Below are 72089 nucleotides of genomic sequence, written 5' to 3' on the forward strand. Positions count from 1 at the left end.
TTTGAACGATTTGACTATTTGGGTCAGGATTTGTTGACCAAATCAACGATTTTTAACCAAAATAACGATTATGGGGTTTCAGTCCAACCGTCGAATCCAGTCCAATTTTAAAAACCATCCTCACAGAAACTCTGCACACACCTTGAAAGCACCGGCCAGTTGCATCAAGAAACACAATAAAGTGAATAAACCTCATGCCTCAAGAGAAATTTTGGAGAAAACACTCCTCTTGATCATGCCCTTTATTTACTAACCAATGTGCCGCGAAATTTGGTACAAGGGTAACATCTCCAATTTAACACATACACTGTAGAAGAGATTATTTTCAATATAGTGATGGGTGCAGAGATTCTGGGGAGGGCATCCAGGCTTATCCAATTCAGCCAGTTCAGCTTTTATTAAATGGCCCCTCACGCGTATGGATGATTACACTGTATGCCTCCCCACGTATCAAAATTTAACAGATTAAGTGTAACGGTTCCAACAGAAGCTGCTTTTGGTGTTGGTTGCATCATCCTAAATCCTAAATGGTATAGGTTTGATTCCGTCTGCCACAGATGACTGACTCTTCACATGCCCTTATCCACTTTGGCACGTGAGCATCACCATTCTGGCCCCAGAAAACGTTTGGAACGAATAGAATAAATCAATTCTGTCTTGGCATGCAGAGGGGGGCACAGCACATGGGCATATGGGTGCTAATTTATTGCATGAAACTGTGCTACTTTCTTTTCTCGAGTTCAATTTTCTTGTTATATATATTTATATATTGCGGTATGGACCTAGAACCTTGACTGAATATATATTATATATTTCTAGAGACATGTTACCTTATATTTACGACAAAAAATGTAAGTCGTTGTACTGGGTTTGGGGAAGGTTCTATAATGGGGCGGTGGCTTCTCCCTTACCAAATTGCCTTGACTAATGAGGCTTGAGTTTGGGCAGCATTCTTTCTCATTGCCACATGCAGAGCCATTGTTGTGGTAACGTGGTTGTTTTTCCCAGCAAGCGAAGACACTACCGCTTGTGTCAGATTTTGGAAGCATTTTTTTTTAGATTTTGAGAGGGGGAAAGTTGGTAAATGAGATTTTAATTCTCATTGACTAAGAATCTTATGTTCTTTTTTAAGATTTATATAAGGATCAGAGAATGTTTATTTTTCTGGGTACTATTTACCTATGTTAGTGAAACACATTTCCTAAGTGGGTAAATAACTTTCCCACCTTGGGAGAAAGTTGCCAATACTTGAATGGAACAAAAATGCCCCTTATAATAATGGATTTTTATGGCTAAAATGGTCATTGTCTTGTTTGCATGGAAAATAAAAGAACATGGGTAAATGCACTTACCCAAGAAACACTTACTTGGGTAAGTGCATTTACTTGGGTAAATAACTTACCAAAAAGCAAACGAGGCCTTGATGTGATTGGTGGTTCACGGATAATGTTTGGATCCCAAACTTGCTTATTCTACTACTCATTTATTTATTTGGGTAAAATATAAAAACTACCCCTGAAGTTTCATATAAACCTCTTATAGTTTTATTTTAACAAATGCCTCTTCTGAACCAAGGTTCAAAGTATTGATATGATACACATATCGGCAGTATCGTATCGGTACTTAGAAACGACCAAAACTCTATTTTTTTTTTATTTTTTTTCAAATCTTGGTTTTTTGGGAAGTTAAAAACATGTTTTTTTTTTATTAAAAAAGTTGGGGTTCCGAAATACCAGGGAATAGGCATTTCGGAGTGTACCTTTCTCAAAAGATACGATACGATACACCCGACACGGGGCATATTGTATCGATACTTTAAACCATGTTCTAAACTTTTAAGAAATTCGACAAAAGCCTCCCTTCCATTACCTTTTCAGAAGGAATACATTAAATTGATACATCAATTTTTATATATAATAATTAAATTATACAAATAACTTATGTTTATATACTTTATATAAATAAAATATTTATTTTTTGTATTTATTAATTACCTAAAATAATTAATCCCCCGCCCCCCCTCCCCACCCCACCCCCCCAAAAAAATGGACATTTCACAGCAGGAACACTTCTCAATATGTAAACATTATGTTTAGACAAACCATGCTATAAAATATTTCCATGCTAGAAGTTTAATTAAATTTGGAAATATAGTAATTGAGAAATGATACAAGAAAATCTAAACGCATGCGTGGAATCAGCATGTTAAATGGGATGCTTATACCCATACCCATACCCTGGATCTCAAGAAATGAGTTGTATCCCTGTTTCCTGTATCCATCTTGTATCTGGCACTTTAGCTCTGTTATGATTATGACTGTTCAATCAAAATTTAGCCATCAAAATATCATCAATTAGAGGTTCACATATCAATCACATTGATAAGTCTTCACCATGCACCTTCACCCTTTTCCCATCTAAAAAAACGAACAAGATTGAAGATACAAAACACAAAGCAGCATGCAGACAGAGTTGTTTAATACCGCCAAGTTTACAACCATGTTTTGAATCCTGAAGAGTTAAACAGAGTGATCATAACACCTCAAATTTAAGGAAATACCAAGCAAAAAGTAGAGCGGAGAAGATGCAATAAAGAGATATCAGATAGGCATGAACTTGTAATAAATTTTCCATTCTCTCATCTTTTTTTTTTTCATTCTTTGTATATAAATATTTCAAAATTCAACAAAAGAAGGAAAGCTTCTTCGAGAAAGTTAATAATACATTTCTTCTCCCAGCTCTAACCGAAAACAAAGCAGGGTTCTACTAAATCTCAGATTCAAGGTTTCTATCTGATTAATCCTATACAAAAAAAAGAAATGACTTTACATTGCACCACTGGTAATCAGTGCATGCTATACAGTTAAGGGTAACTCAAAAGCGTTAGCTGCTCCTGCTAATAGTTATACTGCATGTAGGCTTTGCCTCTTTTCATTCTTTTCAGTGACCTTTGGAGGATCCTTCAGAACCTTTACACGAAAGGCAGCCTGCAAAAATTTTGGAAACATAACCTCCATAAACAAATTGTTGTTGTCACCAATATAACAAGGAGTCAAGGACACTTCAATTCTAAAGAGTATTTAAAACAAAATCTAGGCAACTTGTATGTTAAAATAGAAGTTCAACTAACAACACTCAAAGAAGGTTTCTTTTTTCAAATAATAAATTATATCTGTTTTTATTTAAAATGGAAGCAAACTAGGGAAGAGACATTTCAAATGTAGATCTAGAGAAACTACAGATAGGTTGCTAGTCATGGAACAATGTCTGTTCTAATCTGTTTGTTTGACTATATGAATCCTTAACTTCTTATATCTAATAGTTTTTGCATTCAATAAGGATACTATCATATACAAATTATACAGTAATGGCTCTTATAAGAGACTGGAGAAACAAGAAACAAGTATATATACAGTGCGTTCATGATTGTCCCCAAGTACAAACCAATTACTCATGGAACCACATAGACAGTTGATACTGAAAGGTCAAATCCCATTAAGAATCAGCCAAAAGTGGATAACTTCTAATATCAAACATGATAGAACCCATGTATGTTAGACCCATATCAGCCCAAGTCCCTAATGCAAGTTGTTGATATTCATATTAATTTAAACCTCCCTTGGTCATCATCCAGACTATAAACATGTAGACAATCCCCTGTTCTGACAAAATTCATTAGGATCTGCAATAATTTAAGGATGTATTCAAGGATCCATAGAATCCTAGACTCTTGCTTCAAGCATATCTACTCAAGGATGATGGTGGATAAAATTCAAAGTATCTGGAATCCTTACCATCCAAGCTCACAACACTGACTGCATGCAATGATTTAAGTGGGACGACAACCCTTGGGATGAACTATCCATGGCGAAATCTGACATCTTTGAACTTCCATATTGATGGCCAAGTGTGGCCCCAAAAGGACACCCCATACCACTCCACCAGACAGACACACAATACTTAAAAAGAAAGAAAAAATGGAAAATGGTGGCAATATGCAAGCATGTGCTTTAAATTCAGTAAGATGGAATGAGATTATCATGGAGAAGCATATTTAAACATAGGAAACTATGGTCACCTTTTTTCATTTATCATACATATTACATACCAGAAATGGTACCATAGCATGGTTGTATATATAGAAGATTAGTTTATGGACAATTGGGCATGTTAGCCATGTTTTGCTTTTTTGACATCCTGTAGTCAGGTAGGCATCCTAAACTATAACAATTGAAAACAGTTGCTGTAGATTTCTCTCTCTCTCTCTCTCTCTCTCTCTCTCTCACACACACACACACACACACACACACATTTGTGAATTGGGATGGGAGGAGTATGGGTACAATTACCTTCTTGTCAGAACCAAACTCAATAACGTCAGATGGATGAAATCGAGTGGGAAAGTTTGGAGGAATCCGATACCGCCTCCCCTCTTTACTGCATGATGGTTACAGATATACATTTAATAAAAACACTTAGTGGATTGTGAAAACAAGAGTGCTCCTCTCTTTACTCACATAGGTATACATTTAATAAAAAGCATTTAGTGGATTGTGGAAACAAGAGTGCTCCTCTCTTTACTTACTCTGTGATCCAAGTACCATGCTCACTCCGCAAATCGGTCAAGTAGAAAGCACCATCCTTATAGCTTATACGAGCATGCATTTTGGACACCTGAAATGAGAATAATCAATTAATAACAAAGAAGAAATTGATTTGCTATCTGAAACCACTCACCTGGGATGAAGGTATGGCTATTGATATTCCTGGTAAGTTGGCATGTGAAATATTCCTGAGTGGCAACAAATTCATGAAACATGTGAAGCTAAGTAAAATTAGAAAACAAAACAGAATGAAATCTAAGGTACCTAACAGATAGACCACAAAGTAGGAGATCTTTTAGACAAAAAATAGCTATTCAAAGTAAAATTTGATGGTTTATATAAGATTCTTGTTTTTCTATCAGGATAATTCCATAGGAGAAGCCCAATGAGCAGGAGGTTCGATCAAATGTCCATGTATACCATCTGCATCAGAAAATTGGTATGAAATGGATAGATATATGTGATTCAATCCAATCTGTATCCATTCAAAAAGTGGCAGAACCAGGTTGAGATACTGGATCTGGTTGGATTTGCCTCCAAGACCAACAGTAGGGTCCTAGGTGGTATTCAGTCAAATAAGATTGTCATTGGAAGATGTAGAATAAAGTGCACAAATCTCATATCAAGCATCCAGATGAAAACTGTATCTGATCTGGGGCTGTCTCAATATGGAAAGCAAACTGGATACGGATCCTGTATCATAGTCTGCGTAGTCTGTCAAAATCTGGAGAGAGAATCCATTTCATGCCTTAATGATGTTACAATAACCATTTTTTTTTATCAATGTTACAATAAGCATTTTGAAAGTCTACCAAATGTAGTACCTTAGACTTTGTCCTACAGTAATAGAAGAAACAAGAATAAGAATTGTTCTCAAAAAAACATACCCAACAAAGCAGGGTTTGTTCTCATCCCTTCCCAAATGAATTGGTTGTAAGCCTCCATTAGCCTCACTTTCTGATGGGAAAAGAAACCACCTTCAAAATAAAAAACAAAAAATAAATAAAAGTCTAACAATGAAAAGGAAATCATGTGCCATAAAAATATAATATTGATGGTGTTACATGATAGAATATCATACATACTCTGCATTAAGAGCACGTTCTAGTGCATCATCATCTTCAAACCATTTTCGTAATTGGTTGTTTGCCTTGATCAATTAATGACCAAATGTCAGCTTTTTGGACTACAAAAATAGTTTCTTACAATTTGGATTAGCTTTATAAGAGACATCAATGAGATATGTTCAAACTGTTTCTATATCTAATTTTTGTTTATAATCTTCAAGCAACATACTTTGTCTGTGAGTCTGCAGCAGAGTGACCTCCCTTCAAGCTTTGAACTGCAAAACAAATAGACATCAATAATCAGTGTTACCAGGACATGTCAAAACTGAAGGATCCAACTATTCCAATATTTGGACTTCATGCCAAGACTTGCACAACATTTCTTGTAGCATCTCAATGATGCTCCAAGCTTAGTAAATAAAGTGAAGCACTTAGTACTGGAAAACAAATATGATGAGAGTAAGGAGCCAACAATTCGAGTTTCTTATATTTTGTGTTCTTTAAAACTATTTATGTACCTGTAAATATTAGTCAACATATTGCCGTGCCATATTTTTAGAGATTGATGTGCCAGATCTTTCTACACCTAAATACTTCGCACCTCTGCCAATGGTAATTGATAATAATAGATCTAGTTAAAATGAAAAATTCTACAGATTAATGATAGATTTGTTTCCATAGGCAGAAGTGCCATAGGCAGAAGTGGTCAAAGCCATACTTTGTGGTTGCACATGTAGCAGGCAGAGCCAGCACCAACTTGTCAGAATAAGCATTCTCCATTCAATAAGGCTAAACAATTCAGAACAACTCATATATTGCCTATAGCAACAGGCTAAATGTGAAGACATGGCATTACAGGGCTAGTTCATGCTTAGCATCAGGTACAAGGGTTAGAATGGCCCAGCCATCAGGCCTGATATACAGCTCTAGTCTGGCCTAAGATGAGCCTAGTGCCTAGGCCAGGCAACCAAAATTGCAGTCTCACCGTTCAGCCATAAAAAATCATTTGATTATTGTTAATATTTACTTTTTCTGTCATTGTAGAGCAATTTTCTATAGATAACTTGCAATTGTTTTTACATTCCATCTAGTTTTTGTTAGAAAAAAAATTCTTATATTAATATGGCATTAATGAACTTGTGAAAGCTTGGAATAAATACCAACCGGGCTACAGTGTACTTTATGCACAAAAATATGGCTTATATTAGTTTATGTATTGGGGCCAAGACAGGCCTGACCAGTCCTAGACGCCTCTGGCCCAGCCCAGAATTGACCAGGCTTCCTGCAGATTCGGGTTGGGCTTTGACATATAGACCTAGACCCAGCCCAGCCCTAACTCAGGCTGGGAATACCCATTACCACCCTGGTCTAATGGACATATAACCTGCATGAAGCACAGGTTGCCCAAGATGCATATCACAATTATCTAATTGCAATAATTGATAATAGTGCAATACTGTAACTGGATAAACTCAACTCAACTCAGCTAAGCCTTATCCCAACCATATGGGGTTAGCTACATGAATCTTGTTCTGTCGTTCCAGTCTTTAACAGGATAAACTATACCCTGTAAATGAGGTGAATGGCAGCAGTATTTTTTCTTCCACATATAGGGGATTACGTAGCAGATACAGAAAATATATCCAATGAGGGATGTCTAGACCAACCATGTCTATAATTAACTCATCCATCTGAGCTTCGTAAAAAGTTTGTACTTCATTTTTTTCTCTTTAATACCCCTTTTGCTTTTTCTTTCCTTTTGAAATTTTTACAGAAAAGAAGTGTGAAAATTTAATTCTTATATGCCATTGCGCAAACCTTGTCACATGGGAAGAAATCGACATGGTTACCACACACACCCATGTTAGGGTGCCAACTCAGCTACCATTTTTTTTTTCAAAATTGTGTATGGGCAAGATACAAACCAAGGTCATCTTGCACTTTGTATTGGAACAAGATAATGAAAGGACACTCCTATGAGATGATGTATTTGAATGATTTATTCCTTTTTCTTCCAAATTTTGCAGAAACTTGTGAATATGCTTCAAAGAAGAATGTTATCTCCTCAAAAGCCTTGTATACTTGTCCACCTTTACTATTTTCAATATTTTTTTAGCATAAAAATTCCACACCAGGCCTCAGGTAAACATGTAATGTAGAAAAATAAAGGTTTCCAAATAAACGATTTAAATAGGGTTGCATATTTTGTTCCAAGTTATCATTATACAAGAAATTAAAAGAAGTTTCAATAGATTAATCAAAAGATTAACAATAGCAATCACGTTCCACCACTCCATCTCAAGCCATATCCTCAAAAGTTCTCTTGTACCCAGTTATCAGCAAAGAATATCAGAGAGAAGTAAGCAAGCAATAGGGAAACAGTAAGAGGGCTCTCAAAAGCATTACCTGTTACCACCTAAGACCCAACTCATCATTAAAGGCATTGCAAAATGAATAAAAAATCTCCCACCAACTCTTCCTGGATGTGGTATCTTGAACCTTGTCAAAAACTGCAAAAATAGGTTTTAAGCCATCAGAAAGAAGAGAATACAAACTGAATGATCCATCAACTATTTGTAAAGAAACATGAATCACTGGTTCATACCGACAATGGACCAAGCCCCACACCCAAATATGGCTTGTAAGTGGAGGCCATTACTGCAGCCATTCTTGCCAACCCATATACGATAGTGACACGCAGTCTTCTTGCTTCTTCATATCTGAAACAGAAAGTGCCATATGTATCGACACATTATATAAAAAGCAACTCTTAAAAGAATTAGCAGGAATTTTAAACCACATAAACAAGATTGTCCATAGCCATAAAATATTTAGAAAAAAAAGTAAAGCCCAGAAAGGCAGTAAAACCAGAAATATTGTTTTGCCTTGTTGCCCATGTAAGAAAAATGAAATAGAAGGCATAAAAATTACACTATGCATTTAAAATAAAGGCAGCCAGTTTATCTTATCTATCTAAACAAATATTAGAGGGCATCCAAATTACCATGTCAATTGAAAATAAAGACAACAATATACAGTTGTGGACATGCAATATGGCTTTATCTACAGATTAAAGGTCCCAGTAAAAAAATTAAGGCAAATGACTGAAACCATCCAAGGTAAATATGTGATGCAACGTAACCTACCATTAGAAGGCTCTTCATCATGATCCAAGCAACAAAGTTTTATATTCTTTGGACTAGTAACCATGTTCATGTGAATGCCATAAAGAAAGTAAATATATGGGGGTGGCATCTTGATGGTGTGACTGTTGAACAGGGTCCTACTCCCTGCATGTCTACCAGGTGTGCTACAATGCTACAGGTGAACCATGATTAGGGTCTAACGCTGCTACTCCAGATTTTTCCTTTCTATCATATACATAGTTAAAAACTCTTTGTAGGGTGATTAAAATGAAACATTACCTCTTTAGAGAAGATGTAATATCAAGAGGGGTCCCCGATTCAACACTGTGAATCCAAGCCTTCTCAAGCTCCAAAGCTAGTTGGTAACTATCCTATAAAAATAAATTAAGGTAAATTAACATGAGAATCCATTAGGAACCACAATATCTAGATGTATAAATTATTGAAGTAGTACAAAAAAATCATGATCTCAACATTATTTGATTGCTCATGCATATGATACTTTTTCCCTAGTACAATGATTTCTACTTTTCTAGCTTGTAAAATAAATGGTACAAAGATTTTATCATTTATGGAGACAACATGACAACTTTTTGGTCTTTTATTTGGGATGAGAATGAGGTGTAACAAATAATCCCAAAAATTAATTAAGCATACCTCAATAGCCATGCATCCACCTTGACCGAGGTTTGGCTGCATAGCATGAACTGAATCTCCAAGCAAGGTTACACGACCCTTTCCCCAAGTAAAAATAGGTACACGGTCGTATATGTCACGACGTAGAATCTCATCCTCATTTGTGGCATTTATTAAGTCGATCACATTTTCGCACCAAGCCCCAAATAGTTTAAGCAACCTTTCCTTTTTACCTGCCCAATGATTTCCTACATAACATCAAAACAAGATAGACCCCAAATATAAAACACCAAAATCATGTATCTGGTTGTCTCCTTTTCATTTGAACAGAGAGGAGGAGAGGAGATTCTACAGTTTCAATGATTCTGATTGGGATTAAGGATGTCCAAGAAAGTATTAACTAATAAAATATTGGTTATCTTGCTTATTTATAAAAAGTGTAGTTCTTTCAAATTCTTACATTTATATACTTGTCAAAAATAAATGTAAAAAATATCTTAACTACCTAGGAATGTTGTATAAGAAAATTGGAATTCACAATGTATGCTAGATGTTCATTTGTGTGAAAAAAAAGGAGAAAACAAAGAAAATATGCAAACATGTCTTCTAAGAATCTAAATTGTCTGGAAACCTAATACATGCCTCAACAAAGTCACTTCATCCAAATAGAAATGTTGATGGCAATATTCCCAAATAAGCCTTTCCTGGAAGTGGCAAATTTTGGATAATAGTAACACAAACTGACTAATGAATACAGTTGGTTTAGAAATAGGAGATATTATATCTAAATTCTAACTTGCATCAGCTAATTTCATTGGACCAAGTGGCACAACCAATCATCTTACTGCATCATTCTTAATTGGACAAGTAAAATGAGTTGATGGACTGATGCAATGCAACACCAATGGGTCTTATGTGACTTTAGGTCCATGCCCCAAAGCTCTCTTACTGATATGACCCAAGACTAGTGGATTCTCAGATTATTCATCATCATCATCATCATCATAATCTAAGTGTTGTCTCAACTATATAGGGTAGTGGATTATCTGCTTATGAATCGATATTCCTGATCCATATCCTGCAGTCCAGTTTGTTTTGCCCATAAGACAATCTAGCTGCCCAGCCTGTTGTTAATATCAAGCCCACTCCAGCAGGCCCAAGGATAACAGACTCTAGAAGAATATTCCAAGGAAGATTCCAATAGATAAAGTTATGTTGTTTTTTGGTATTTTATAATTTTGACTTCTTTACTTCTTACGTGCAAAACAACTAGCCTTCTTCGAAGGAATTGTACTCCTCCATTTCCCTTTAGAGTGAATGAAAGACCTGAGATTGGACTGTTTGAGCTCTGCAAACTTGTTTGCAGAGGGCAGAGAGGTTCTTATTCTAATGGTGAGACTCCAAGTTTCCAAACAATTAATTTATTTAATTTTTTTTAGACCTTTATTTTCTCTAGGATGGGTGATCTTCTTCAGTACAATTACTACATGGATAGCATCTAAACCTAGGAATAATTTCCTAACCAAATTGGGCTCTATACTTCTTGAATTTCCTGCTGGTTTGAAAACTATTTTCACCTTCTTTAGTTATAAAAGTTAACTATTCCAAGTTATGACTTATTGATAATTTCCATGCACTTAATAGACACAATTACAATGCTATCAACTGATATGTGGAATCTGAAAAGCTTGAGTATATGAAAGATATCTACCATTGGGAGAATCTACCCCACCAGGTGGCTCCTTGTGAAATGCATACCACTGCATCTTTCCACCACCCACATCTGAAGAAACAAAATACTGTTTGTGACCCAGAAATACGCGGTACCTTCAGGAAGTAACCTAGGTATTAGACCATATATGTAATACTGTATGAGTTGTCAGCCAACTAAAAATGATTATTTAACTTTCAAAAAGACAATATGAAGCACAAAGGAGATGTTAGTATGGAAGGTTAGAAACCACTGCAAGAGAAGAACATACCCAATAGTTTCAATATCTGGAGGCACAAAATCAGCAATACCAGTGTAACAGGTGTAACCTGAATACCAGGGTTCTTGGTGCCCAAACAAGTTCTTCCTCACCTGTTCATGAGAATTTTTTATTTTCTTGATTTTTCCCAGATAATAAGTCATAGGACAGGCATACCCAAGCATGATACAACAGCATACATTATGCATGGCAAAGAATTAGTAGGAACCATCATTTGATGAGCATATAATTTCTTCAACATCAGTAATATAATTGACCTATGTTTCTTCAACATTTGTCATATAATTTTTAGCCTTCCGAACCACTATTATTGATCAGATTTTGCAGGAATTTTATGAATTAAGGTTTTTTGATCAGTTTTATCAATTAAGTTTCTGGCACAAATCTTCTATGTTTAAACTGTGGATCAGAAACTCCACATATGTTCCATGCATAATTTGTATGCTGTTAGACAAATCAGCCTTCTGGTCTACTGATAGATTTTTCTCTTTGAGATACAAGACATATGAAGTAACCTTTGACCATATACCATCAGCTCCAACTAAGAGATCACCTTCATAACGCTGCCCATTCTCAAGTATCACGGTAACCTGCGCTTGAAATGTGAAAATAAGAGAGATGCAGTGAGCACATCAGGAATGGATATATCCATAACAGCCTTTAATATTAAATTGGATCACCAATTATATATGAATTATAACTAAAAGGAATAGACACAACAAGAACAAATTTGCCATTTCTATAAGCTCTTTAGAAGAAGGAGTTTTTGATTATTAAATCATTAGAAAAGAAAAGAAAAGAATGCTTGATAAATTCAGTTACCTTATTTCCATCATCCTCAAAATTAACAACGTGACTGCCATTCATAATAATATCTACACCAACTGCTCGAGCCAAAATTTGTTGCAGAGTCATCCGACTAATAACTCTTGTGACAGGTAGGCCCCGGTCCACTGCAGGAGTGAATGTATCAAACTTGATGTACCTGATAGCCAGCTATGAATTACTTGATGTAGAAAAGAGATGTTTATAAAGAAAATATATAGAAAAAAAAAGATTCATCTAGGACACTATTAGACATCACATGCTTGGTTAACTTCATCTAAGGATTTCAAATCTAAATTTTAAGTAGCCTACACCAACCATTGTATTTGGATATGGAAGGATTGCAGGAAATCTCTAAAGCCAAAAAGGGGATAAATCTAGAATGTCTCTCTGCACCATAATATAGCCACCATATCATGTTTTGGTTCAAGCGTTTAAATTTCTGATACAGTTGTCAAATTACGTTCAGGGACAGGTTCACAAGTGTAAATAAGCAACAACCAATACAATCTTAACAATTCCCTCTGGGGTTGCCACAAAAAAAAAGGAAAAAAAAAAGAAAAAACAATTCCCTTTGGGGTTGAGGCGTTGAGCAACGGATCCCGAAGAAGAAAAAGAAAGAAGCAGAGCAGAAAAAGGAAGTACTTACCAAGAACCAGATATCCCATCAACCAGCCCGTTAATACGATCACCAGTGATGCAACCAACCTTCATAATCTCGTCGGCCACGCCCAAGTCAATAGCCTCCAACGCAGCCAATGCATTGCTCTGTATCTGAATCGGCCCTCTATATTTTCCCTCCCCTCGAATGGCACTGGTGTCCTTCTCAAACACCACCACATCAAACCCCTTCCTCTTAGCAGCCAGAGCAAAAACCAACCCACCGATCCCACCTCCTGCTACAAGGATCCGAAAATTCTTACCGCTTCCACTAGCCTGAGTAGACGTGGCAGACGAGGGGGCTTCCACTACAGCCCTCACCGAGGTAGTCCTCTTCCTGTGCTCAACTGATTTACTTCTGAAGTGGAAACTGTGGTCAAAAGAAGACACAAACTCCTCAGAGAAGTATTTGAGGCTGGGAATTGGAAGGTGGGTTCTTGAGAATCCCATGGTTGAGGAGTGCAGAGAACTGCAGAGAAGTGCTGAAGTCATTGCTGTTCAAGAAATGCGAACCCACAATTCTTGTATCTAATGATCTAAGAATTAATAAGTTGACTACTTGCTTTGTAGCTCAACTGAGAGATCAGAGAAAAGATGAATGGAGACTCTAGAGCAAGGAAGGAGGAAAGGGAGGAATGACTAGTAACAGGGAAAGAGATGGCATGCTAATCCACAGAATTGGCCACGGAATGTGCTCCACCAATTATAGGAAATCTAAAAAATCCATGTGGCACTGTAGTGGAGCCCCCCTGGATTTTGCGGTTTGTAGTTGTATGTTTGTACATGCAGCGAAGGAAGAAAAATCTCAGTAGATGTTGATGTCTCTGTGGTCATACTTCAAATCTCCAAAAATAGGAAGCTAAATAGTCTCAAATTAATTAATAATTAATTTTCTTAGGGGTGGACTGAACTATAAAAACCTTTGAAAATATGAAAACAAGTGAAGGACGTAATGACACGGCACTTCAAAACAGTCGGACGACGTCTCTCTATCATGTAAGTATACATTGAGAGCGCATTGTATACCTCGCATGCCTTGATGATTTTAGGTCGGCGTAAGAAGCAATTTACTTCCGCCGATTTAGTCTTAATTCAGCTAGTGACCTGCCTAACATGTCGAGCGACCTTCTTCTTCATCTCTGGGCGTGAAATCACTTCCGAACAAATGGTCTGGAGATCTCAGATCCGCTTTGTGAAACTCACGGTAGCTAACATATAAAGGCATTCCCATTCACAGAAAATGTACAAGCTCTCACAATTCACTAGTTCTCTAGTTCTCTCGCTTTTAATACAATCAAAACTCTTCACTGACTTAAACATCGGAGTGCCCACCCCGGGTAAAGCAACCTGGACACTCTAATAATCACTTTCTTACAGCTCGATCAAGCGATCTACTCAATCCGGTGTCCGAGCTGTTTGCCAACAGAGAGCATCAAATCGTGCACCATCAATTGGTGCTATTTGTGGGAACATGCCACACAAAAACTAAGTTTTCAGCCGTTCTCTAAGCCACAAGTAATGTTATCCTCAAGAAACAACAACAATGCATGGATCGAAAGAATCCCCGCAAGGGGGCAGAATCGGAATGATCAACCCAGACAAGTTCCAACCGTCTCGCCCAGACGAGCCTCATCAGCCTTGATCACGAGGTCGCCTCTACAAGTCAAGCCCTCTGTGGCTTCTGTGGGAATTAGCAATCAACAGGTCGTGGAGTCGCCCTTACGAGTCGAGCCCTTCAAGGCTCCCGTGCGAGTTGACGACTTACAGATAATGGAGCTGCCCCCACAAGTTGAACCCTCTATGGATCTCGTAGGAGTAGACAACCAACGTCTCTGAGAGTTGATGCAGCGTAGCCACGACACCAACTTGCAAACATAGCAATATGATAACCCACCGGCTCGCGGCGTGATTAACATGATCGTTGGAGAGTTGGAGGCAGCAGGTTCTGTTGCCCCTGCTAGTTGAGCCTTAACTCACGGATTGGATTGTAAGGGGGAGAAAACGCCAAAATGACGAAGAATAGAAGAGGTGATCTATTTCAATGAAGACGATATGCACGAGATCCGTTACCCTCATAATGACACTCTCATAGTCAAGCTCATGATCCACGACTATGAGGTAAAAAGGGTACTCGCCAATTCCGATAGCTCAGTAGAGATCCTGTTCCTTTGATTGTTAAGCAAATGGGATTGCGAAGGGAAGACCAAACCCAAGCCGATGTCCCCCTGGTCGGTTTCGATGGTGGAGCGACTCGAGCTCTTGAATGAATCAACCTGTCTGTGACAACAAGAACCACATTGAACAGGATGAAGTTCCGACATGACTTTCTGGTGTTGGCAATGAGCTCACCATACAACACCGTTCTAGGCCAACCAATACTACACGCCCTTAGAGTGGTGTTATCAACATACCGCCTCGCTATGAAGTTCCCCACCGACCACGGGATAGGAGTAGTATGCAGCGACTAGCTCAAATCGCGAAAGTGCTACATTGCAGCACTGAAGCATTAAGGGAAGCAGGTCGATGTCGACCTAGAGCTGCCCTTGGAGAACAACGAGGAAAGAGCTCACCCGATGGAAGACACTGTCCTAGTACTGGTCTCAAGTACCAACCCTCAAAGACAATGTAGATTGGCAAACGCCTCAAGGAACCACTGCGCTCTGAACTGGTAAGCTTTTTAATTAATAATCAAAATGTTTTTGTTTGGTCAGCTGTTGATATGCCTATCATTGACCCCTCTGTAATAACCCATAGACTGAATGTAAACCCCTTAATCGGACCGAAAAAATAGAAAAAAAGGAACTTCACCTACGAGAGGTGGAGAGTAATAGACGAGGAGGTTGGGAAGCTCCTCGTGGTGGACTTCATGAGGGAGGTCGAATATCCGAGTTGGATTTCCAACTCAGTCATCGTGAAGAAGGCCAACGGGAAGTGGCACATGTGCATCAACTATACTGACCTCAATAGAGCTTGCCCAAAGGATAGCTTCCCACTCCCAAGGATGGACCGTCTAGTAGATGTGACATCGGGGTTTGAGCTATTGAGTTTCATGGACGCATATTCCGGTTATAACTAGATCTAGATGGATCCTATCGACCAAGAGAAAATGGCCATTGTGACTGAGACCAACCTTATTATTACAAGGTCATTCCCTTCGGCTTAAAGAAGGCTAGGGCAACCTATCAGTGCCTTGTGAATAAAATTTTCACCCCTTTGATGGGCGACAAAGTAGAGATATACATAGATGATATGGTCACAAAGAGTAAATCCCATGAAACTCTATTTGCCGACCTCATCAATGTATTCAACGTACTTAGAAACTTTCATCTAAAGCTCAATCCAAATAAGTACGCCTTCGGTGTCACGTCGGGAAAGTTCCTTGCATACATAGTAAACTGACGAGGTATCAAGGTCAATCCAAACAAAATTTAGGCCATCCTAGATATGCGACCTCCTAGAACAATAAAAGAGGTACAAAAGCTAACATGTTGGATAGCCACCCCGAACCAGTTTATGTCTAAGTCGGTTAGGCAATGTCTTCCGTTCAGGCCATAAAAAAGAACCAAGACTTCGAGTGAACTAAAGAGTGCTAGCTCACGTTTGACAAGCTCAAGAGGTACCTCAATTCACCACCCTTTCTAACCAGCTCAGAACCTAGAGATGAGCTAAAACTATACCTCTCTATGAGTGACGAGGTAGTCATCTCAATCCTAATTCGCGAGGTGGATAGATTGCAGTGACTTGTCTACTATGTAAGTAAAGTACTACACACCATCGAGACCAGATATCCCAACATAGAAAAGCAGCCTTCGCCTTAGTATTGGCAGTCTGGAAGCTATGCCCTTACTTCTAGGCCCATACCATGATAGTTTTAACCGATCGACTTTTGAGGCAAGTTCTTTAGAAGCTCGAGGTTTCAGGAAGGCTGAAGAAATGGGCAATCGAGCTCAATGAGTGAACATCGGGTTTGAGTCATGCCCATTGATCAAGGCACAGGTCCTGGTTGTCTTCGTCATTGAGTGCACGTTCAATACGTCGACCCTTGAAATTGTCGAGCCTGTGACCACCTCAAAGGCATCAAGGAGTGCAACACCCGACCCGACTTGGGATGAGGAGCCCTGGATCCTCCATGTGGATGGCTCGTCCAACCAGCATGGAAGCAGAGCTGGACTGATCCTCTACAGACCCAATGAAGTAAAACTGGAGTATACTCTCCGATTCACGTTTTGAGCCTCGAACAATGAAGTTGAATACGAGGCGCTTATAGTCGGGCTGTCCCTAGCAAAGGAGGTCAGCGCACAACACCTCGTCATTTGCAGCAACTCGCAACTGGTAGTCAACCAAGTGAATGGGCAATATGAGGCCTGGGAGCCTACCATGTTGGCATATCTGGACAGGGTTAGAAAGCTCCTATCCAACTTCCACTCTTGGTACATCCAACAGATCCCAAGGTTAGAGGACATCGAGACCGATGTGCTCTTGAAGCTATCCAGTGCAATAGACATCACGAAGAGAACTGTCTACATTGAAGACTTGCCACAGCCAAGCATCGAAAGAATGACAGAAGAGGTCACTCTCGTCATGGCCATAGAGCCGAGTTGGATAGATCCACTCATCGACTATCTACACCACATGACCCTCCTTGAAGATTGTAATGCAGTTCGAAGGGTAGAGCGACAGTTAGCTCGCTATGTAATCATAGGTGAGCAACTATATCACAGGTCATTGACGCTCTCCTATTTGCGCTGCTTATGCCCATGTAAAGCGAGCCAGGTGCTACACAAGATCCACGAAAGTCTCTGCGGAGGACACCTAGGGGGCAGAGTGCTAACCCAAAAAAGCGCTACAACAAGGATATTACTTGCCAACAATAAAGGCAAATGCCACCCAACTCGTGCAGAAATGTGATAGGTGTCAGCGACACACAAACATACCCTGGTAACCCACTGTTGACTTGAGGTACTTGACCAGCTCGTGGCCATTTGCGCAGTGGGGGATTGACATAATCAGTCCCTTTCCACCAGCAACCGAGTAGAGAAGGTTCTTAGTCGTTGTGGTAAACTACTTCACCAAGTGGGTAGAGGCCAAGCCACTAGTCTCTATCCAACTTGGAACATGCAAAACTTCTTCTAGGGAAACATTATTTGCCGCTTTGGACTGCCACATTGTTGATCTCAGACAATGGAAAGTAGTTCAAAGATATCAAATTCCAGAATTAGTTCACCGAGATGGAGATTCAACAAAATTTCACCTCGGTAGCTCACCCTCAATCCAACAAGGAGGTCGAAGTGACCAATAGAGCCATCTTGCGAGCCCTCAAAGCTCAACTATCTCAAGCTAAGGGTTTATGGGTGGATGAGCTGCCCAGTGTTTTATGGGCCTACCGAACTACAATCAAGACAACAACCAATGGGACTCCCTTCAACTTGACATATGGCATGGAGGCCACCATCCCGACCGAGACCGAAGTAGTGCTAACCTTACGGTCTAAGATGTACGACAAAGAGGCCAATGAGGATGAGATGCGGACTAACCTCGACCTAGTGGAGGAAGTTTGTGACTTGGCTTACATTTGGACCGTGTCGTACTAGCAACGGGTATCTCGGTACTTAGGAAAGTTATGGTACCTGAGCCTAGTGTGGGAAAGCTAGGTCCAAACTGGAAAAACCCCCACAGAGCTTTAAGGGTTATCAGCAAAGGCACGTACGATCTCAAAACCTTAGAGAGGAGGCAGGTACCCCATGCATGGAACATCGACAATCTATGAAGATACTATGTCTAAGGCTCAAGTGCAGCCTCGACCTACGTAAAACACAAACCTCGACCTGACCTACGCTATAAGCACCTCGGATAGAAAAATTAAAAAAGGGGGAAGCTAAAACGCTTTCAACTTTAAGGCCCCCTCAACTTGACCTCAAGACACGCTAACCAATCTATGTAGGTCAGCCCCCATCTAACTAGCTCGATAGTGTTTTGACTTTGCCGCTACCCTAATTGGCCAATCTGCTTTTTAGCACCACGACCTAAGTGTACTTTGGTTCGAAGGAAGACCAATTCGCTTTCAGCACCTCGACAGACATGTAAACTTGGCCGACTTCTTTACAGTCGCCCCCACCTCAGTTCCAGGCTCCGCATTGACCTTGTCGACTACTCCTTCGAGGACCACCTTAAGGGACATTTTGTTGAAGTCTACGAAAGCGGAGAAACTTGAGGAGGCAGTCGCACAATTTGAAGCCCCTCTTAAGGATGGCACGACGAACTCCGCTCTTGAGGTGTTCGACCGAATTGTAGAACTCCTTGATGGTTACATCCCTAGTATGGTAGATGTCCTCGGAGTGCCTGCTTCGCCTCTATCGAGCAGATGAGTTTGCTCCTATGCCTCGATAATCAAGATGGCGAAGTCCTGCGTAATGTTACATTCAACCCTTAGGCTCTTCCAACTAGGGGAGCAAACTAGGTCGATACTTACGAACAAATCAAACTAGTCATTCCCGACCAAGGACCCACAATAAACTATTCCCTTCATCTAACCAACCTCATTTCGGGAGTGGGGGACAATTGATGAAGGGCGATTTGGCCCTCTAGTGACGTGATGACACGTGTTACCTCAAAACAGTCAGATGACATCTCAACACCATGTAATCTAACATGAGGAGCGCCTCGGACATCTCGCACCCGCCTTGATGATCTTGAAACCACCTCGGCAGACTGAACTGTGAACAGGCCGATAAGACTTCAAGTCGACATAAGAGGCGACCTGCTTCCGCCAACCTGGCCCAAGTTTAGCTAGCGGCCTGCTTGACGTGCTGAGTGACCTCCTCGTTCAGCAGGTTATCATCTCTGACTTCCCTAGGATCACGATGCCATGTCGGAAGAGCCAGTTATCACCCCGCCCGCTTTGGATGCGACTGAATAGACACTACCCGCTTACATAGAGTCCATCTCTAGGCGTGAAACTACTTCCAAACCAAACAGGCTGGAGATCTCGAACACGCTTCATGAGCCTCACGGTAGCTAGCCTATATAAAAGTATCCCCATTCATAGAAAATGTACACATGATTTAGTTTTCACAGTTCACTAGCTCCCTAGTTCTCTCGCTTTATTCCTCTCAAAACTCATCATTGACTTAAGCATCGGAGTGCCCACTCCGAATAAAGCAACCCAGACATTATCACTTTTTTGTCGCTCGACTAAGTGACCTACTCAGTTAGACATCCGAATTATCTACCAATAGAAGCACTAGATCGCGCACCATCATTCACCATTGGACTATTTTGTATACTGTTTTTTATAGTTAAAATTTCCTTGCATTTTTAGATAATTTTATAAAAAAAATAGTTACCATTTAAATGAAAATATGAAAATCAAGTAGCATATTTCTGTTGAAATGCGTTGAAGCTTTTCTTTATATCTCTAGAAAAAAAGGGAATATATAAATGAGGCTGTGCTATAGCCACGGATTTCAAAGATCGGTGGGCCTAACCACTATAAATTATTAATAACCCACATAGAGGGAAGCCCATGGTCATCTTCCATCATAGATGTTTTTATATGGTTATTAATAAAAAATGGTTGGACGAGAAAAGAGAGGAAATGGGGAAAAAAACCAAAAAAGACACAACACAGAAGCATTATGGATGCAGCCGACCACCACGTCATTATCATGGATGTAAACGATTTAATGGAATAGTTTGTTTAAGAGAGTATTTTATTTTTGGGAGAGCAGATGAAGATGATTCCACCACTTAAGTGGGTGGGCCGGTTTGGTGGGAAAAATATAAATCCAGAAGTGGTGGGTGGTTAGTGGTAACGTGTCAAGCGCTACCACTGTGTATTTGCCGTTAAATGTTAATCAATTGATATTGTTCTAGGCAAGAATATAAAAGTGGGCCGTTCTTGGGCTTTTGATTGGACAATTCCAATTTCCAAGCCCATAAGTGAAGTTGGGCAGCAAAACCCAAGTTAAAATGGATAATTTTTTGTTGTCGTTTCAAATTGATAGCTGCAGGACAAATAAGATGGACTAAGTAAGACGTTAACACACTCTCGCCACACAAAAATGCATACTACAATTTTAACTTCTTCACACTGACAAAATATTCTGTGACCGACTTTGTGAGGCGGAGGCCATTTCTTCATTCTTTTTTTTTTTTTTTTGGAATTTTCTTTTGTAGTGATGATATATGTCTTGTTGAGTGTTGACTCAACCACTTTCGAGTTATTTGCCAAATTATCACTCAAACAATGAAAAATCTTAGGATATATATTTGTAGAATATTGTTTTGAAAATTTGGAGAAGTGGCTTGAACACAAAAATCACATTCAACATTACACAATCAATACAACTCACCTATCCACACAATGTGGAGAGTCGAAGTCACAGATATGCCATCAAGACTCTGCCTCGATCTCGTTCTCGGGCCGTTGGGCCGGTCCCATTTGAAAAGAGACAAAAGCCCAATCCCCAAATTGCACATGGTGCACGTCATCATAGACTCTGTTGCATCCTAGCTAGATTGCTGGGCTGGTTGCAATTTGGCCGGTAGTTCCTTCAAAGCTTGATCTCGGGTCCATGAAAACTTACTCAACTGCTGCCAACCATGCATAAATTGCTTAAAAGAGGGGTCTTCTTGACATGGTATAATGAACTGAAGTTAAAATCTGCAGCATTGAGACAAAATATCTCCTTCCAAAAGACGAACTCTTGATCACAGACTACGGATTCAAGCATCCATGGAGTTTAAAAATATGATCAAAGAAAGCTGCGCTACCCCCCATGTACTACTCACTGTATATGCATTCTATGCATTCTTCTCTGGAATAAGAGAAGAATCTTCTGCTAAGTAAATCCTTTCTCTGAACTGAAGAATAACACACCTTCCTTGTAAGCCTCTGGTCCAACAATGAACAAACCCCCTCATCATGGTATATATATAGCAGCTGTATTAACCTTTGCAACTTGGGATTTTCCCCATTTTCAACCTTGATTGTCAATAGCCATGCATATTGGGATATGTTGAGCTAGAGTCTCGAGTAAGTCAGCCACCATGTTTAATTTCTTTTCCCTTTTTTTTTTATGTACAAGAAACAAAATTAAATCCCTCCCATGCATGCATCGATCTGCACATCCATCGTTGTTGTGCATCAGTGATGAAGTTTTGGCTCCACAGGTATGTCTGAGTTTACCTGATGTGGTCCATCCCTGAAGCCTGATGAACTACTGATGCAAATGTCCAACTGAAAAAGCTGGTCCATGGATCACCCTAGTCCCATTTAATGAGCCCTCCGAATAGGAAATGCTGCATGATGGGGACCTTCTCCAGAACCTCGACCTTGTACATCTTAAGCATACCGCTGTTCACCTTGTTCCATGTGGGTACGCCGCTGATATCATCCAGCAATGGCGAGTGCTCAGCGAAAAGCCCTTTCTTAACCTTCTTCACAAAGGAAACGCAGGAGAGATAGAGATACTCATGCGAAAAATTATCTAGTATATCCTGGTTATGAATGGACTTGGGCTTCATATACTTGTGGTCGATCAACTGAGATGAGCCAAAGATGAATGGCAGGAAATGGTAGTCGTCCAGACCCCAAACACCATGTGAACCCGCTGGCTCCAGGTAGTAAACCGTCTGCAACTTTCTCATCAACTTGAGATACTTCACGAATACCCGAGAAACAACTGCCTGGTAATCATTTTCTTTTAGAAGCCCTAGTCTAGCCAGGCAATAGAGCCAAGCAGCGAAATTGGTCTCATGGCCCGTGCCGTAGTCGATGCGGCTCGAATTACCGAAACTATCGGTGAAGTAGGGAATGAGCTCGAGGGTGGCAGATCGGAGATCGTCGGGGAGAAATTGAAGCATCAAGGATTCAGCATTTTCAGTCATACGGTCGTGCCAATCCCGATAAGAGTAGTTACCATATCGGGAGGACTGTTGCACCGGCGGGATCTCATCGACCCAACGGAGAAGTGTTTCGAGGAGGGTGACGATGGAATTTACAATTTGAGATTGGTGGCAGCGGTCGGAAATTTTGTGGCCGTGGATGGACTCACTAAGGGCGACGACGAAGCCCAGGAAGTTCTTGCCGGAAAGAGAATCGTGGAAGCGGCGAATGTCATCTGGATTGGTTATCTTCTTGGTAGGAACTTGGAAGGAGTAAGGAGGAGAGACGGCAAAGACTTTTTGAGATTGAGGGACGGGAGAAAGGATAATGGCTTGTTGGGAATTGTTTGGAGGGAGGTTGATGGCAGGACAGAGGCTGGGGTGGTAGCCGAGAGGTGGAAGCTGACTGCATGCGGTGTTGGATAATGAGGAGAGGTGGGTTTCGGTGGCTGATTCTATGGTCTCCTCCTGCCCCTTCACCAGTTGCTGCGATTCCATTTTTCCTATCACCAACAGGCAACACTCAACAGCGATCGTTCGAGCGGGAGATGTAGTTTGTTTTAATTTCTTTGGATACTCAAAGAGGAGAACGGCAAATTTACCTTTCATTACAAATCGACCCAATATATAAATTAAGGAGTAAATCATGGAGGAAATGACCTAAGGGTCCTAGGAGAATTTGATGTCTCTCCTTGTTTTTAGCGACGGAACTCCTACGAACTAGCTAGACCATACAACTCGAGAATTTCTTGAAAAACAGTTATAACTAACTACTTAATAACAAGTGGAATATGCCGGACTCTCATGCAGTAGGCTAAAACGTGGCACTGGATCTGGGTGCAACATAGCCACCTCTTATTCAATGTACAATATTGTACTCAAACATACAAACGTGAGACTCGCACCACCCAAGTTTGGATTCAGAAACAAATTTTCAAGGTGATTAATCCTCTTCACCTCTGCCGTTCAACTTGGGAAAGAAACTTATTTTAAACCACATCATACGTGTTGTTTTGTGAACTTGTTCAAGTGGTTTAGTCTGGCTCTAGAGTATTATGCAGGCTGATATTCCAAATGCAAGTTGCAATGGCGATGCCATCTTTATGGGCACTTTGGAAGAGTAATGCAAGGTGGTTTATATATGAACAAATGCTCAAATTAATGAGCCAGATCCTCGAGGGTATCGAGAGAGAGATTAGTGAAGATAGATAAGATAGTGAACAAATGCAAACTAATTTCAATCAGGCATAATTTTATAAGTGGTATTTTAAAATTTAATTAGGGATAATTTTGGAAAATAAAAACTAAATAAATATATAAGCATTTGAAGAAAATCTGGAAATTTATACTTAAAAAATAAGCCTTTATTTTGAACTTATTTTCTAAATACCAATAAGCACTTATTTTAAATAAACACTTATTTTTAAACACTCTCAAACATGACCTAAGCCTGGTTATGACTATCAATGCGAATGTGGATGGCTTATTCTCTGATATATACCAGGGAAGCAACTGGAGTGGGCATTCATTATTGCCAGGCAATGCCATTCTTGCGAGAGGAAAGTTCATCCATTCATCTTGTATTTGTTCGAAGGTACATTAAATGTATGAATCTCATATTGGACAAATAAAAATGCAAAGAACTAATATATCAGGATTGGCTCAGAACTTGATAATCTATAAGCTGTTGGTTCAAAAGTGATTTCTAACTATTATGCAGTATGTGTTTGGTTCCATGGGCATTTAGGGAGACAGAGCATTTATTTGCACTTTCATTTTAAACGTTTATTTATATTTTTTCACTTTAAATGTTTTTTGTTTTTGTTGTTTGGTTGAACTTCACTTTAACATTTTATACTCTCTACTTCAGATTAATACTCATTAAAATATGTTACAGCATTTGGTTTCAAGAAATGATTGGACATTGGGAGAAACAAGAATTTAATGTTTCTCCAAATGCCCTATATACAAAAATCAAAGCATTTCAGTTTTATACCATTTATTTGATAAACAATAAAACCAAACAATTATTTTATTTTGCTTCATCTTCAATAAATGACAACACCTATATAGCGCTGATATGGTGACATTTTTTCAATAAACGCCAACTAAACCAAACATTTCCATAATAATCATATGCATGCAGTATTCTAGTTTTTGCTGCAACCCCTTGTCTTCTATTCCAAAGTGGCCGCTTTGTGAAGGAACATGCCAGAGGTTAAGCAGTTGACCAGTCCACCCCTGTTATCAAATTACTTTTATCAAGGTTCAAAATGTCCAAACTTATCTTTTGAAATCAGTTTTGATTGGTTGAAATTCTTGATATGCAAAATTTGAGTATTAAGAGTATCAATATTTGAACCATATTTGAACCAATGTCGTAAGACTTAAACCGGACCAAACGATCAGATCAAAACTGAAGAATCTGAGACATGGTTAATGGCAGTTTCCACGGGTTAACCAGACTAATCATCCGATTAATCTCTGTTAAACTTTGACCCGGCCAGTGACTATTGTGATTTTCAGTCCGAAGCAAGACTTACAGCATTAATTTTTATCAATTTTATATAAATTACGGTGATGTTTGGCATCAATGTCGTTTTCTGAGAAAACGGTGCCATGTAAGCATTAAATCAAAGAAAACGTGCTCCAAATAATACCTTCTTGTAAATGGAAAAATATGGTCTAGAACAATACCAAATTCAATACTTTATGGAAAAATGATGCATTAGTGCAAGGATGCAATGACGTGATATCAATGCAGCATCATCTTGAACATTGAATAATATAAATCAATGTTAAAAACATTAATGTCAGCAATGATACCAAACAAAACCATTGCTGTTTTTTCGAAAAAACACATATATAACAACACAGTACTTACAACTCCACATACCCAATACCATTTTTCTCGAAAAACATGTTTCCAGCACCAATGCCAAACACCTACTACAATGACCCAAACACCAACTTATCAAATGTGTCGATGTCGAATCAGGTGGGCTGGCTTTGCAGCATTAAGTCCTATCCATATTTAATTGGGGTTTGAGAGCAGTAGAGCACCTCCTCATCTTTACCAAATAAATCCTATACCTGCTTTGGCTTCACGACATGTCGATCATCCAAAATTCTATCGCTCTGTGTCTCACCTCTATAAATTAATTGTTTGGAAATTAAAAACTAAAGAAAAAAATCCCTTTTACCTGTCAAAAATAAATTTTCACATCACTGCGTCGTGATCATATAAATGTGGAAGCAAAGTTGCTTTTGCAAGGAGATACAAATAAGAAGCTTCCTTATAAGACATGTCACATGTCATCCTAGATTCGCCACATGTTTAACCCCGTTGGCTATATCAACGCAATATCCAACCTTGTATGGTCGTATTCACAACTAATATTAGCCATTTAAAGTGGTGTTTAAAAAAATAAACTAATTATACTTGGCAAGGCCTTGTGGTCGGTCCATTATTTGTAACATAAAATATAGGAAGGAAAATTTACGTTTGGCATAGCTTTCAGAGAATTAATTCTGATTTCTGATGAATTTTTAAATTTAGTTTGGATTTATGAAAATTATCCAAAGTTATGCTGTTTCTGGACTCAGAAGTCATTCTTCAAATACAGCCACGTAGGGCTTTTCTCCACATGACACGTTAGTTGATACAGCCAGGCCGTCCGCAATGTAATTGCTAGAAAAAGCAAGTCCAAGACTAGAAAAGGTGTGCAGGAAGTGCAGCGAAAATTAGTACAGAAAATCAGAATTATCATGGTTTAGTATGTGACATACTGACATTGCATGAAAAATCCAAATTAACCACAAAGATCACAAGTGAGTTACTCTAAAATTCAAATTATCAGTGAAGTTATTAGAACAAAAAGAATGGATTTCTTTTGTTCATGGCTAATAGCCATTAAAGTACAAATGACTTTTCCTGAAGGCCAAATTATCAACCAAGTTAATAAATAAGAGAAATGAATTCTGCGAAGATGGATAAGTGGATCATCCTTGTCTGAAGAGACAGAATCAATTTATCATGTAAAAGAATACAGAAAATAACTTAATTGGTGAGCTTCTTCCCTTATGGTTATTGAACAATAATTACCTTTGCTAGATCAACAAATTATTATACCTTCAATGTCAGTTTTGTTCTCCCGAGAATGAAAAAAAAAATGGTCACTTCACTATGACTTTCATCACCAGTAATCCCCACAGGAGCAATTGCCATCTTTGAAGTGATGAAAACGGTTTGAATCCCTCACAACAATCTCCCTCTCAGTGATTTTTGATATGAACTTTGTAGCAGTGTGGCAATCCCCACAGACACGCAAGTTCTTGAAGATCCTAATAGTTGTCTTTGGAGGAGTGCTAATAAGCCCAAATGCAATTGCCAGCCTCTCACTATGGCCTGTGAGAATATGCTCCTTTTCATCTTCCTCGACATCCTGCAACACAAAGCTATAATCTGGCACATAACCAAGGCTTTTCATTTTAGCCAACAATATTCTCAGTTCACTGTATATCTCCTCACATTTATGGTGAGACTTGTTTCCCGTATAAAATACATCAACCCTATTATTCGCCTCGATGGAACTCCACCCAGGGGTCTTCTTCAATCCCCTATCTTTGGCCAAGGACCTCACTTTATCTACTCCATCCCATTTCCCAACATTTGCATATATATTTGACAACAACACATAGTAGCCAACATTCTCTGAATCCACTTCAAATAAGCGATTTGATGCAAACATCCCAAGTTCAAAATTGCCATGAATCCTGCAAGCACCAAGAAGAGCACCCCATACAGAAGAATCAGGTGGTATGGGCATATTCTTTATAAACGCATAGGCCTTTTCCAAATGGCCAGCTCGACCAAGCAAGTCAACCATACAACCATAATGCTTCAAATTGGGCTTGATCCCATAGTCTTCCTGCATCAGCTGAAAGCACCACTGGCCCTGATCTACCAAACCTGCATGACTACAAGCTGATAGGAGAGATACAAAGGTGACATGATCCGGCTTGACCCATTCACTCTGCATTTCCTGAAAGAGCTTTAGTGCTTTCTCACCATGCCCATGAATTCCATAACCAGATATTATAGCATTCCAAGGAACTGAACTCATCCGTGGCACTTGGAGGAATAAAGATATTGCATCATCTAACCTCCCACATTTGGAGTACATGTCTATAAGACAAGTACCTACAAAAACATCAAAATGGAGACCCATCCTAATTGCTTGTCCATGGATTCTCATGCCTTGCTGCAAAGCTCCTATATGGGATAATGCAGGCAAAATGCTCACCAATGTTCCCTGGTCTGGTACTATTCCACTGCATCCTTCCATCATGTGGTATACCTCAATTGCCTCACTGGCAAGGCCATTTTGTGCATAGCCGGTGATCAAAGCATTCCAGGAAATCACATCTTTGTCTGGCATTGCTTCAAAGGCTTTCTGTGCAGAAGCTATGCTACCTAATTTTGCATACATATCAACAACAGCATTTCCAAGGAAGATATCTTCCAACAGCCAACCCCTCCTCATCATGAAAGCATGTATAGGCCTGCTATTTTGAGAGTCTCCAGATTGAGCAACCATAGATGACAAGCTCACCAGGGTCAAAGCATCAGGCTGAAAACCATTTTGTTTCATCTGAACAAAAAACCCGAGAGCCCTAGTTGTGTCATTGTTCTGCTCGTAAGCAGCAATAATTGAGTTCCATGAAACCAAGTCACGCACTGGCATTTGATCAAAGACACGTCTGGCAGGATCTAAGCTACCTAGTTTAGCATACATGTTAATCAAAGCATTTGACACAAACACATCAAATTCCAAACCGTGCTTGATAACATAAACATGAATTAGCATCCCCCTCAGAAGATCGTTTAAAGGGGCACAAACAGGAAGAATACTTGAGATGGTGACTGGATCCAACTTCATCCCCTCCAACCTCATCTCCTCAAATACCTCCAGAGCCTCCGCTGCCTTTCCATTTTGACAATATGCAGAAATCATCGCATTCCATGAGCCCATATCTCGTACCGGCATTTCGTCGAACATTTTACGAGCGTCGTCCACGAATCCGAGCCTTGAATACATATGAACCAAAGAAGCAGCCACAAAGACATCCGAACCAATACCAAGTTTAGAGATCCAACAATGCATCTTCCTCCCATCGCTCAGGTCCCAACAAGCTTTCAACACAACAGGAAAAGTGAAGAAATCAGGTCGAACTCCCGACGTAGTTAACAAACGAGAGTAACAATCGACAGCTTGACGGTAACAACCATTGCGGACATAACCAGAGATCATCGAATTCCAGGCGAAGACATTCTTCTTTGGGATTTGTTCAAAAGCGAGGCAAGAAAAGGAGACGTCACCAAGGTCGGCGTAGAGGTTAACAAGTCGAGTGGAGAAGAAAATGTTCCGGGCATTCCCAGACACCAAAAGGCGAGCGTGAAGGCACTTGGAGATGTGCGTATCGGTGCAGGAGAGGAAGACTGCATTGAAATCCAATTCTCTTGTATTGCTTTCAAGGCCATTGTGTAAGGTTTGGAGAGAATTTGGTGTGAGGGAAGAGAATGAGAGAAAGACTTGGGGCAACTGAAGAATTTTTGAAATGCGGTTACCGTTGGAGGTAGGCTTTGCTCTGAGTGTAAAAACCATAAGTCATAATGTCGAATAACTGAAGCTCCTTCGCTTGTTTGTGCCGTGAACTAGACTCTCCAATGATCAGGGTCAGGGGTTTGGTTATATTCGGTACTACAAACTATAAACAACGGAAAAAACGTCAATCGGGATTATATATTTAGATATTCAGATTCAGAATTTCAGATGGGGTAGGGATCTGTTGATCTGTTACCAATAAAAGCTCCTAACACTGTTCCAACAGTACACTGTAGCTGCACATTGCGAAAAAACCATGGGGTGATGTTCCCGATGTACGGCTGCAATGGCTGGTTGGTTGGGACATTATTGGCAATGTGTGTTGGTAGCTTATTTGGATCCTAAAAAGTTGGATAGCTCCGGTAAATAACTTCGCTGCTCATAGGTCGGGTCTGGGTAAAACCGGAACCGATAGACAAAAGAAGATGGTAAGAAATTGGAATGGAACCAAATCCAATAGCGTCTGTAATTTTAGATTCAGAATCGAACTGATTAGTTCTCAGAACAATCAGGTCTGACCCGATGAATCTGATTATAATAAATATGTTGAAAATATTATACATTTAATTATATAATTTATTTAATATATTCTACGTTATATGTATAGCTCGGATCGGGTCTAAATTGATTCGGAAGTAAGTAAAACTGGCTCTAAACCAATAAACAATATATCAGAAACTGGAATCGACCCATCGGTACCAGATCTCAAAAACTAAAACCGACCAAATTAGTTCTAATCCTTCAGATCGGATCTGTCAAATCAAACCCGACCCTTTGACAACCCTGAAAATAATCAGTCCAGCCCTCTTTGTTATAGCTTCATTCGGTCAAGGGTGATCCCAATTCCAATTGTTTATAATTGGATTGAATAAGGATCTTACCCTTATCCGATCCGATATCTTCTTATTCGATTCAATTTGAATGTATACGCTCTTGTATACTTAAAAACTTTATATTATTCTTACTAGTAAAATCGGTTTGGACATTGTATTTATATCAAGGTTCAAAATATAGATACTTTTTTTTAGTTTTTTATTTTTTTATTTTTTTTCTGAAATCAGTTAAGGGGGGCCGGTTTACGTCTCCTCCATCCCCTGAACCGGTCAGACCCCCAATACACCCACTATAGGGGCGTATCGGTGGGGTCCCGGAACGATACGTATCAATACTTTGAACCTTCATTTATATGTATCAGGCATAAGTTTAATATAATTTTTTTTGAATGCTTTGTACAAATTATTTTTAATTCATTTGTCCATGATATACAATATCAAAATCATTTTTAGATCATTTTATTAAGAATATATAATAGTTTAGTTACTTTTGTTTTAGTTTATTTATACTATTCAATATCTAATTGCAACCCAAACTCAATTGGAATTCAAATATAAAACCTACAGATAAGATTCGATTCAAATCCAAATGTTAACTAATCAAAGATGGAAATATGTACATCCAATTTGATCCAAATCTGAAATAAATTGTTATGTTTTATACTTTACTAGCGGGGAACTGTGAAATGCACAAGATGGGGCACTCCTCCTTGTCCCTCACCCCTATAAGTCAAGACACCCTACTCCGTCGGGGCGGGGATGGGGAATTCCCAAATTTTCCCCATCTTGAGGCAATCACCTAAAAAAATATAATTTATGAATGTTTTACAAATAGGATTATGGGAATTTGGGGCCATTTTATGAATTATATTATGACAATTTGGGAGTATTTTATAAATGAAATTATGGGATTCTAGGATTATAAAAAAATGAGAAAAACTTACAAATATATTAAACATGAATATTAAATCTGTAGATATTTAACTAATTTTTCATTGGGTTCGGGGAATTATATGCAAGCCCCATCCCTAATTTGGGGCAAAAATATTTTCCCTATCCCTGCCTCGTCTTTTCCCCATCCCCGTTTAAGATTTGAGAAAAGCTTATCCCGTTTGGGGCAAGGCAAGGTAGAGCCTCAATTTTACATTTATAGGGAAAATTGTCACCCCTACAATTCTAATAATTTTCTACAACTAATTAACTAATAGTAAATTAAATGACAATATTTTATGATAATTTCCAAAAACGTTATTGAAATTGCTATTGATTAGTAATAATGTATAGTAAATTAATTATTTAAAATAACAAAAAATTAATGTAAATTATTTACTTTTTAAGCCTAAATTATTTACTATTAATCAAAGTAAATATAATTATAGTAAATTTATGTAATTATGGTATATTACATTATTTTTAATTAAAAATAAACCATTTGTTGTTAATTAATGTAAAATCAGGTATGATCAAAGTCAACTAAGTGGTCTAGATCGATGTAGATAGACTTAATAATTTTCCTAAATTATTTAATAATTATTTATTGAAATAATAATAATGGATTGTTATTTAAATAATTATGAGACAAATTCTAATAGATTAATTTCCTAATTTAATTTTCCTAAATTTTTAATAATTATTTATTTGAATAATAATAATGGGTTATTATTTAAATAGTTTTGGAGAATATTTTTTCATGGATTAATTTCTTAAAATTTTAATTACTTTTTAAAAAATAACTATGGAATATTAATTAAAGAGTTTCCCTAAATTATTTGTTAATTGTTAACTATAATGATTGATTTTATAGAAATTAGTAAATTAAGCTAATTAGTAATATCTTTTATCAATAAATTAGTATTGTAAAAATTTAATGAAATGTTATTAAATTACAATGATTAATGTAAATTACGACAAACGTTCAAATTTTGAACATTTATTAATAACCAAAAATTATTAAATAATGGATTTTTTATTAATTTTTGGTAGATTATTAAATTATTTAATATTTATTAAATAATGGATTATTTCTAAAATAATTATTTCATAATTTTTGTAGAATTTTTTATTGAAATTTTTAATAATTTTCATAACTAATGGGTTATTTAGCAATAGATTATTATTTATGAGTAAATTATTTAACAATAATGGAAAATGCCATGAATATAAAGGAAACATCGAGTTTCCCTTATTCCCCTCTCTTTGCTTGAAATCACATCTATAGATATAAATATTGTTTGACTTAGAAAACCAAATTGTAATAAATTATGACCCTATTCTATGATAAAGTGGAGAGAAAAGAGGAGAATTAGAGGTAGAAATGAAAGAGGGGATAAAACATATATTAAGTTAATCGAGGAGAGAAGTTAGGTTGTTATATAAACTAAGAGACGTGAGTTGTGGGGGGAGAGAGAGAACCCAATTGGAAGAGAAGAGAATGAAGAAAAATGGTGTTGAGATGTTAAATTGGGAGTGGTAGGAAGGGGAAGAGGGGAGAGAGTCAAGGTCTCAAGGACAATATAGGGTTGGGGTAATGGAGCAAGGAGAAGCAAGGTGACGTGGGCCATCTTGCTATATATATAGATAGATGTTTTTAATTTCTGTCATGATTCAAAGTATTGACACTAATACTCATAACTCAAAAGTTGAGTATCGAGCCTTATACACTTTCTTTTTAAAATTTTTAAGTTCAATTCAAGGATAGATGTATTAGGAATTTAGGATTTCTATACCATTGAAATCCCTTAAATGCTTGTATTTAACATTTCAGTAACGCTGAGAAACCGATAATATAATACAATACGAAACACTACTTATTGATACTATGAACCATGATTTGAGCAAATCAAGCAGTTCAACTTAGCATTGAATTAATCAGCTTGTGACAGTGGATACATCTAATCCAAATCTAATAACTCTGCATCTTCTTGATGTCACTTGGTAGGTGTAAGATAGTAGAGTTGTGTAAGTACATCAACCCGGCCAATTCGGCATAAATCTGGGTCAGACCAGATTGGGTCAAACTAATTATTTATAAATTTATCAAACAACTTAAGAGTTGAGACCTTTCTAGTTTCTAGAATAATAATGTTTAAGAATATTCTAGAATGATAATTAAAGGCACATGCATTAATTAAACATGTATATTAATTAAATACAAGGGCAAAATGAAAAAAAATTATAAAAATTTAAAAAGAAGAGACCATGACACTATAAACCCCATTCATATGGGGACCAATTTTCATTATGAACTGATTAGCAAAACCCATTATAGAGGAAAAAGAACCCACATTCTCTCCAGTCTTCCCTCTCTTCCTCTCCCTTTTTCCTCCGACCTCTGTAATCCACCGTCATATCCCTCTGGACTTGGGAGTCTGATCACCTTTATCCAACGGTTGGTTTACAGTAGGTAATTCATCTGGGGTTGCCAATGAGTTGGATTCAGCAAATCCAACCGCATTCCATTGGTGAAAGCTATATTTACAATTTCAACGTCACTTCGGCAATGGGTTGGATTTAGTGCCGACTGGTGAGAGGTTTAACTTGAACCTGACCTGAAATCTTATCAAAACATCACTCAAACCCAACCCAAATAGGTCAGATCAAGAAGGTTTTAAGACGAGACAGGATTCCCTGAAAACAAAAACCCTGCCAACACTCTGCAAGCAAGGATCCAGTTGCACATTGAGAACATCTCTCAATGAAATTATCAAATTAAGATACATGAACAGGAGGTATTCATAATGTGCAGCTGGATTCCGAATTCTGAATTGGTTGAACCGAGATAAATTTGACTAATGCCTGGTACAAAAAAGAGTCGATTGCTCGAAAGAAGCCAGAAAGAAATAATGGAGTTGATTTACATACACTAGTACCTGAATGACAGTGTAAAAAGCGAGAAAGAGTGACTAAAGTTATATTAAGAATGACAAGTCAACACACGAATTACTCAATCGAGTCCCGAGAGAGAGATTTGACTAATTAATCATGAGCACTTAATACCAGCTACTTAGCTATGATATATCAATTTTTTTGTTACCTTTGCATATATAAACACAAATAACTATTGGCAACACTAAGGCTCAGTTTGGTAAGAGTGCATATACAAATATATACAGTACAAATACAAGGTTTGGAAATACCGTATACAAGGTTTTGCACTTGCCAAACTGAGCCTAAATTTCTGTTTCCTCTTTGCTGGTTGCATCCATAATGCTTCTACTAGTAGCATAGAAACCGGTTAAGGCAGATCGTAAAAGCCTTGCACGTAAAAGAAGTAAAGAACTAGACAACTTTGGCATCAATATTAATTAAACGGATTATAAAAACACTTGGAGGATCAAGAAAACAATGTAAGGAATTACTAAAACAATAAGATCTTGGGACCGAAACGTTCCTTGGATTATAGAGCCGCTCAAAAAGGAAACACTCAAATTTATAGTTGATATTTTGGTACAGAACTATAGGGTTAGTACAAACCCCAGGATTTAAAGATTTACAGAGGTGAACTGCTTTCAGATACCGTTTTTCTTCTTGCGTCTATGACTGTCATTTCCATCTTTTCCCTTCCTCTTTATCCCAGCTCTCTTTGGTGCCTGTGGCCAAATTCAGAGATAATCCATAAACAGATTCTATAAGGGAACTTCTAGAGAACAAATCATCATATAGTCAAACTACTATAATCTAGTAGAGCATCAGCACTGCACTAAGAAGAAACGAACGGAAATAAGGGATATGGGCAGACCTCAGCAGAGAAGGTTTTCAGAGGATCTCTACTTTTGCCATGTTTTCTCTTAGACCCTTTCCGGCAAGTAGACTTGGTACTTCCCATTGCAGCTCTCGCAAGCTTAACAATCTTGCTGGCTTCCTGTGTCACTGGGTCCAAGAGGTATTCAGGCACAGCCCTTAGATGTGAGGGAGGAGGCTTCTTGCTCAGTACCTTGTCATGCTTTAGTAGATCTGTTCAATCATCACCAAACCTTATATAATTCAAACTTGAATACGCTAGACCCAAGATCATCATTAAAATTAAGCTGCATATCCAACAAATAAATTCCCCTTACCCAAGTCTCTTGGATTATCTTCAAAATGAGCCTTCAACCTAAACAGGAGTAATTGTCAGTAACAAAATACCCAAGAAAAGGCTGATTAAACAAGGGAAAAGCTAATGCAAAAGGTAGAGTATGTGCTAAAATGCACAGTTTTGCCTGTGTAACATGAGTTGTGCTGCCGCATGGTACACCTTTTGCAAAACACAAAAACTGGCATAGCTAAATGATATTACAGCTTGGGTGGATGGTTCATGTTTCATCATTTCATGGACTTTCTTTTCTGAGGTGATTGATGGACATACCTTCTTGGTTATTCCATAGTCATCAAGGCGAAACATAGGCAACACCCAGTTTAAGTTAACATGCTAATTTCCTTTTATTATTTTTTCATTTGTTATCATCATCATCATCACCATCACCATTACAGACAAAAATAGTCTCACCTCCTCTATTTTCTGAAATTTCTTTTTTCCATTATTTATGAATATGTTGATTTTCTATGTTTCAAATGAAACCTATACATATTTTACGAAGATTATAGACAATTGATTTTTTTTATCAATAAGATTATAGACAATTGATGGCAAAAGATAGCTGCTACTTGCTATGAAGCCTAAGGAATTACCCTAGGATTCATGTTTTTTATTCAAAAAAAAACCCATTACCTAGAAGACTAGGTGACAATTAATAGTGAAAGATGGGTTTTATTCTAAAAACACCATCACCCAGCCTCACCTCAACACCTTGAAAACCATGCCTTCAGGGTCCACCACCTTACTTTGACAATCAAGAAATACAAAGATAGATTAACATGTGGAGCAATGAGATCACACGATCACAACACTTTCTTCTGACTCTTCTCCAATAAAACACAACATGCTATCTACCAAATGAAAAACCAAGTCATCCAGTGCGGTTTGGTTTCAATGTGTTCACATGGTCACAACACTTTCTTGCAACCCTACAATAAAACACAGACATGCTAATGAGTGTATGCCTTTTTCCTGCCCCCAATGATATGAAAATAACCCAGTTAACGTATGAAAAAATAAAGACTACCTCTAAGGTAGGTACCTTACTATGAAAATGCATACTTAAATCTTAAACTAAATGTTTTAAAAAGCCTAGTAGCTCTAATTAAAATACATAAACATAACATATAAAACATATTCAAGCACATTAAACTTTCAATCTCTTTATTTCTTTCCAAATCGTATCACCCTAATTCTACAAGCCGCCTTGTATCAAAACCTTGAGGCATGCCCAAACATATCCATGCTAGGGTCTTAAATTCTTAATCCATACATGAAAGAATGGTTTTTAATTTTAATTATAGTTCCTTATCATTTTAAAAAAATATCTGGTGTGCCTTGCATGCACTTGGGCTAAGGTGCAAGGTGCACCAGGCATATGACTTTTTAAAGGAGCTGCACCTAGGCCTAGGTGAGACACAAACCTTGAAATGCGCCTAGACACACCTTTTTTTTTATGAATTAGACACACCTTTTAAATCATTACATCTTCCTTTTTCAAGGTGTTATGATGTTGAGATAATAATTATTTTTTTCCTTATAAATAAATTATTGAAGATTCCACCCTACAAAAATGGGTTGTTTTAGCTGGGGTAGTTCACCAAAAAAAAAAAAAAAAGTTGGTGAATCACATGATGTTTGCAATTTTTGCTTGCTTGATAAGTTAGTGATCATCATCATCATCCATGCCTTATCCCAACTACATGGAGTCAGCTTGGCTGATAAGTTAGTGAATCACCCTTTATATTCACTTTAATTATGCATCTCATACCTAGCAATCTATCATTGACATTTGAGATATCCAGGTCTTAGACTTTATGGATGGCAAGGATCTTTGTCAGACTTGATACTAGTTCATGGAGTACTAAGGTTAAGGTCTCCATTAAGTAATATCTTGGTAAATGTTTCCTAAGCAATCCAATATACTGAGAATTAAAAAATTATCCAGCAACAGTAATGGCTTGGTAGTTTTTGCATGCTCAGGACTGGTTGGTTCAGGGAATTAATTCTGCAAGAGCCAAGCATTAATTATTAATTTAGCGAACCCAATTCTCTATGGGTTACATCAACCGATTTGTGTAGAAGGTGACTTTTAGCAATGCTGGCCCAGACCCAGTGCCTGAAATATAAGCCCAAGCTTGGGCCACATATATGTAAAAAAATATGGTATACTATATATAATATAAAATATTATATATAATACATATTGTTGCATGATATATATATATATATATATATATATATATATATATATATATTGCAGGCTCAATTGGGCTAGAAATGATCATCCCCATGGACTTTCAAATAATTATGATCTGGAAGCATACTATGCCATATAGTGTTGTTGGAATAAAACTTGCCACATGAGATAGTGAAGTGACAACATTATATTATTCATTTTTTTTGTATGTAACTTTATATATATTCTCTAAGTAAAAGAGTTGCAGGTTTTTGTACCGATAACTTTAATTAAGATTACTTTCTTCGGTTCTCCCAGATCTCTATCTCATATACAACACATATATAAATCTCATAAAGGAAAATCAGATGAAAGGCAAGTTAAAACATTAGTTAATGCAATACTCACTTTTCTGAATTAAGAATCTCATTTCTCAGATCTTGAGCACGTGATTCTCTTATTGCAACTTTTGTTATGCTTTTTGCAACATCCTGTAAAGTTTACCGCCATTCATTACTGAGCTGTGCTTTCACCAATAACCATTATGCTAAATCAAATAAAGAAAAAAAAAACTTATAATAGAAATAAAAAAAGACTTAATGAATGGTTGTTTTACAAACCCACAATTGCATATGTATGATAATCATCATATATCGAGTTTCAAATCTTTCTTATGACCATGAAAAGACTATCAATGAATGATGATTGATTTCAGACCAAGTTGAACATTCAAGGATATGATTAGTTAGAAGATGACCATGTTGGTACTAAACCAGCAAAAGCATTACCACACATCCTTTGAAGAAGCTTTTTCCTTGCCACATAGGCTTGAAGAGTTAAATAAAACCACTTTTGGATGGGAAAAAAAATCAAATGTCAACCAAGGACAGATGTTTATCCAAACATATACAACTGTAAAGATCAGACATCAATTCTCTTCTTTTGGGTTTACCTCATAATGGGAGAATCCATTCCACCATGCATCATGACCATAGCAATCAAGATAGTTGAAACATCAAACCAAGTTGAAAGCATGAGGACAAGGACCAAAGGACTAAACCCTAGTCAAATACTAAAGGTGGGTCTAACATATACTTTAAGTAACAAATAAAGGAAGAAAACGATCACATAGCAGACAGGATCAAATCTTGCTCTGATACCATATCATAATTTATAAATCTAAGAAAAACATAAGGAGAAAAAGGGAGGGTAACAAAGACATGATAGATAGGGAGAAAAACAGTGCTGCCAAAGACTATTAGACCCAGTCTTAGTTTGGTGAAGCAACCATTGTACCACTTCAAACAAGAATACAAATCCAGGGAATGCTGCATATAAAAATAAGTTGGGGAAAATACCCATGTCTGAGCATCCTTGATTGTTACACTTCAGTCTCTCCTCTCTCTTCATCAATTCCACAAATTTCAACCAAGTCCCTTTCTTCATCACCTTCTGAGAAGAGCTTTCAAGTGCTATTAAGCACTTCAAAGTAGAGTGCAAATCAGGTTAACTATTTTGAATAATTTACACTGTACCAGGCCAGGGCCCTTTGGGTGAGTCAGGCCCATTCAAATTGTAGCAAATGCTCAACCCAAGCCTTCCCAAGTTGCATCCCCACCCTACTTCAAAGTACAGAATCCGAAACGTCCAAATACAAATTTGTTTGCGATGACCCCAAGTGTTCACCAAATTCTATGGCCATTGTTAATTTATTCTCATATAATTCACAAATCAATGGGAGAGTTTGCAAATTTTTGGGAAGACACAGGAGTCACCATAAAATTGGATAGTTAATTAAAATGCATGCATTTTGGATATAAACATATTAATAATGCACAACTTGAAATACAAATACAATAGAAAAAGAAGTACATCTATACAAAGGTTCTGAAGGACCATTTCCACCTAATGAAAGTAATTTAAAGTAACTATATCACACTAACCAACTGATACAGGGTATCCATCCATGTGATACATTAGGACCATATATTTACCTCAGCTCTATATCGTAAAGACTCCACCGCATTTTTAGTAAGTAAAGGAAATAGAGCAATGAAGTTTGTCAAGTCCTGATTCCCATTGCCTTCCAATGTAGATTTGATTTCTTCAAAAACTTTCATCTCATCTGTAGAAACCTGTGAATAGTAGAAGTAAGAAAATAACAGTACTGTAAAAATAACCATTATTCTGAAGTTCTAATCCTATAATCAACAGAGAATCCTTCTCTTGTACATCTGTAGATAAATAGGGACCAAGCAGATACCAAACATTAGCAGCAAAAAGACAAAAATAAACATGCATATGAATTTGTAACATCACAAACCAAGAGTTACAATACATCACAGTATTGGTGCTGGATATGCAAATAAACAACAATCAGGTAAAAGGCCATACATTATACAAGGTACTTATCAGAAATTAATTGTGCATGAACTTACCAAAGAGACCGAAGCACCAGTATTATATGCTCGCCCAGTGCGGCCAATTCGATGTACATATCCTGCAGCACTTTGAGGCATTTCAAAGTTTATAACCTGCAAAGAACAGACTAAACCCTGTTAACTAAAATGGATGGGGCAAAAATGATTCATCTTTTACTTTGGAAACAAAGTCCATCAACACTGGCACACGTCTTTTATACAAATTAAATACTGGACCATAAACTGAAGACAATAGCAAGAACATAATAACTAACAGAAATTTGTAGTAGTACTTATATATCAGAATGCCAAAATGAGGACCGAGGAGCATGTAAATCAAATAAATTCTTGTGTAATCAGATTCAAATTTTTAAACAATTTTGTAGATGTGATAGCAACTTCTTAGATGTACAATTGCACATAGATTGGTAATTTCACTTTTTTTAATAACTCTGCATTTTTCAAATGTATTTCCCGTTCTACTTTGGTCAACTGATTACGAAACCCAAGACGTCTGGTCCCCTAACCATGTTGAGAAATTTGTCAAACTCATCTTCGAGTCATAGGAGATGATGCTCATACTCAACTTATGAAGATTGGTATCTTCTTAGCTGAAACTGGTGGTCGCATCTTTCTTCTCGATTTACCATTCTTCTGTTAATGATGAGAAAGTCAATAGCAATCGGTTCAAAATCCTTCAAGTTCAGTACAAACCCACTTAAACAAGATGATTTTTTAACGCTAACTGAGAGAGGAAGGGGGTGCAGGTCGAGAATATCTCTGAAAGTAGAGGAGACGACCTGGACGAGAGATTTCCTCCAAGAGGTGATTTTCTCGCAAACAAGAATAGTCAAAGAGCGTAAACACGTTCACAGAGGGAAGGTGCTTCTAATTCAACAAAGTGGGAACCATTGGGGAAGATTCATCCGATTAAGCTGTTGGGAACTCACCAAAAAACTAAGGTCAATTTGCATTCCGGAAGAAGAAAAGAAATCAAACTAGAAGACTTTTGTTGAAGTGCTTGACTCCTTCATTCCTAAGCTTGGACCTTCAGCCTCTGAAACCCCAGTTGCCTCCCCGTCTTTAATGAACAAGCAAAGCAAAGTTGTGAAGGCTAGAGGTTCAGCCCATATTTCTATCGCCACCCGAGAAAGACCTTTCGGAAAATGGAAGAACACATTCGTGTGTACCAAACTTGGCGAACTGGGTTGGAACGAAATTGAGCTCGGCCTCTCAACAAATCTTCACTCTCCAAACCTCATCCATCTTCACCCCTTCTCCAACAACAAAGTGGTGGGGTTCGCTCCATATGAAGGCCTAGAATCTGCTTGGGCTAGATTGGAGAAGTTCTACATTTACGGTAGTTGGGTGAAGAAAAACCGTTGGTGGCCAACTGCAAACGTTGTCCCTTCAGATTTATTGTTCAATGGATGGATTACAATCCATGGAATCCCGTTTCATTTGTGGAAGGAGGGAAGTTTTTAATCTGATCGAAAGTCTATGCGGTGGATTAGAAGAAATCGATCCCAAAACAAAAAGCCTATCTGAGTTGAGTGAGGCTCGTCTGAAGGTGTAAAATCAAGGAGTGCACTCTACCTCGATCGATACTAGTCCTCGATAGGAACATCTGGTTCTCCACCTTGGTCATAGTGGAGAAGACAACCGAGTCAAGTATCGAACCTGCTAAGTCATCTCGGAGCAACGATACTCAAACGCATGGGCTCTCTAAGCCCCTCGATCAACTAGGAGTTGGGGTAGGTCGGTTTCGTGCAAAGGAAGGAAAAATTATGGTGGGTACGGGAGAGTTGGGCGAAGTCAGGAACATGCAGGATTTTGCTCTACAGCGTAGAAGGAAGAGAGAGGAAGAGTACTGTAGAGACTGATCTATGTCTCTTACATCTTCTTTCCTTTTTTGGCCCTTGGGACCACCCTTTTATGTTGTAACTTATGTACACTATCTTTTGTTTTATTATTTCTTGTAAGACAAGGGCATAATTGTCCTTTCCATAACATTGTATTATCCATATATAAGTTAAACTTTTATGGGCGTGATGTTCAAGACAGAACACACCCTTTTCACTCTCAACTCTTTCTCCTCTGTTTTGATTTGAGTTGACAAGTACTTCAAAGAGCCGGAATAGGAAGCCAATTCAAATTTTAAAAGAAGCCTCAGCTCAAAGCGTGAGGTGAAACATCCGGGTTCAGATGAGAAATGTCAGCACAAAGAGGACTTTGCTCACCTGGCTAAGAATCCTAGCCAGTCCTCGAGCCAAACCCACTATTCCCAAGTTGTTCGCATGCGTCAAGGCCCTCACACGCCTAGCCCTCCTCTGACTCCCACTTACAATGGACGAGACATCCCTGAAACCCCCCCAAGCTCAAAAACTCACCGAAAAGAAGTCTTCCGTTCACTGATACCCGAGTATCCAACGTCAAGCTCCTCCAAAGAAGTAGAAGAATCGGATTCAAATGAATATTTGAGTTCCTACAGGACAGAAACAGAGGTTGACCCACATGAAGTAGTGTTTTCCAGATCCAAAGTTCTCTTTGACAGAAGAAAGGAGTAGGGGTGCATTGATCTATTGGAAGAAGTTTGTTTAGTTGATCCAAAGTATGGGATTCGGTTGCCTTCTTACAAAAGCCCTGAGGACGGACGAGGAAGAAACTCACCGCACTCCCTGAATGCAAACTCCTCTAGATCTTGCTTTTCTTCAAACCTCGAGTCTCCTTGTCTTTTCAATCATAGTAGCTTTTCTCCTTCTCATTGTAGCCCTGTGTTTCCTTGTGTTCCAGGTTTAGGTGATCGGCAATCCCAACCGTTGGACAATCCCAATATTCACTACCGCAGATCTAGTTCAAAGGAAAATTCGTTTGTCAAAGCAGGGACCCAAGTTACAGCAAGCCAAGAAATCGAAAAGCAGAAAGTAATTGAAGTAATAGAGATGGCGGGGAAACTAGGAATTCACTGCCGTGAAACCAATGGGACCTCGGTCTTGGAAAGAAAGAAAATAAAGGAAAAACGTGAGCCTAAGGAAGTAAATGACTCAAAGAAAGGAAAAAGAAAGGGAACCAATAGGGAATCAAAGTGTCTACAATGGGGTATAATGGATCAAAATGTGGATTGTAATGGGGAAGAGAGTAGAAGATTAAGTAAGGGAAAGTCAACCAAAGTAAACTAATGAAGATATTAAGCTAGAAGGTCGGGGGGTTGGGGTGGTGATGTCAAGAGAAGCATAGTTAAAGACACTTTGGGAAGAGAAAATCCTGACATAATTCTATTGCAGGAAACAAAAAAAAAAAAAAGAATTAGAGGTTTCGGGAGTGGAGGTAGACAAAGGCGAATTCACAATTTCAATCCTGTTCACTAACAAGGCAGATGATTTCACCTAGATTCTAACTGCGGTTTGTGGTCCAAATACCCCCTCAAAGAGGAATTAGTTTTGGGAGGAGCTGGGTTCCCTTCATGAACAGGAAGAAATCCCCTGGGTTGTGGGCGGAGATTTCAACACCACTAGATACAGTCACAAGCACTCAAACGGGAGAAGAGTTAACAGAAGTATGAGGGAGTTTTCCAAGTTCATTTCTAGACATAGGTTGCATGATCTCCCCCTTAGAAATGGTGACTTCACCTAGTCCAACATGTAGGAGAATGCTCTAAGGTGTAGGCTAGACAGATTTCTAATATCACCAGATTGGGAAGATTTCTACCACTTGACCTATTAGGAGATCTGGTCTCATTGCATCTCTGATCATTGGCCAATATCTCTCACTACAGATCTGAAGATTCGGAGAAAAACCCCTTTCAGATTGGAAAAATTTTGGACCAAGCATAAAGATTTTTCTATGAAGGTGGCAACCTGGTGGGAGGAATGCAAAGTGGAAGGCTGGCCAAGTTACAAGGAAGAAAAATTAACACTGTTATTAGAATTGGATGACCTTGACCAAAAGGAGCAAAGCGGCCAATTAGAGGAGAGTGGAAGAAGAAGGAGAATCAACTTAACACAAGAATGGGAAAAGGTGGTAAGGTGTGAAGAAGTGTATTGGAGACAAAGATCAAGGATCAGATGGCTGAAAGAGGGAAATAAAAATTCTAGATTCTTTCATATATATGCTCCTAGGAGAAGGAAAAGGAACCACATCTCAAAAATAAAAATTGAGCAAAGAGAGACGGAGGACCCTAAAGAAATCTCTGAAGCCTTTGTAAGCTTTCTCAAAGATCTCTATTCGAAGACTGAAAGTAGAGACACTTATCTAAGCTCTTGGGAAGGCTCAAAGTTTTCAGAGGTGAGTAAAATCTGGTTATAAAGGGAATTCCAAGAACAAGAAGTGATGGAAGCAATCTTCAATATGGACGGTGATAGGGCACCAGAGCCAGATGGATTTCCACTTTTTTTCTATCGGATTTGCTGGAATACTATCAAACAAAATCTGTTAGAAGTGTTCAAAGACTTTTACCATTCAACCAAAGTAAATAAGGGGAACAATTCTAATTCCATATGCCTGATTCACAAAAAGATAGGCACTCATGAAGTAAAAGATTTCAGACCTATTAATCTAGTTGGAAGTGTCTACAAAATACTAGCAAAGGTGCTGGCTAGGAGATTGAAGGAAGTTCTATGTGAGATCATTTCGCCTAATCAATTTGCTTTCGTTAAAGGGCGGCAAATTGTTGATAGCATTCTGATGGCAAACGAATGTGTGGAAGAGAGGAAAATGAATGGAAAGGCGGGGTGATTGTGAAGCTGGATTTGGAAAAAGCATACAACAGTGGATTGGGAGTGTTTATTAGAAATCATGAGGCTAATGGGGTTTGGAAGAAGATGGATTCAGTGGGTGGAGGGATGTGTTAAATCCATGTGGTTCTACCTGATCAATGGGCAACCTAAAGGTTACTTCAAGGCTAGTAGAGGATTAAGACAAGGTTGCCCCTTCTCCCACTTACTCTTCACTCTCATAATGGAAATTTTCAGTCAACTAGTGAAGAAGGCAAATCTGATAGGGTTGGTGAGGGGTTTCGAAGTTGGCACAGGTTCAATTCAGATGATGCACCTTCAATTTGCAGACGACATTATGCTGTTTTTAGAGGCTGAAGAAGACAATGTTGTCAATTTGAAAAGGGTCATAATCTGTTTTGAATGGATTTCGGGGCTTCGTGTTAACTTCTATAAGAGCAGTATTGCAGGGCTAAACATAGTAAATGTTCAGCCCCTAAAAAAGTTTAACGAAATTTTGGGCTATAAAGTTGAAAGCCTTTCTTTTTCCTATCTTGGAATGCCTCTTGGAGGGAACCCGAAGATTCAAAGTTTCTGGGACCCAGTAATAGAAAAATGCAAAAAAAAAATTGGCCACGTGGAAAAGTGACTACTTGTCCAAAGGCGGGAGACTCACCTCATTAAAGCTTCTTTGGCAAACTTGCCCACATACTATCTCTCAACCTTTCGAATGCCAACCAAAATTGCCAATTAGCTTGAAAGGTTTCAAAGAAATTTTCTATGGGAAGGAAGTGGGGAAAAGGGATCTTATTTGAGAGAAAAAAAATACAGCTCTTCTAAGTAAATAGTTGTGGAGGTTTCCTCAGGAACCGAATGCCCTATGGACTGAAACCATCAGCAGCAAGTATAGGAAGCACGCCAACGGTTGAGACTGCAGTTTGCACTTGAACCGGATCAAGGACATAAACCCTTGGAAAGGTATACTCTCAACCTACCAAACTTTCATTTCCTTTATCAGGTACAAAGTGGGAAATGGAGATAAAATAAAATTTTGGACTGATGTTTGGTGGGGTGACTCTATCTTGGTTGCATCCTTTCCTCGCCTCTACAGCCTTACTCAAAACAAAGAAGCTCCCATCCCCCTTGTCTTATCCATACATCACTCTTAGTTCAACTAGAACCTAGACTTTAGAAGACCTTTGAGAGAAAATGAACTTGAGGAAATATCTAGATTCCTACACTCTCAGAGAAGTGTACCTCTCCCCAAATACCCCTGACACTCGAGTCTGGACCCTACACCCAGTAGGTAAGCTTTCAACTAAGTCCTGCTTCAGGGCTCTAATCAAGGAAGAACAGACAACTGGACATTTCCCTTTCAAGACAGTTTGGTGTACACACATTCCCTCCAGAGTTTTTTTTTCTTTTTTTGTGTGGGAAGCTAGTCTGAAGAAGATCAACACTTTGGATCTCCTCCAGAAAAAAAAACCAGGGAAGGTCCTATATATCCCCACATGTATGCTGTTTTTGCTTAAAAGCCGGGGAATCAGCCAACCATATTCTGATCCACTGTGAGGAAACTAGAAAATTCTGGATTTTCTTTCTCAATCTTTTCAATTTTAGTTGGACTTTCCTAGAACAAGTGATAGACTGTCTCAGACAATGGACAGCAAGAGGGTTAAGCAAAAGAGGAAGGAGTTAATGGATTTCTGTAGCACATGCTATCCTTTGGAGCATCTGGGAAGAGAGAAATAACCGATTTTTCAACAACAGAAAAAGAAACTTTGAGGAGCTTTTGTCTATTATATCTTATAGAATTTTCCTTTGGACTTCCAACTCAGAGTTCTTCAAAGGAGTTTCCTTTTCTGATCTTCAAAGAAATGCTGCAGATTTTTTGTTTTCTAAACACCAGTCCTTAATCACCCCTCTCCCCCACTCTTCTGTGGCGAAAGGGGAGATAACCATGTACTTTAATGGAAGTGTGTTTGGAAACTCAGATGCAGCAGGAACCGGTGGAATTTTTAGAAGAAGAGATTGTACAGTTAATTGGGATTTCAGTGGACCAATAGGGATAGCCTCTTCAACAAAGGCTGAAATCATGGCAGCACTAACCAGAATCAGGATTGCAAGAGATCTGGGCTATCAGAACATTATCATAAAAGGAGATTCAGCAAATACCATCAAGTGGTTAGCTGACTGTGGCAGTGGTCCATGGGCTTTAGCTCATTTCTTGGCTGAAGCTAGAGATATCCTATTTAACTTAAATGCACAGCTGGGCTGGAACCCTAGGGAGCTAAACTCTGATGCAGATGGCCTAGCAAAAGCTGGTGCTCACAAGGATTTCTTGTTTAGTGATAGCTTTCTTCCTACTTAACATTTGAGTTGTACTTTCTGTGTACATCTTATGTACCCACTATTTCATTAGTAAAGTTACCATCTTTTTCAAAAAAAAAAAAAAAAGATAAAAGTGACTCCACTATACTCTGATCATACAGTCTAGTATTTTAAATTCCATTACAAAACCACATTTAGATCTTACTCCCAAGATATTTAGAAAGGCTTCAAATCCTTAAAGAAAGGGAAATCTTGCTTCATAAGGTGTACTTTCTTTTAGGTCCACTTTTCTCCAAAACAAGTGTCTATTTATCTTCTGACCGTCTATATCTGACAATTACATCTTATATGGGAATACTTTTTTTAGTTGAGGGCTTGAGGCTGAGAGATTCCCAAGCTCAACTAGATAAAATCAACTTGAATCATGGAAGGTGCACATTATATCCAGTGTACCATGATTTTTCAAGACAGAAAACATAAGTAATTTATGAGTAAATTAATTAGCTAAATCATGATAATCATCAAAATAAATTTATGAGTGATCCAGTTATATCAGCCATACCAAAAACTAGACATATCATCAATAGGCTTAGGCAAAGTTTGGGAGTGGTTATTGTTTAAATAAGTGTTTATTAAATAAGCAGCTTATGAGTGTTTGGTGAAAAAGTGCTTCTTTCGAATGGGGGTAATATAGATATTTTGATAATTAGATGGCAGGCCAAGATGGGCCACAAACACAAACAGGGGCTTACTTTAGCAAGTAACATATCATTAATACCCCAGCAAATCATAAGGTTATCTATTTAAATGGAAGCCAATGAATGCTGTTTCAAATGGCAGCTAACATGATTTAGGAATACACAACTCCATAACACTCAGAATACCTAGTGAAACATTTCAAGTTTTAAAGATAAGCTTCCAACCAGATAAAATATTCCCAGATTCATTGAAACAATTAATTCTAGTAGAAAGTCAGTATAGAATCTACAGAAGAAAAAAAGTAATGAGCATACCGTGTATACATTTTTGAAGTCAATTCCTCTCACCACCCCAAATTCTGCATCCAATTTTCGTCTGAGATGCTTCTTAGATTTTTTTGACACAATGTCATTCTCCTTGCTGACTTGTTTGTTCTCTTTTATTTGGCTACCATCAGTTGCTATTAAATAATCAAAAAGCCCAGCGTTGAATTCCTGATGCAGACCAGTGACATATAAAGAAATAAGAACTGAATGCTAAATGTGTTAGCAGTGAGCTTTTTTTTTTTTTAAAGGTAAAGTAATAAGTTTATTGAATCAGAAAGAACTCAGTACAACAGAAGAGCAAGCCACAAGTAGCTGCTCAGATTTCAGGACATGTTGCAGATCCCAAAAGAAAGTGGACCTAACTAATACAGGAACATTTAACACTTTAAAACCAGGTGTAATAGACGCCCAAGAAAGCAGCTTGCTGACCGCCTGCTGCACTATCTCCTCCGTGCTCTTAGCTTTGTTGCTGAAGATTCTTCTATTCCTTTCAGACCAAACTACCCACATCACTGCCGCAGGAATAGTTCCCCAAATTAAACTTCTTTTTTTCTTCAAACCTTGGAGATTCCAGCAAAGCAGCAGATCTTTTACTGAATTTGGCATGACCCAATTAAGACCAGCTGCTCCAATGAAATGATACCAGACTTTCGAAGAGATAGGACAATATAAGCACAGATGGTCTGTGGACTCTGGCAACACGGTCACCTCATTTTTATTATTGTCCTTGTGAAAGTAGATAAAATGGGATAGCTCAAAAAAAAAGTAGATAAAATGGGGAAGAACTTCAAAGTCAAGAACTAATCATATCTATACCTGTTAAATTTCTGCCCAAACAATACTGAAGATAGTACAGTGTTGAAAAGAATATAGACATATGCACCCCAGTGTTGCATGGACTCCTAAATGGATGAAGTGTCCACATTGGACATATTGGACTTCAACACTTCATGGATTCTTGAAGAAAACTTCTATGAGACATTTTTCTCCTAAAAGGATGAACTTTCCACGTTCAACATAAATGAACAGATAAAGTACACAATGAATGTCATTTTTCCTATCAAATAAAAATCTTTTAGACCTTTATCAATGGATTTACAATGTTAAAATCCAAGAAATATGGACTACTTTATTAGTGTATAGTTTTCTATAGATGTGTCCACAAGTCCTTGTTCCTTCATCTTGCCAGCTCAGACTCCTAGACATGCATCAGATTCTGATTCCCGTTGTGCATCCATGCAACACTGGTGCAACCTAAAGTGGAACATGTTGAAAGAACAAAAATGTATATAAACATATTTTTTTCTGAATAGTTTCACATTTAATCAGCAATATCGGGCCTCCAACTTCTAAGTAGGCCACAGATAGCAATGAGAGGAGGAGCAGGTATTGGGTTACTGTTGCAGTAATTCCAAGTAGACTTTCTTGTTAACAGAAAGGTCCTTTTTTATGAGTAATGATAAAGAAAAAAAAATTATTAATTGAGATCTAGTGTGTACAAGATGTACATGCAGTCATTGCAATAGATAGTCCCCACTACCTCACCCTTGTCATTTAATTTAAAATTTAGCCCAGAACATTTGATTTCTGTAAGCCCCTTATCTTGCTAAGGCATCAGTCATAGAATTGGCTGATCTTTGCACCCCATTGAGTTTTAACTTGGGAGTTCCAAATCAGACATTTAAACTTCTTGATTTTATTCTTGAATCTCCCCATCTCTCCCTCCTCATTCAGCAACCATCTTACTACTACCTTTGAGGCACCTTCAATAATTAACAGAAAGGTCCAATTCCCAAAGTAATTGTTTTCTTTTAATTCATGGCCAACAATCCACATCCTCATTTACTATAAGAGTGATGTTCGCAAGTGAAAAACTGGATGGAGGCCCTAGTAAGACATACCTCAAGGATATGGAGGCGTGAGTTCTGTGGCAACTCAGCATTCAAAACTGCAGATCTTATTCCAAACTGTCACAAATAAAATGCCAAATTCAAATAGAGTTGTTAAAAAAATACTACAGAAATAAGAATAATACATCCGGGAATGATAGATACAGGTGGCATAAATAGGTCATGCACACCTTAATGACAAGACATGCAGTGCCCCATTTAAAGAAGTGGGAAACCTCATAAACAAGAGAGGGGTTAGGTCATTTAAATGTCTAGATGGGATTTTCTAATGAACTCACAAAGTGGACCCCTTAAATAACTCATGATCCCAGGCCTATAAAAAAAATAATCATGACCCAAGCCTTAGTTTAGGACCTGCTGCCCATTTAAATGGGTTCTACTGCAAGCTCATTTCTCTTCTTAACTAAATTATCTTAAACTACCCATAGAGTTGGTCCAATACAAATTGCCCAAAAGAAGTTCTTTATAGGCTATAACTGAGAATAGAGTAATAGTCTTCTCCCAATCCAGAAGCAAGGCTCAAGGAGCAAAACCTTGCATGCAGCAAAGTGATGGGCAATGAAGAAGAAACGCATCCATAAAATGATTAGGACGAAGCATAGAAGAGGATGTTAAGATAGAATAGTTAGCTACAAAGGACAGAATTAGAAAATGAGTGCATACAAGAAAACCTAGGAGAAGTATCACAAGTTGAGGTTCTGAAAGAGGTAAAATGGAAACAAAGAGGATTTTGGTTGATTCGTCATGCAAGAGGTTTTTCATTAGCAATAAAAAATGAGGGTAGGTGGGTCCACATACAACAAAAACCAAAATAATAGTGCAAGACCCCAAGGGTACATTGGGTATATAACAATACCTGTTCCAGGAAGAGTTTCAATCTGAAAGCCATGTCAATACTATTTACAAATATCAGAACTTTTTTCTGAACAAGTTCCAACTTCAAGAGAGCAAGGATGTTGAGTAGCTTGTCGCGAGCACTGCATGAAATCTGGGGGCAAGACATACAAAAACTAGATAGCTTAAGAATCATTAGCTAGGATGGCTTAATATATCTTAAAAAGAAAGTAGAGATAACCAAAAGCTAATAAGTACAAAATTTTGCTTATGATGAGGATAATTTTAAGTTTGATCACATGATTCTCTCCCTCGTAGTATTCAACTTTTTTTTATGATTTACTTTTTTTTGCCTAGAACTAGGGTTGGTTAATTGTATTTATGGGGGTTTTCAAGAGTGCAAGGGAGTATTATTTGTATGCTGGGTTCGGGGAAAGGTGGGCTTTGCCCTTTGTATTGCTCTCTTAAATCTTATTTTGTTTACTAATAAAATTTCAAGATGATCATCCCTCCACCTGGAATAAATTTTAGGGTTAAAAAAGAAAAAACAAAAGCCAATGAGTACAAATAAAACTTCTCCACTAGTGAACTATATCACAACCACTTAAACTCGGTTGACAAGCACAGTTCATGCTCTAATAATAAACATAGCAGTTTTCCAAGCATTTGACAATAACATAGATGAAACATAAACAAACATAAGGATACACAAAAAAAGGTCCATCTATATAGCCTTTATACAATATGCTGGATTGAACGCTTCGGGGGTTTGGTATAGAAAACATGAAGTCATTGCATACACCCAAGAAGCAATCATGTTTTATTGAAGCTAACATTGGTTGGTCCATTGAATTCACCAATTTTTTTTATAAATATTGAATTCACCAATTATTGGCAAGTATAATGGTGCTAATGATGATTCTGCATGTATTCCATGTATACCTTACCAGTGGACTTAAAAACCTCACAAGTTAACTCTTGTAGTCTTGCTACATGCGTAGTTCTGGATGTATTGACCACATCCTTTGGTGTAACTGTCTATCCCTCACATTGAGACCAAATTGACAATTAGGCAGTAAAGCTTGTGCTGTAATAAGATAAGCATGCTTCCAAACAATAGTTAAGCCTGCAGGAAAATGGGACTTTGAGGTGATTCTTTTCAGAATAGTTAAGCATGCTTCCACAGGCAGTTTACCTTTCTTTTCTATTCCTTGGGAAGGTCTTTACTTTGTACTATTATATTATACCAGCATCGTCAACAAATTCTGTTAATTTTATTACTGATTAAAAAAGTAGACAAAGATGAAGAATGGTATAGACAAACCTTTTCACATGTTAAATACATATCAAAGAAATAATATAGTTATATGCACAAAAGACATGACACTCATATGAAAAATGGTATTATTATCACAACAAATGTTCCAGGAAAGAAACAGATAGAAATTGATAAAGATGAACAATCTAAGCCAAGACAATCAAGGAGAAGAAAACTTGCATTGTTTATAGAGTTCTATGGAAGCAAATACTAATTCATACCCAAAATTGCTGAACATTCTTTGGAATAATCTCATTTTTAATGTCTCCAACTTCTGGTAGAGTCAAAATGACTGGATTGTGTAGAACAAGTTTCTTTAACTTCTCAACATCAGCACTGTCAATGGTCAAAAGCAACATAATGAATTGATAGTTCAACATCACCATTGCCAATGGTCAAAAAGCATCATAAAAGATTTGATACAGGTGAGTCTCTATAAGCTCTACAATGGGGAGGGGAGGAAAAGATAGGCATGATGTTAGACAGCCTTGCAAGTAAGCATCACGTCCAGAAATTTCCTTTTCTCAAAATTTAATAATTAACGAAAGTTTGATAAATATAGAAGCAAGGGAGCTTCCAGAGTAATCATGAACATTGAAGTGGTACCAGAGAATTCAGTTCTCCAAGACTCCATATACAACGGTTATCTATTGGCACGTGTTTTAGAGCCAGACAACTTGTTTTCCAGCTCATATAATGAACAAAAAGCAGTCTGATTCTAGAATAACATGAAATGTGTAAGTCACATATGATCTGCTTGTAGACAACAAACACTAAACTAGAAACAAAGTACCAAAAGGTCCATGCCAAATATGCCCTTAAAATTGTTGAAAAGGTTAGTGACACCATCAAGAAGTCATACATAGAGTGTGGAAAAGAAATACAGAAGGAAAACCTTGAGGTTGCAGACATAAGAAGGCACTGACAACGCCGAGGAACATGAGTTGTAAACGTTTTTAGGTCATCCTCGTATCCATATGATAAAAGAAGGTCTGCCTGAAGATAAATATAAAATAGTTTTCATGTAAATGCAAAAAGAGAAAGGAAAACACCAATATTTCATGAATAAAGAAAATTTGTAGTTTGGTTATGACTATCAAATTTCAGGCATAAATTAGCTAATAAGTCTTGAAAAGTTATTGTGTTGCTGACCAGAAAGTAGAAGGTTTGGCAGTTCAGGCTCCCTGGGTGGATAGTGAAATTAGGGGTGCAAATCAGGTAACCGATTTGAGGAATTTGTACTGTATCGGGCCTGGGACCTCATGCCGAGTCCCTTCAAATTTTAACAAATGCTCAACCCAGGCCCATCCCCAAGTTGTACCCCTAAGTGGAATACCTTTTGGTATATATGAAATTCCAGGTACATTTTTTCCAAAATTTCTTCAATACCAAAGAATGCTTTTTCCTCTTTTTCTTTTTTTTTTTTTATCAGCAACACAAAATTGATTCATTAGATTAACAAATAGAGATACACTTCCTCCTCTTTTTTTCATCCTTGCCTTCTATGAAGGGTCTGGGGGATGTATAGACATTTATCATGGAAGATATTCCTTATGAAGTCCATTAAGTAATAAAAGGTATCAAGAAAAATAAACATCAAGGAAAGGTGAAGTTCGTTATTTTTCCCCTTCTTTTCATAATCAGATCATAAGAAGCCGTTGTTTTGGCAGGACATCTAACATAATGGGTCATGAAGTGAGCATACAAAATGCAGTGTCTGATTCATCATCAAACTTTTCAGTTAGAATTAAAACAGCAACTCTGGTTTGGAGATAGTTAGTAAGAAAACAATAATCATTTTTCTTTTGAAAGGTAAATAATCAAATTGTTGCCAGTAATCCCATTGTTGCCAAAATTTTAGAAGCATTTCCACTTAGGCCAAGGTATGCCACTTTATATGGGTCAATTAGAAATTGAAAGAAATAGATAGATGTGGTTAATTTAGTCTCAACACAAATGCACAGTTTACTTGTCCCAAACCACTAATACTTCATGTTGGATGAACTAGACACATGTTAGACCTTTTATCCTTGGGTTTCAGTCAACTATTATTTGGAAAATATAGATGATAAATGACAAATCAACATGATCAGAATCTCACTACAAAACAAGAAATAAAGAATTACGTCACATTGTTTCAACTTTACACCTCATCCAGAACAAGTATTGAGAGGGAATCCTGAATGGACTTGGTTTGAATGACATTAGCTGACATACACATGGAAACACAGGCCGGTGTTGAGACAAGAATATCAGGTGGACCTGTTAATGCAGCTCGCTGCAAAAATAAATAAATAAATAAGAAACCACTATGAATTAACAAATTCATGCCCAGTAAGATGAATGCTGCAGGAACTCCATTCACCCTAGCATCAAAAATGTACTTACCAATTCAGTAACAGACATGCCACTTGTCAACTGTACAACTTTCAACTGAACTCTACATGATTCAATAAGAGCTAAGACCTCTGAATAAACCTACAAAAAATAATGAATGAAACACACACTCAAATCAGCAGATAACCAAAAGTTGACCCCTTGAGAATAATCTATCAAGTAGATGTAATGTACTTGTTGGCAAAGTTCCCGTGTCGGGACAAGAATAAAGGCACTTGGAGCAGTCTTTGCTGAAGCAGAATCCGAGAACAGCTTATGAAGCAACGGAAGGAGGTAGGCATATGTCTTTCCAGAACCAGTTTTAGCACGAGCAACAACATCTTTCCCTTCCTGCATGAAATAATAATGGAAAATGCATTAGAAACCAGAATTTATGCCACCATTAACTTATATGGTCATAGTGTGACTAAATAAACAAACATTGAGATACAGACGTAACAATTAGAAACAACGAAATAAAGAAGCAACATAAATTAATTAAAGAGATTTAGGAGATGGGCAAAAAGTAAAAAAGGGTAGAAATATACCAGAATCAATGGAATAGCGACACTCTGAATTGGCGTTGGCTTTGTGATATCCTTCTTTATCAGTGCTCGGACCAAGCGTGGGTCCAAAGCAAGCTCTTCAAATGTCTGGCTTTCCTCTTCTCCTTCTTCGTCTTCTCCTCCATTATTAGGGGGTAAGTTCTCTATGACGGGAGCCATAGACTTTCAGCTGCTACGGAAGCAAGCTCTCAAATCAGTTCAGTTTAAGAAGAACAAGGAGAAAGAGAAGGAGAAGGAAAGAAGAACGGAAACAACTAAGCATCGAGAGACGAGCAGGCATGAATAAACAAAGTAGTGAAACAATGTAAAAGAGTTAGGGTTTTTTTACCTGTTGACGACGTAGACGTAGAAAAAGTTCGTTGTTCTCAAGTGTCTGCGTGACTGTGTATGGAGACGGACCGGGAGAAATTGGGGATGGATGCTCCTAAGTCCCAACCACTCCAAAGGATCTGATGCAGTTTTGGAACTTTTGGTGGCCGAATTTGAACAAGGAGTCAGCACGTACGGGATGATAAAAGAGGACACAAGTAGGGCTGCAAACGAACCGAATCAGAGATCGGTAGATCCAAATTCGATTCGTTATTTTTTTTTTTAATTCGAATCGGACATTGTCCATCGGATTTATATCATTAAAATCATATTAGAGAGAGAAAGAAAGAAAAACCATGTTCTGTTAAGACTACCCAAACCCGACCCATATTTAGGTCAAGCCCAAATTTTCTATCCAGGCCCATCAAGCCTGAAAACTTAGGCCTTTGAGCCTTTTCCATATGTTAGGACCAATTCCATCTCAGGTTCGATTTGTTCAATGGCAGATATATGATCTTTGTTCAGTGGGAGCATACCTGTGGCTTAACCTCTTAGGCCTTTTAAAATCATGAAAAAATACTTCAATTAAAAAGTTAATTTTCATTCGACCCCCTATTATTATTATATTTGAGCAATTGTAAAAATAGATTAAATTGCCCACACTAGCCTATACTTAGATCTGCCATTGACTATGTCTAAATTGCAGTTCTACCAATATATTGACCTTTTTAGTCTTAATTGGATTGGCAGGAATGCCAATTAAGAGATTGTTTGTGACCAAGCCATTCCTTTCTTGAAAAATCCAGAATGGCTCGAGAAATGCAAACAACTGATTCCACTATAAAAAGATTCATAATTGATTCATGTCACATCAACGAAAGAAAATGCATTGGTTTAAAGAATGTTTGGTGCCATGGCGTTACCAATCTAGCGGTTCAGAAATAATGTTATATAAACAACATTATTAGTTGTAACTAATTTTAAATATTATATATAGCATGCATAAATGATTTTGCATGAATAATTTATATTATTGCATACATGATTATTTTAATATTTTAAAACATAAAAATAAATAAATTATGTAAATAATGTGCGTGATTGATTTATACTATTACAAAACTGAAAAAAAAATTTAACACGAGCACTTGAAATATTAAAAATATAGAAATACATAAATAAATAATATAATAAAAGATAAATAATAGAGACAAAGCCACTAATTTTTAAAAATGTTAAATATTCGACAATAAAAGATAAATTTAAGACATTAGTTAATTTTAAGATACTAAATTAATATAGAAATACATAAGCCACTAATTTTTGAAAATCAGTCTAAAAAAATAATCCAAGTCAGTTAATCCAAAATGACATGAAAACCCGAAACAAATCATATCCCCACACATCCCATTGCATACCTTGATCGATGGTCAGTCTTGGTGAAGACGGTGAAAATGAGGAGGTCGATCTGCAAAAAACTAATGGGGAGTATGCAGTGAATGTATTATTAATAGCAAAAAACAGAGAGAAGACGATAAATGCTAGGGATGTAAATGGATCTGACCGGATTTGAATCTGATCCGGTTTTATAGGATTTGATTTGAACTTGAATCCTACCAGTAAGTTGGATCTTTGAATCTAATCTGATCCGACTTATTTTCTTTAAAAATTAATAAATTATTAAAAAAATAAAATATATAAGTAAAAACAAAAAATACAAGTATTTTTTATTTATTTTCACCATATATATTTATAAAAAATAAATAATATACTAAATTTATAAAATAAATATATATAATATACTAAATTTAGTATATTATTTATTTTTTATAAAATAATATACTAAATTTATAAATATAAATATATAATACATATATATATATTATTTATTTATTTATAAAAAATATAATATACAAAATATATTTATAAATAAATAAATAATATATATGTATTATATATTTATATTTATAAATCTATAATATATAGGGTTGGATCATGACCCGATCCATTTGCACCCCAAACAAATGCCACCGGAGATGGAAGTGACTTACTGGCACCAGAGTGTGAGAGATCGATGGTCGGTGTGAAGCTTCAGTGCTTCACCAATAGGCTCCCGTGGCGGCAAGAGAATGGGAAGGAAGAAAATGGGGTTTAGAGTTCTTCTCGGGTCATTATTTGGGGTTAACATGAAACACATTGCACCTGATCATTATTAATTCGATGTGGCAAGATACCATGTAAGATTCCAGGTGGGACCACGTCAGAATTGGTGTTCTTGAATCAGGGGTGATTTAAGAAATGTCAAGTTCTCGTTTTGTTTGAAATAGGTGAGTTGTGAATCTCGAGGGAGAAACGTTTTTTGATTTTTTTTTGTTTGGAAAAAACGCTAAAAAACGTTGGTTTTCGATGTGATTCCATATTTTCCTAAATGTAGCAACGAATCCACATCAGCTGAATCAAAATAGTCATGAATCACGTCTATTCCAAACAACCTCTAAGATGCCCATCAGGTCGTGACCTTGTTGTTGATCACAAATCTAATATTATATATATATACTAATGAAATCAGGCCAAAGCCTCCCCGGTGAGACATGTGGCTCTCCTCCATTCAGATATCTGTATTCAAATTATTAAACAAATTAGACAAATGTCTTCTTCTGATTAGTTGTCTTTCAATAAAAAAACCCACTAACGTGCATTATAATGCTGTGAAGTGGGGAATTCCCATTCTCAATCATTAAGTGTAAATTTGAACAATAACTTCAGACTAGAGTGGATAGTTTTACTCCTAAACATTATCAATAGATACTTATTTATTAGCTTAACACATGTTTATCAATAAAATTTAATTAAACACGTGTCATCCTAAAATTTAAATAAACATCTTAGAAGTGGCCTCATCCACTCCTAAAAAACTGTCAAAGTAGTTACTTTAAGTCACAAACAAATTTTAATTTTTTATGAGGGCGGATTTGGCCCTCCAATGATACTGTGACACATGACACCTTTGAACGGATAGGTTGATGGTGTCCCACTTGGTGGCCTAGCATAACCACAACCTGGCACAGGCGCAAGTTGGCAGCCTGGCACTAGTGCAACCTGGCCCTGGTGTGAGTTGGCAGCTTGGCCCTATGCGAACTGGCAGCCTGGCACTGGTGCGACCTGGCAGCACGGCACAGGCGTGACCTGGTGACTTGCAAGACGTGCTCGCTGACGAATTCGGCATGCATATCCAAACACTCCCATGATCCTTGGAAGTTGGTCCACGTGCCGAACGATTCGGAGGGTGGTTAACATGCATGGCGGTTATCTCAGGGAATTTCGGACCACTTAGACGACTTCTCAAAAATCTCAGATATGGTGCGTGAAGCCCACGCCAAACAATGCCTATATAAGGGCACCAACCCCAATGACATGGGGAGCAAGTAAGCATATTCTAGCTTTCATACTTTGTGATTTTTAGCTTGCAGTCTACTATGAGAGTACTGACTCAAGCATCGGAGTGACCTCGCCGGGTTAGCCACCCCGGGTCCTCTGACATTTGGTTCCTTGCAGGTCTCTAAAGAGCAACGAAGCTCATCAATCCAATTTGGCACCTCACAACTAGCTCGGCACCTCATAGGCAGCTCGACACTAGTCTGCTCACCACCTAGCCTACCTAGCTCGATTCCGCTCGGCAACCAAAGTTCTCCACTTCTTCCCGAGTCATCGGCCACTTGGAAGCAAACCCAATGATAAGGTACTTAGCCAAAAAATCGGTACATCAATAAAAATCGATTCATCAATTGGCGTCGTCTGTGGGAAACACTACAAAAAGCTAAGTTCTCATCCTCCTAAAGGCTAAGTCCTCTTCTTCCAGAAAGCTAAGTTCTTACATTTTAGAAACTAAAAGCTCTTACTTTCTAGTTTCCATTTTTTATGAACTCAAAGATTATGCAGGAAGTTGATGGCCAACAGACTAAGCAGCTCTACCAACTTTATTTCAACTCAAATAAAGCCTCGTCAGTCCTCTTCGTGAGGTACCCTCTACAAAGATGAGCTCTTCGTGGCTTTCATGGGAGTAGGCGGCCAATAGACTGCCTAGATGCCCTTGCCGGTTGAGCCTTCCAAGGCTCCCGTGCGAGCTGGTGACCTAAAGTCAGTAGTGCTAGCCCCGTAGGTCAAGCTTCTAGTAGCTTCTTATAGGAGTGGGTAACCGACTTCACTAACGAGGCTGATGTAGCGCAGTTGTAGCTCTAAGGTGCTGACCTGGCGGCTTGGCCCAGGCGCGACCTGGTGGCCTGGCACAGGCACCGACCTGGCGGCCTGGCCTAGGCGCGACCTGGCGGCTTGGCCTAGGCGCGACCTGGCAGCTTGGCACAGGCACAACCTGGAGGCCTGGCACAAGCTAGCAGCCTAGCCCAGGCGCAAACTGGCGAGCTAATAAAAGACTTCAGCTCCACAAAAGACCCAGTCGCCTCTTCGGCATGGGCAAGATCAAGGAGAGTGGACTACAAGTCGCTCCTAGAGCCTAAGGGCTAAAGTGTCGAACTGGCAGACTTCGGCACTACATAAGACCCAGTCGCCTCTTCGGCATGGGCAAAATCAAAGATCAATGAGAGTGAACATCGAGTCGCTCCCAAAGCCTAAGGGCTAAGGTGTCGAACTGGCAAAGACTTTGGCACCACATAAGACCCATTCGCCTCTTTCGACATGGGCAAGATCAAGGAGAGTGGACTACAAGTCACTCCCAGAGCCTAAGGGCTAAAGTGTTGAACTGGCAAAGACTTCGGCACCACATAAGACCCAGTCGCTTCTTCGGCATGGGCAAAATCAAAGATCAATGAGAGTGGACTTCGAGTCACTCCTAGAGCCTAAGGGCTAAGGTGCTAAAATGGCAAAGACTTCGGCACCACATAAGACCCAGTCGCCTCTTTGGCATGGGCAAGATCAATGAGAGTGGACTACGAGTCGCTCTTAGAGCCTAAGGGTCAAAATACCGAACTAGCGAAGACCTCCTCACCACATAAGACCCAGTCGCCTCTTCAGCATGAGCAAAATCAATGAGCGAACTACGAGTCGCTCTCAGAGCCTAAGGAATTGAATCAACGCTTACGAGCTCACCGAATTATTCATTCCGAGACAAAAGGAGAAATTTACTCCGTTCGCTGAGTTACTTTCAGCTCGGGAGTGGGGGGCAAATGACGAGGGCGGATTTGGCCCTCCAATGATATTGTGACACATGGCACCTTTGAACAGAGAGGTGACACCCAAAACCACTTTGGCAACAACTTGCCTTAGCCAAACTGATGGTCTCCCACTTGGCGGCCTAGCACAGCCATGACCTGGCACAGGCACAAGCTGGCAGCCTGGCACTAGCACAACCTAGCCCTGGTGCGAGCTGGCAGCTTGGCCTTGCGCGAACTGGCAGCCTGGCATTGGTGCGAACTGGCAGCACGGCACAGGCGCGACCTGGCGGCCTGGCCCAGGCACCGATCTGGCGACCTGGCGACTTGCAAGACGTGCTCGCCGACGAATTCGACATGCATATCCAAACACTCCCATGATCCTTGGAAGTTGGCCAACGTGTCAAACGATCTGGAGGGTGATTAACGTGCATGGCAGTTACCTCAGGGAATTTCGGACCACTTGGACGACTTCTCAAAAATCTCAGATATGGTGCGTGAAGCCCACGCCAAACAATGCCTATATAAGGGCACCAACCCCAATGACATGGGGAGCAAGTAAGTATATTCTAGCTCCCATACTTTGTGATTTTTAGCTCGCAGTCTACTATGAGAGTACTGACTTAAGCATCAGAGCGACCTCGCCGGGTTAGCCACCCCGGGTCCTTTGACATTTGGTTCCTTGTAGGTCTCCAAAGAGCAACGAAGCTCATCAATATAGTTCGGCACCTCACAGCCAGCTCGACACCTGGTCAGCTCAGCACCTCATAGGAAGTTCAACACTAGTCAGCTCGCCACCTAGCCTACCCAGCTCGATTTCGCTCGACAGCCAAAGTTCTTCACTACGGCCCGAGTCATCAGCCACTTGAAAGCAGACCCAATGACGAGGTACTTAGCCAAAAGATCGATACATCAATAAAAATCGATTCATCAATTTTAATTGTAATTAAGAGTCCTACGGTTCAAAAACTGATTATGCTTTAAAGTCATCATGTAAGTTACCAGAATTTATTGTAGTTAGAAAATCTATATTAACAAGAATGCTCAATAATTAAATACTGATTATTATTAAGAATATAATAAATAATCATCACCATTACTAATTAAAAAAATATTAATCTTTAATTAAATAATTAAGTAAATTTTAGCAAACTAAAACCCCTCATTCTAATGTAGTTTCAGTTAGTAGGCCACGCATGAAGAGGAGAGCTTAATCAATTAGTAGGCCATGTGCCTAAATTGCAGGAAGAGTGGAGGTTATTCAGTTAGTAGGCCAGGTACCAACCATATCATTCGAATTGCAACTCTTCACCTCTACATCCAAACCGTGACAAAAAAAAAAAAAAAAATCAGCAAAATCACCACCACCTACTGCACCCAAACAACTTTGTAACTAAGAAACACAACTTCTACATCAAATGCGATTGAAGTTCTGGATTAAGACCAGGAATCGAATTTAGCAGAGTATCTGCCACAGGCTGCAAATTCAGAGAATTAATGACAAATTCAATCCAGTTAGTTTATTATTACATGCTCTATTTTTTATAGTAGTTTCAGGTTAGTTTAATATTACATGATTGTAGAACTAAGTTTGGGGTTAGTACTTTCATGTTTCAATCTCTGTTCAATACGTAAAGGAATTGATTGCAGAACTAAGTCCAAAGCACTCATTTGCACTGTATAAACGGTTTTCTTTTCAAAAACTTGAATGACTTCCAACACGACCCTTCTCATGCCCTCCTCCAAAACCCTTCCTCCAGAGGCCATCCTCAAACCCAAAATCATGAGCTTTGCTAACGTGCCAATCTTCATACAACATTGAAAAGGGGAGAAAAATGTTACTCATAAGCTAGCGATCTCTGTTCAATCTTGATACAAAATCATGAGCTTTGCTAGCGTGCCAATCTCTCAAGATCTTCGAGTTCAGTTCAACAATTTGCAATTGCTCCATAAGCTTCCGTATTGCCAGAATCCTCCCCCTCTCGCTCTGATATTGCTAGAACTATAGAGTGTATATACCTATTTATCAAAGTTCAAACTACAATTTTCATTAGTATCTTGATGTAGGTTCACACAAAGCAAACCACAAAAACAGGCAATGATAGTGCATTACCTTTCTGAGACCCAATAAGTTGTTGTGGTCGATTATTGTAGTTAGAAGAGGACCTAGTAGCCGAATAACCACCATGGCCGATTATTGTAGTTAGAAGGCTTAGATGATTCCGGTAGTTGATTCCTTCCAGCTCCCTGGTGCTTGCTTGGAATCTTTAGAGGCATGGCGTTCCTAATTGTATGTAGAAGTATTTTCATTACGGATGAAGACAACTCAGAGTTAGTCGTCTCACAAGATACAAGTTTGTTCATCAGAATTTGCTCTTAGCAGGATCTTTAGCATTTTGTTCAATTACTGCCTACTTACTCCCTACAATCTCTACTGTTTTTAATGCTTACTACAGTCCCTATTCCTTCAATGCTATTTATTATAAATTTACATAGATTTCTGGTTTGTTGTATGAGTTTAAAGCATGATGTACAAATTGAGATCGCCGACCACTGATGATCAATTCTGTGTGGTCATCGGTGACCGGTAGTGTCATACCATATGTATTGTAGTCGGTGGATGAGAGTCTAGGATAGAACTGCTGATAGTGTCTGAGAAGAGTTGTCTGTGTCAATATGCAATGCCCTTTTTTTAACAGTAGAGATAGCCAACCACCAATGACCATTTTTGTCTGTTCGCCGGTGGCCGGGATTGTGATAAGAAGGTGGATACGATCGCTTGAGAATAAAGGTTGGTCTATGAAGAAGGTGGATACGATCAACCAATGACCATTTAATACCGATGGTCACAGGGTTGTCCTTTAGTTTAGAAGGCATTGCCCACCACCAGCAATCATTTATGCCCGGCCGCCACTGGCCAGGAGGTTGATAGAATAGTGGCCGTTTTTTGAATGCAGCACGAACCATCGCCTGAGAAGACGATGGCTCGACTAAGTAAGAAATGGCTGTGCATTCGACCATTTATTTATTTTAATGTGGGTCCCATTAAATGCCACTTCAAATTAGTTACCTGGTTGAAAAACATTTTGAAGCCTTGATTGAAAATACAATGGCTATAAATAAAAGAGAATAATATTTAATTAATAATAATAGTCATTAATTACAAATCATTAATTCAAACTAATAATTAATAAATAGATGAATTAATAATCATTTATTAAGTAAATACAATTCATTTTTTTTTATAAAAAAGCAAATACAATTCTAAGGCGGTTGGAAACCGCTTTGATTTGGAGTGAATTTTCGGTAATAATAACATTTACCATGAAAAAAGTAATATTAACATAAACTATAATAATAATAACCTGAACAGTGTATGGGTTTTCACAAACAAATTTACCCATTTATTTCTTACCTACACATAATACGTTACGGGCTATTCAATTTAATCAAATTGATTTAATTAACCTACTTTCCTTCATTATTATTAACTTCATACTTAATTATAGCAATTACCTTAATTCAATTACTTAACGGAATTAATTAATTCATTTGCATAAGTAACAAATTGATAAGAGAAATATAAAATTATTCAATTATTAATAAAAATGATTAAATAATTAAAAACATTATTAAATAATTTATAAATTTAGAAAAGTACTATAATATGATTAAATAAATAAAATTGATTATTCAATATAAAATGGATAATTAAATAATAAAATGATTAAGTAATTTACTAATTAAGAATTTAATTAACAAGAAAAATAGAGAGTAATTTAATTTATTCAAATACAAAATTGATCAAGTAATTAAAATTTACTAATAATTTAATAAGAAATAATTGAACAATTAATAAGATGTTTAAAAATTAAAAATTTGATAAAAGAAAAAATGGTTAAATAATTAAATATGATTAATTAAAAAATTATTCAATAGTTGTGAATCTCAAATGAAATAATAAATGGTGTAGGCCCATTCTTCTAGATAAAATATGGTAAATCTCTTAAATAAAATAAAATAACAAACCTAATCTAAATTTCTAATATAAAATATTTATAAAATGCAAATAATTCAGAGAAGTGGCCCTATACTTAGTATATATATATATATATATATATATATATATATATATATATATATATATATATATATATATATATTAAAGAAAAGTTGTTAGGCTGGAGTATTCTCCCTTTCAATCATGTGGCATCTTATTAATTCAAGAAATAGAATTCAAAATGTGGATGGTTTCATTTCTAAACATTCTCAATAGACAACTATTTATTAGCTTAACATATGTTTATCCATAAAATTTAATTAAACACGTGGCATCCTAAAACTTAATTAAACAACATCCCATAGGTGAGATCGGCTTTGGTGAGGGCAAGTCCGTGCTCACACCGTCCCAACAGCTTCTTGCAACTATCTCCCCATAAAATAAAGCACATGAGTATGGAGATATTCCCAATGCAAGGCTGTAAAGGCTGCTCGAATGGGCGTTGCCTTGACAGAAGTGTCGAACTCCCAAGAAATGGGTTCATCCACTCCTAAAAACTGTCTAAGTGGTTACTTCAGTCACAAACACATTTTAATTTGAGTTTTAAATAAGAGACCTATGGTTCAAAAACTGATTGTGCATTAAAGTTATGTAAATTAATTATCAGAATTTAGTGTAATTAAAAAATATATTACGATAATACTCAATAATTAAATACTGATTATTAATAAGAATATAAGAAAATAATCATCACCGTTACTAAATATTAATCTTTAGTTAAATAATTAAGCAAATATTACATTTTGACTGATCTTTAAATTTTCATCACCGTTACTAATTAAAAATAATATTAATCTTTAGTTAAATAATTAAGCAAATATTACATTTTGACTGATCTTTAAATTTTTATAGTAAAGATTTGAATTATAATAATTATTATGGTAATGAAATACTTAATAATAACAACAATAATTAATTAAGTAAATATTATAATACAAATAAATTTTAAAAAATAAAAAATAATAATAAAAAGTTAGATATTTTTTACTTAAACAAAATAAAAATTATCATAAAATACTACCCCATACTTACTACGGGGTCATTCTCTAGTTTGGAATGATAGACCCCGAGTGCCAAGTGGTGATCTTTTGTTTTATATCAACTGTTCGTGAAAGGTTTCTTCTTGATACACATTTGAAAATTTAATTCCTTTTAACTTGGAAAAGAGTGTATTGAATAATATGGTATTTTGGATTCGTGGTGAAGGTCTTTGAGCTAAAACCCACCTCATGTGTGGAGACCCCCAAGTCCCCTATTATGCTCCTACGATAGGATTGATAGGATTGATAGGATTGCCGAATTATTTAGGGATTGTTCTATTATGTGATTGGGAAAGGTGCGACTCATCTCAGAACATAAACACACTGGCATGATGTGTTCTAGAACGTACTATGGCTTTTATAAGCTGTAGTATGGTGTGTTATAGGATGCGACTGAATAAATGATATGTTATATTATTATGTGCTTTTGAAAGAATATGTTAATACATGTTATATATGTAACATAAATTGATACCAATACCATATAGTGTATTTGTTATAGGAGTCACATTTTACAATTAATTAAATAATGCATATATTCTATATGTAATATATGTATTATTTTATGTTTAATTTATAATTCAATTTTAAATATTTTTTATTTATAAAAATACAAAAAATTGCAACTTGAGGCCAATAAATTGCAATTTGGTGCCTTAGGACGCATAGATCTCAAAATTTCACCCAAAATAAAAAAAATAAAAAACCAATCAAACATTAGAGCACAAAATTATGACCTATAGAAGTTTGCATAACCAATGAGTGTGCAACCCATGACCCAATCACCAAGTTGAACGGGTCAACAGTCCAACTGCCCAAGTCGAAAGGTTTTTCACCAATTTGTGGGTTTTAGTAGAACCAGACCTAGAATCTATGGCTGGGTGATGGTTTTAATGATTCAACTAATTGGAACAATGATGGGTTGAAAATACTACATAAAATAATTAAGCATAATAAAAAATAAATTAAATAAATCTGATATATTAAAACTAATAATTAATTATTAATGTATATGTGTGTGTGTGTGTGTAAATTATAATTCCATTACATTTAACAATAAATAAATAAAATAAGAAAAGTTTAAAAAGGTCAATAAAAAGTAACATAAATAATAGAGGTGAGACGCAAGGAATCAAAATTAACATTGAGGAGGGGTGTGTGATTTAGAGGGTGTTTGGTTCCGTTTACATTTATTGAGTAAACGTTTTGTACATGTGTGGCTGCAAAACCGAGAAAAGCAATTAATGAGGGCGTTTATGACATATAGGCACCATTAGGCACCACATCAGCAAAGTGCCAATAAACGCCTACCCGTTTTAGGAAGCTCCAAAGTGAAGCTTCCTGAAACAAGAGAGGCACACAAAAATTAATGTTTGCTTTTGCAAATATCGATACATATGGATACAATTAATGAAACATTTGCTGATGGGGTGCCTATGTAGCAGCGTTTACTCAATAAATGTAAACGGAATCAAACACATACTTAACTAGCATGAGATTTTGTGTTTCAGAACCAGCAATGGCTCATTCTAAAACTAGCCACATCCCTAAATGAATGCATTTTGCCATTACTCATTTCAACACGAGCTGAAACGTGGCAAAACCACATTGCCAAACACCACCTTAGGGAGTGTTCTCCAATGAACAAAAATGCACAAAACATGCTATTTGCTATGTATGAATTTTTGTTTGCTCAGATTCTTGGTTTAAAGATCATATTTTTATAAGGTTTTGAAACAAAAACAAAATCAACCATGTTATAGAACACCCCTTAGTATGATGTATGATGGTTTAAAAAATATGTATTATTTTTTGAAATAAAATCAATTTATTTTTAATTTTCAAAACAAATATACACAACACAAACATACTTTATTTTTTTTTTGCTGATGTGATAAATTTAAAAACTAATGGAAAGTTGTCGAACACCCTTTAGGCGCTCAGTATTGTATAACATGAATATTTTTATTTTCATTTGTTTGGAGGTTGTCACATTAACAAAAAAAAAAAAAAAATCTGTAGTATGTTCTTGGATTGTGATTTTGAAGTGTGAAATAATGACTCTTAAAATCAAAACAAATTTTAGAGTGCAAACAAAATATTATATGATTTATGCATCATAGAAACCGATCATCAAATGTTTCCAAACCAGATATTCAAAAATATTTTTTTCTTTTTGTTTCAATTTTGGAGACAATAAACACTAAAACACATGCACAATTAGAATATCTTCCTCTATACTAGCAAATATATACATGCTTTACATGTAATAATTTTAAATGATATGATAACAAGAAGGATGATAGTAGTAATATGTATCCCCTTTTTATAATTTTTCATATTTCTATCTATATAAAAATCAATTTTATTTATTATATGTTTGATTCGGGTCTTATTTTGATTGAAACACAACTAAAATCGATTCAGACCCAATTACAATCGAAACACACAGTGCATGCCCAAACCACATATGTTTGTGTCAGTTCGGTTCGGATCTATCAGTTATGGGTGACACATTGACTGCCCTAATTACACTAATAAACACCCGTTGTAATACTCACTCTTCTTTCCAGCTCTCCAGGACCGATACAGCTTCCTCCTAATCTTAAGATAAGCTTACAAATCAAATCTAAAAATTCTCAATTAGTATTCTGTATTTTGGACCTAGTGCCATTTTATTTCCCAAACTTTCAGTATTCAAATTTTCAAAACGTGTCAATTTATTATATGTCATTAAGTGGCATTTGAAAAGATACAAATGTCATTTGAGTGTCATTTAATTCACTTTATCAATTTTCCAAATGTTGATAAAAATAAATAAATAAATAGTCCCAAATCCTTGCCTCTTCTATACAAGAAAATTGAGGATATTTTGATAACCCCAACTTTCTTATCAATGTTTGGATGGTTGATAAAAAAAATTAGATGACACTCAAAGGGTATTTGTATCTCTTCAAATGCCACTTAATGGTTAATTAACAACTGATTAATGTTAGGCACTAAATTAACACATTTTAAAAGTTCAGACACTGAATTATTGTATTTTAAAATTAAGGGACCAAAACAGCACTAGGCCCAAAATATAGGATGCTAATAAAAAATTTTCCCTAAATTCTAATCTGTTTATGCAATTCCTCGGAGATTTTGTATCAGCAAATTTTGTGAAGCCAAAACTTGAAAAAGAAGACAAAACCTTTTTTTTCATACGTTCCACTTCCCCTTGTCCCGCAGTTGGCTGTTGTTCGTGGGGCAAAAAAAAAGGGATTCTAGTCATAAGGGTAACTTTTCGGCTTTAATAGCAATTAACATTACATTCTTTATATAATAACTAAAATAAGACATTTTTTTTTAACAAATATCAAAAAAGAGTAGCGGTATAAAAAAAACCAAAGCAAAAGCATGGATCAGGATCGGCAACCATTACGAATCAAGATGCCTTCAATTCAAGAACCGACCCCTACTCTGAAAAGCAGTTTGTATTAGTTCAGCATCGCCTTCATGAAAAGGACGACAATGTGTGTCCCCGGTCCCCTCTTGTCAGCATGCGCGTCTAATCTATCTTCTAATCCTGTAAAGTTGCTTATGGTGGGTGCAAAAGCGAGAGGGAATTGAGGTAGACAACCGATGCTGTCTCCCCTAAATTATGACCATTTGATTCGCACTTTGATTTATATCATTGTTAAATTAAATTGCATATAAATCTTCGGGAAATTTGGTCAAATTATGTTTATCTATTTATTTACCAGAATGTCCTTGATAATGAAATATTAGTTTTACTTTTCAAAATATATTTTTCTAATGAAATTAACCTCACTAAATACAGCTTTACCATTTCAAAATTTTATTTTATTTTACTTTTTAGACCTGATTTCAACTTTCTATTCACACCTTAATATTATATTTTCGGTGTCGTAAAAGGGGTAAAATGGTATTTTTAAAGTTTTTAAGGCTTAAATTGTTTTCAGAAAGTCACTTATAAACTTATTTAGGTAAATGTTTATTGGGAAACACTTAGTTAAGGGCAATTAATAGTGTTCTTTTGTTTTTTATATAAAGTTAAACAACAATCATTTTATTATAAAACTGTCATTTTTGAAGGGGCAATGTTGTCCCATCATGTGTTAACAATAGGGATGAACACAAACTAAGCTTTTCAGTTTTCACTAAATATATTTAAGCTTGGTTCGTGAAATACTTCATTCGACTCATCTAAACCGAACTTTGAGCTGAATCGAGTCCAATAAAATTGTAACACATACCCAAGTAATTGAGCTACTCAAGAATCATTTTTTTATGTGGGATTTACTAATACCAAAACAAAAATACAAATGAGTTGTTCAACTCTTATACTAACCAACTTACCCACCCCGAAAAAAAAAAGAACAAGGCCTCAATGTAACACACACATTTTCCAAACTAGTTTATAATTAATGGGATCATAAATTCCACTTATGAAAACAATTGAAAAATTACAATCCTAAATTCCCAGCCTTAGTTTGCAATGAAAATTTGTGCAAACGATGGGTTGAATGGATTTTTTGTTTCAACCTTTACATTGGTGGTGTAAATTTTGCATCAATTTTTTGAAAAGCAGAATTTGCATTGCCAGCAAATGCAAGTAAAACATGAGCACAATTTTTTTATCAAGTATTGGTGCAAATTATACGTACAAGAAAAAATTGCAAATCACCCTATTATCATCATGTAAGCATTGCTCTTATTATATGGAGTCAGCTACATGAATCATGTTCCTGTTTAATAATGCAAATCATCTACCAAAGGGGGGAAAGGTAAAAAAGGAAAGAAAAAAATTACATTTGATGATCTATGCTATAAATAAATGGTAAGAGTGCAAATGCAAACATGCATGATTCAAGAAAATGGAAACTTGGTTTGGCTTTGCAATGCCGAATCCTGTATTCTTTCCAAAGGTATTTCAATTTGGTTGTGATGGGTACAAACATTAATTCCAAGACTAAATCTATCCTTTTACATTGACCGGTTTTGAATACAAAGGCCAGTTTTAATTTACTCTCATTTTAAACGCAAATATGTCAAAAAATAAAATTAATCATAATTTTAAATAAAAAACATTATTACCAAATGCCAACAAACTTAAATTGAATTACAAATATACTTCGTTAACATTTGTACTAATTGCAGCACAAAAAAAATTCCAATTGTAAATTTGCGCAAATTTGGATTAGCTGAATGCTTTAGGGTCCGTTTGATTCATAATAGGAATTGGAATCGAAATGGTCTATTCCCATAATTTATTTGATTCAGACAAAAATGGGAATGAAAATTAAAATCGGTAGGAATGAAATTTAAATCCTAAGGAAAAGGAAGGAAATAGCCATTCCCTCAAATGGAGGAATGCCATACCAGCAGGAATAGAAATGGGTTTCCGATTCTACCCAACCAAATAGTTAGGATTGTAATAACCCATTACAATTCCAATTCCAGGCCCCTATTCCAGCAAATCAAATAGATCCTTAGTTGTTCAGCCACCTAAAACTAATGATAAAGTTTTACACTAATAATAAATGCATGAGCCCTACTATAAAAAAACGCATATATAATCTTATCATTAATTCCACATCCCACTGAACAGTTAAACCTTGTTCAATTTGTTCATCGTTTGATCCCATCATGATGCATTCAGAAAGGCAAAGGAAAAAGTTCAACCGACCTATTGTGGAGGTTTGTACCACGTGCATTTCCTTTTTATCTTGTCCCCCGTCAAGACCATGGTATAGTGGGAGATGTGCAAAAATTCGTATGGAAGGAAAATGACTAATTGGTGCTGTTTGATAAATTCATATGTTCCGTGCACCATTATGTGCCTTATACCTTCCTTTCCGGCAGCAAAATCACATTAATAGATTTCATTATCTCACCAACCTTTGTCACTCGCTCCTTTGTCCTGTACGTAGCCCTGTTTACACTTTTAACTTCTTCTAAAAGAGAAAAAATGACGATTTAAAAATTTTGTGCACTCAGAATTATTTCTTTCTTATTATTGACATTTTTCTGAAAGTTTGTTAAAATTTTCATAAATATTTTTTTGGCACCAATGGATGGAGATGGAACAGAGCGAAATAGGATTTAGTCATAGCAAAGTCCATTCAAACAGTTATTATAATCTTGTATTGGGAATATTTTTCTATAAAATAAAATATAGAAGTATGGAGATATTCCCAATATAAAGTTATAAGGTTGTTCAAACGGATTTTGCTCTGACTAAAGCCGATCTCGTACAGAGCAGGAAAAATCACATTTAGTCCTCATAAGACTGTATTCATACGGTTTGTACAGTCTCTTGCAGCTTTGGATTGGAAATATCTTCCTATGAATAAAAACATATAAATTCGGAGATATTCTTAATACAAGACTTTAAAAGATTGTATAAACGGTATGAATACAGTCTTATGAATCTGAGAGCAGAGATA

At 37.2% G+C, this 72089-nt stretch overlaps 3 protein-coding genes and 1 pseudogene across 8 annotated transcripts; all 4 read right to left on the reverse strand.

Annotated features, from left to right (window-relative positions):
- Positions 1-2616: 2616 nt before the first annotated feature.
- On the reverse strand, positions 2617-14115 carry ABA1 (zeaxanthin epoxidase (ZEP) (ABA1)). 2 transcript variants are annotated; one of them, XM_088945998.1, is made up of 16 exons: positions 12919-14115; positions 12267-12429; positions 11960-12034; positions 11436-11536; positions 11165-11280; positions 9475-9686; positions 9097-9188; positions 8277-8391; positions 8078-8181; positions 5901-5946; positions 5690-5754; positions 5492-5581; positions 4738-4792; positions 4586-4674; positions 4350-4437; positions 2617-2987 (listed from the first exon to the last, which is right to left on the reverse strand). In XM_088945998.1, the coding sequence occupies exons 1-16, from the start codon at positions 13419-13421 to the stop codon at positions 2904-2906; spliced, it is 1998 nt and encodes a 665-aa protein (XP_088802124.1). In that variant the 5' UTR covers positions 13422-14115; the 3' UTR covers positions 2617-2903. The 2 variants fall into 2 exon arrangements, with proteins under 2 accessions (XP_088802124.1, XP_088802122.1); XM_088945996.1 differs by having other exon boundaries at positions 9475-9701; positions 12919-13763.
- Positions 14116-21175: 7060 nt separating this feature from the next.
- Positions 21176-23402, reverse strand: LOC148850345 (uncharacterized; annotated as a pseudogene). Its single transcript, XR_016099615.1, has one exon. The product of XR_016099615.1 is annotated as an uncharacterized LOC148850345 (transcript).
- Positions 23403-26760: 3358 nt separating this feature from the next.
- EMB2758 (Tetratricopeptide repeat (TPR)-like superfamily protein) lies at positions 26761-29688 on the reverse strand. The gene has a single exon (XM_088943548.1). The coding sequence runs from the start codon at positions 29480-29482 to the stop codon at positions 27011-27013; it is 2472 nt and encodes an 823-aa protein (XP_088799674.1). The 5' UTR covers positions 29483-29688; the 3' UTR covers positions 26761-27010.
- A 5000-nt stretch (positions 29689-34688) lies between these two features.
- On the reverse strand, positions 34689-55654 carry LOC148850347 (P-loop containing nucleoside triphosphate hydrolases superfamily protein). 4 transcript variants are annotated; one of them, XR_016099233.1, is made up of 17 exons: positions 55392-55654; positions 55046-55235; positions 54693-54848; positions 54510-54599; positions 54271-54399; positions 53017-53117; positions 52343-52457; positions 50826-50957; positions 49961-50026; positions 48048-48227; positions 40010-40105; positions 39566-39706; positions 37980-38062; positions 36096-36321; positions 35373-35410; positions 35054-35268; positions 34689-34904 (listed from the first exon to the last, which is right to left on the reverse strand). XR_016099233.1 is itself a non-coding variant. In XM_088944633.1 (16 exons), exons 2-16 carry the CDS (start codon positions 55220-55222, stop codon positions 34824-34826), a joined length of 1800 nt encoding a protein of 599 aa, XP_088800759.1. In that variant the 5' UTR covers positions 55223-55235; positions 55392-55654; the 3' UTR covers positions 34689-34823. The 4 variants fall into 4 exon arrangements, 2 of the variants coding, with proteins under 2 accessions (XP_088800759.1, XP_088800758.1); XR_016099232.1 differs by having other exon boundaries at positions 55046-55232; positions 55392-55564; XM_088944633.1 differs by lacking the exon at positions 36096-36321.
- Positions 55655-72089: the final 16435 nt, after the last annotated feature.

This window comes from Nelumbo lutea, chromosome 5, assembly GCF_056320005.1.
Source record: "Nelumbo lutea isolate HS-2025 chromosome 5, American lotus-T2T, whole genome shotgun sequence".
Classification (NCBI taxonomy): domain Eukaryota; kingdom Viridiplantae; phylum Streptophyta; class Magnoliopsida; order Proteales; family Nelumbonaceae; genus Nelumbo; species Nelumbo lutea.

Bases quoted from the DNA above. Each gene is read 5' to 3' on its own strand.
- LOC148850347 (XM_088944633.1), bottom strand. From the start codon at position 55,222: ATGGCTCCCGTCATAGAGAACTTACCCCCTAATAATGGAGGAGAAGAC. The intron at 48,228-49,960 runs GTATGTCTTACT...GGTCTGCATCAG, and splicing joins CACGCCTCCATATCCTTGAG to GAATTCAACGCTGGGCTTTT. The intron at 34,905-35,053 runs GTCTGCCCATAT...ATTTGGCCACAG, and splicing joins TGAAAACCTTCTCTGCTGAG to GCACCAAAGAGAGCTGGGAT.
- EMB2758 (XM_088943548.1), bottom strand. From the start codon at position 29,482: ATGGTTTTTACACTCAGAGCAAAGCCTACCTCCAACGGTAACCGCATT.
- ABA1 (XM_088945996.1), bottom strand. From the start codon at position 13,421: ATGACTTCAGCACTTCTCTGCAGTTCTCTGCACTCCTCAACCATGGGA. The intron at 11,537-11,959 runs GTTACTTCATAT...TCTCATGAACAG, and splicing joins CTGATGGTATATGGTCAAAG to GTGAGGAAGAACTTGTTTGG. The intron at 5,582-5,689 runs GTATGTATGATA...TTTATTTTGAAG, and splicing joins GAACGTGCTCTTAATGCAGA to GTGGTTTCTTTTCCCATCAG.